Genomic DNA, 72089 nt, shown 5'->3' with positions numbered 1-72089 from the left:
CTACTCCATCAAAAAGCTGTTCGTTGATCAGAGTGGCTGGGCTGGTGTTGGGGGCAGAGCCAACAAGGTGTCGAAGGGGTCGGCCACGGTGTCAAAGGAGCTGGTTGCGATACCGGAGGAGCCCGCTGGGATATCGGGAAAAGAGACAGCCGAGATACCGGAGGAGCCCGCCAATGTGTCGGAGGAACCAGTTACAAGTTGACCTGGTTGCAGACTGTGTTGCTATCCACTACTCAGAAGCATTAGAGTTTGTGCCATATAACCATGGGAGATTGTCTCAGACATTTCCGTTATGATTGCAAGACTCTGTTGGACAGTGACAATGCAAATTGCATCAGGCCTGCTACCCTTGTCTGGTGGAGGGACAGTCGATATGGGAGATGTGTAACCTCAGTTATAGCAAAAACTAGGCCTCAGGCCTCGGTCTTGCCTGCTACTGCAGGTCAGGTGACAGACGTGGAAGCGCTACATACAGTGTGGTTGAGCTTGGCTGGGGCCTGCTCTCTCCTGTCAGTGCTTCCCTCCTGTGTTCAAGTGCTGGAATGACAGGCCGGATTGCATGTGTCCGTACCTTCAATTGCTGGACATTGTCGCTCGGGGTTTTGGACTCTACACTTTTTTTTTCAAGGGAATATGCTTTGTTGCTCTACATTTTGAATTATGGTACTCAATATTTTTGAATGTTTGCTTGCTATTTTGAACTTTGACCCCAGAGGAAACATATGCTTGCTCATCTGTATCTATGTACGGCTTGAACGATGATTAAACTTGATTAGATTTGATTTTGATTTGATTACGAGAAGCTACAGTTTTTTTTAAATTTTCACTTCAGAAATTTCTGCTATTTTCTACTACTTCACTGTGCCTTACCTTTACGTGAAATGCACAGTAGAAAAATAGCATACACTCATCTGGTCAGGCAATGCAGCAACACCACATTAATCCAACAAAGGGCAGAAAACTCCAAGGTCTCCAAGCCTCATCCCATCCTCTTCATTTCACCTTCAAGTCCTTTCCTCCTTTTAAGGAAGGAAAGATGTTGCTCCTACCTCTTCTGAGCCTGTCTGTAACTTTCATCCCACGACAGTGAGCTCCCAGTGAAGTAGGCCCAGCAGCCAAATGGATTATGTCAAAGCTATTCCCGAGGAGTTTCAGAAGAAAGCCAAACACCAAGTTGGTGACGGTTGGCGACAACTGTTGGCCGTGCAAAACATAGGTTCCATGGATTTTAATAAATATTCTCCTTTCCCTAGTTGGAAATTTTACTCTGTAGGTGACCTGTAGAATCTTAATTCGCAAGAAAATTCATTAAGATCTACTTAAGGTGTTCACTCCTTAGGTGTGTTCTAATGTACCACCACCCAGGACCTGCTCTGTTTTCACGGCTGCCTTCGGGAAGAAGGTACAGGAGCCTCAGGACTCACACCACCAGGTTCAGGAACAGTTACCATCAGGCTCTTGAACCAAAGTTAGGCGAGTTAACTTCACTCAACTTCATTTGCCCCATCATTGAAATGTTCCCAGAACCTATGCACTCACTTTCAAGGTTTCCTCATCTCAGGTTCTTGATATTTATTGCTTATTTATTTATTAGTAATACTTATTTCTTTTTGTATTTGCACAGTTTGTTTTCTTTTGCACACTGGTAGGACACCCATGTTTGTGCAGTCTTTCACCGATTCTATTATGGTTAGTATTCTATTATGGATTTATTGAGTATGCCTTCAAGAAAATGAATCTCAGGACTGTATATGGTAACATATATGCACTATGATAATAAATTTACTTTAAACTTTCATCTTTGTTCTTATACCAGTTTAAATGCTCCTTGGGAAGTACGTCTTTGAAACAGGGATCCTTGCTGATGTATACTGAGCTGTCTGATTATAAAATATGCGTCAGTTTTGTCTAGAATTTCCAAACTATCATTGTCTGCAAAATCCAAAACAGTGGAAAAGAAAACAGAAAGTACTAAAAAAATTCAGACAGCTGCTATATTTCAGCAGACACTGCTGGACCCAGAGTGTTTTAAGTATTTTCGGTTTTTATATCACTCTCATAATATCACTATCATTTTATACCATAGTTAATGTCAAAAACATCAATAATTCTGAGCTTCTGGAGTATCGCCAGGACGTACCACAGTAATATAGCCCACCAGTGAGGTAAGATACCTGAAGAAATAACGCTTCCTAGACCATCGATGGCAGCATCAGATCCATCATATTACCGTAGTTAAAACTTCACCTCGTTTGCAGGATAGCATCCCATTCAGTCAACTCAAGTGTGGAGAAACACTGAAATAACTTCTCAATTACTTTGATTGCAAAATCTCCAATTCAATACAAATGAGTTTAAACTACACTGCACAATATTAATAATGGCGTATTAATTTACTGTGAAATTCCTCAGTTCACCATTGTGAAGAATTCACACAAACGGTCATTGTAATTTCATAGCAATTATTAATGTCCCATTGTGTTTTTCCAACTCATATCCCATCCTGAAATAGAGCTAAGTTCCATACATTACCACCTTACTATCTTGAATCCTAAGAGAGGGGAATTAACATGCTGAACATAAAAGAATGGAGAATGCTAAACACAAGAGATTCTGCAAATGCTGGAAATCCAGAGCAACACACACACACACAAAGTGCTGGAGGAGCTCAGCAGGTCAAACAATATCTATGGAAAGGAATAAAGAGTCGACCTTTCAGGCAGAGACACTTCATCAGGCCTCTGCTCTCAGGAGCTAAGGGAGGGGGATACAGCTAAACTTAAACTGAGATTAAGAGGAAAGGTGTCTTTGCACTAAAACAGAAGCAACAACGAACATCAGTACAAACTGATGTTGTAAGGGGTTGTGTGGTGGTAACAGTTTCAACTTCAGACTCAATGGGATGGAGAAAGATTCAAGATTTGTTTATTTATCATGTGTACATTGAAACTCACAGTCAAATGCATCATTTGTGTTAACAAGCCAACACACCCCAGGGTGGGCAGGGGACAGCCTGCTAGTGTCACCACACGTTCTGGCGCCAACATCATATGCCCACAATGCTCAGCAGAAGAAAACAGAACATAACAAGCAATGAAACAAGCCCCATTCCTCTCTCCCCCACTAGCACATACACAGTCCTTTAACCCCTAGTCAGGCCTCCAGCCTCCAGTGGACTCGGGCCTGCAGACATTGCACTTTGACTTCCTTAGTGAACTTGCAGCGACTCATAAACTCAGCTCCAGACACCAGGCCTCAATTTCAAAACTTACAATTCACCATCGGGCCTCAGATCTCAGCATCAATATCCTGGGACACACTGATCACCAGTTACCTGGGCCTTAAAAACTGGACTCACCAATGACAGGACCCCAAACACTAGGTCCTCAGAGGTTTAAGGCAGAAGTCCATAGGAACATAAGACATAGGAGCAGAATTAGGCCACTCAGCCCATCGAGTCTGCTCTATCAGTCCATCATGGCTGATCCTGGATCCCACTCAAACCCATACACCTGCCTTCTCGCCATATCCTTTGATGTCTTGACTGATCAGGAAATGATCAACTTCCGCCTCAAATACACACAAGGACTTGGCCTCCACCGCAGTCTGTTGCAGAACCCTCCACAGATTTACTACTCTCTGGCTAAAAAAAGAATCCTCTTTACCTCTGTCCTAAAGGGTCACCCCTCAATTTTGAGGCTGTGCCCTCTAGTTCTGGATACCCCCACCAGAGGAAACATCCTCTCCACATCCACCCTATCTAGTCCTTTCAACATTTGGTAGGGTTCAATGAGATCCCCATGCATTCTCCTGAATTGCAGTGTGTACAGGCCCAAAGCTGCCAAACGCTCCTCACGTGTTAACCCCTTCATTCCCGGAGTTGTTTGAAAGGAGTGAGTTATCATTGTGATACACCAAAAGGTAAGTTATGCCATGTAAAAGCAAAAACAGGCTGCTTCCTAAAATCCAAGATACCAATGTGTACCAGATGAGGCACCCCGGAAACAAACTCTTGGACTCCCCAAGCTTGTGCTGACCAGTAAACACCCATATACACCATCCCATTTTACCTCCCACACCCTCTTTAGTTCCCAGCCCTCCCAATTCCCCTCCCCTACCCCACCTGACCATGAACTCACACATCTTTGAGATGTGGGGTAGAACTAGAGCAACAGTGGGAAGCAAACGTGGTCGAGGGGAGAACGTGTGCACTCTGCACGGGCAGCACCAGATATCAGGATGGAACCTGTGTTACTGGACCTCTAAAGCATAAACACAAGATATTCTGCAAGTGGCTGGAAATCGTGAACAACACCCACAAAATGCTGGAGGAACTCGTCAAGTCAGGCAGCACCTCTCAAGCAACATTACCAGAGCCAGAAACAACTGTTTAATCCTCTCCATAGATGCTGCCTGGCCTACGGAGTTCCTCCAGCATCTTGTGTGTGTAAGTGGAGCTGTGAGACTGCACCACACCACTGTAACTCCCTGCTGTGGAGAGTGCTTCTTTCTGATTAAAATGCTATTGAGCATAAGTTTTCAGTGTTTCCTCCGCGAAGGCTGTGGGAATCCCTAAGCAATGCCAGCTTGCTCTGAATAAATTAAACTATTATTCTTACCCTATGGACAGTTTTGAACATATTTATGAATATTACAGCTCTAATCTTCCTATTCATTTCCTTCACACTGGATATATTCTATCATGGGTCCTGTGACTTGCTGTAGGTTCCTCTAGCACCTGCGTTTACTCATTGTTATCTCATCTGGAGCCGTTAAACCCAGGTGCTTTCTGTTTAATCTTGTCGAGTTAATGGTGACTGGCATGGGTTTTCCGCATTCTATGATTATTTAAAGGAGACTCTTGTTTAGCGCTGTGACATGTCTGTGTAGAATGATTTGCCTCGCGGTGTTGCTCGTTCGTGGTATTCCTATGTCTAATATCTCGTTTCTGTCTCTACATGGGAGTCTGTCGTTCCTCCACACCTGGGCTGAGTGACTGCCAGCATTCACCGTGACAAAATCTGCTGTTCATACACACCAAGCTCCAGTCCTGCCAGCGTGGAACATTACAATATTCAACCCTAAATATAGTAACAAATCGTAATTGTTTCATTGTTGTTTATTTCTTCACTTTAATTTTCAGAAATTGAGATCAATTCGCTTCCACAACACTTACCAGTCTACTGAAAATTAATAACAGTTATTCTGAATCTCTTTCAGAATAATAAATCCACAAAGCTTTAAACTCTTCTGGTTTATACTCTTCCAAGTTTACTAATCTCCCATTTTCAAACCGAGCTTTCTCTTTGCACCATCATTAAATGTGACCACACAAGCCCTTACGCCTGTGTCCTGTCCACCAGTCTCAGGTAAACACTTCTACTGTTCCTATGACAGAGAACAGTCCCGTCGAGTTCCAGTCTAACACTTCAGCCCCTGTTCAGCAGAAAACTTCACACAGCTGCAGTTGAAACACTTTGCAATTGGGGCCATCGCAAGAAATTGCAAAGAGTTTGAAGAGAGGTCATGGTTGATCTAAACCAGGCTTCAGTTCCTCCCCTGCGCTAGTTTCTTATAGATGTCAATCTACTGATCTTTCACAAAACGATCTACCTCCACTCAAATCGTTTTAAAGATCTAACTTCTGCAGCAGAGAACTCCAGAGATTCACCACTCTCGACAAGAAATTTCGATATACTTGTGGTGAACTACATATACCTGTCTGGACACGCCCCTCTGCTGACTGCTCCTGTGGCTCCTCCCACAGACCCCTGTAATAAAATTGATGCACCATCAATAACTCTCGGAGACGGGAGGCAAACGATAGGCTTTTATTAGCTGCAAGAGACCACGATTAGTAGCAAGAGACCACCACACAACATCCTGGAGACTGAGGGAGGAGCAGTGCCTCCAATCGCCTTTATAGCTTCCACTATGGCCTGGGCTTCTTCCTCCACCGCGGAGTGCTGAATTTCAGGGCCTTGAAGGGTACGAGAGAAGAATGCTACCGGCCTTCCTGCCTGATTGAGGGTAGTAGCCAGTGCGAAATCGGAGGCGTCACTCTCTACTTGGAAGGGAATGGTCTCGTCCACCGCATGCATCGTTGCTTTGGCAATGTCCCCTTTAATGCGGCTGAAGGCCACGCGGGCCTCGGCTGAGAGGGGAAATGCCTCCCGTCTCCGAGAGTTATTGATGGTGCATCAATTCTTACTGTACCTCGTTAACTAACTCTGAGGTTTCTGTTCACACTTCTCACTGCCTCAGTGAAGCAGCCAGCCAGCATAATGAAAGAACCCACCCACCTTGCGCAGTCTCTCTTTTCCCTCTCCATTAGACAGAAGATAGAAAAGATGAAAGATTTAGTTTTACCTGTCACAATCTCATCGACGCATACAGTAAAATGAAGTATCTGCGTCAAATGGAATCCGTGAGGATGTGCTGAGGGCAGCCCGCAAGTGTTGTCACACTTGTCACACTTGTAGCAACAACGTAGTGTGCCCATAACCAAATAACCTTAACCATATGTCTTTGAGATCTGGGAGGAAACCGGAGCACCCTGGGGTCCCATGGAGAATGTACAAATTCCTTACAGGCAGCGGCAGGAATTGAACCCCTCTCTCAGAGCAGGCGCTGTAAAGCAGTGTGCTAACTGTCGTGCTACCGTCTGTCCAAAAGCCTGAAAGCACATACACCAGTGCCAACAGCAGCTTCCACCACATTAAATGGCTCCCTAATACAATAAAATGAACTCAACCTCACAATCTACTTCATTGTGATCTTGCAACTTTTTGTTTACCCGTAGCACAAGCAGTTCTACAGATGCTGAGAATCCAGAATAACGCGCACAAAGTGCTGGAGGAACTCAGCAGGTCAGGCAGCATCTATGGGAATGAACAAACAGTCATTGCTTCAGCACGGGACTCTTCTTCAGGACTGGAAAGGAAGAGGAACATGCTGGAATAAACAGGTGGGGGAGGGGAAGGAGGATAGCTAGAAGGTGATAGATAAAGCCAGCTGGGTGGGAAAGGTAAAGGGCTGGAGAGGAATGAATCTGATAGGAGAGGAGAGTGGACCATAGGAGAAAGAAAAGGTGTAGGGGACCTAGGGGGAGGTGATAGGTAGGTGAGAAGAGGTAAGAAGCCAGAATGGAGAATAGAAAAAGAGGAGAGGGGGAGGGATTTTTTTTACCGGAAGGAGAAATCGATATTCATGCCATCAGGTTGGAGGCTACCGACAGAATATAAGATCTTTCTCTTCCACCGTCATCTTGGGTCTCACCGATGTAGGGGAGACCACATCAGGAGCACTGGACACAATGGATGACCCCAGCAGATTCACAGGTGAAGTGTTGCCTCATGTAGAAGGTCAGTTTGGAACCCTGACTGGAGATGAGGGATGAGGTGAATGGGCAGGTGTCGCACTTTGGCTACTTGCTGGGAGAGAGATTAGTGGAGAGGAATGAATGGACAAGTGAATGAAGGAGGAAGCGATCCCTGTGGAGAGAGGTAAAGATGTATTTAGTGGAAGAATCGCTTTGGAGATGGCGGAAGTTGCAAAGAGTAATATAGTGGATGCAGAAGCTCGGGGGGGGGGGGTTATAGCTAAGGACAAGAGGACTTTTATCACTGTTGGGGCAGCAGGAGGATGGAGTGAGCATGGATGTCTGGGAAGTGGAGGAGATGTAGGTGAGGGCAGCATCAATGGTGGAGATTCTCTGTAGTTTTGTTATTGTTATTTTTTTATCTTGTTCTACCTCAATGCAGTGTGTAATGATTTGATCTGTATGAACAGTAAACAAGATAAGTTTTTCACTGTATCTTGGGACATGTGACAATAATAAACCAAAATCAATTCCAATTCCACAAACCTTGGTTTTGAACGAGCAGCACCTTATCTTAAAACAACGTCCCTTTGTCCAAGAATCCCCAATTAGTCATTACAAAAAATGGCAGGTGCAAGAAATCTGAAATAAAAACAGTAAGTGTTGGAAACTCTAATCAGGTTAAAAATGTCAAGGTTAAAGTTTCACGTTGAAGATCCCTTAACAAAGCTGAGGCAGTTGATTTTAGTCCATGAGCAAATCTCAGGGCCTTTCTCCGCCAATCTTTCCATTTCCTAATCATAATGTACGTAGCCTAAGAAAACCAAATACCAGGAGATGTAATTGGTTGAGGCGGTAAGGGAAGTGAGGATTACAGAATCATAGAAATTTACAGTATTGTTTGAGGTCATCTGGCCCATCATCTCCCAACTGGACAACAGTCCCGCATCAGGTCCACACTAGTCTTTAGAAACATAGAAAACCTACAGCACAATACAGGCCCTTCGGCCCACAAGGTTGTGCTGAACATGTCCCTACCTTAGAAATTACCTAGGGTTACCCATAGCCCTCTATTTTATTAAGCTCCATGTACCTATCTAAAAGCCTCTTAAAAGACCCTATCGTATCCGCCTCCACCACATTTGCCAGTAGCACATTCTATGCATTCGCCACTCTCTGAGTAAAAGAACTTACCCCTGACATCTCCTCTGTACCTACTCCCCAGCACCTGAAACCTGTGGCAACCATTTCAGCCCTGGGAAAAAGCCTCTGACTATCCACACGATCAATGCCTCTCATCATCTTGTACACCTCTATCAGGTCACCTCTCATCCTCTGTTGCTCCAAGGAAAAAAGGCCGAGTTCACTCAACCTATTCTCATAAGGCATGCTCCCCAATCCAGGCAATATCCTTGTAAATCTCCTCTGCACCCTTTCTATGATTTCCACATCCTTCCAGTAGTGAGGTGACCAGAAGTAGTTTGTAGTTTGTCAGCTACATTGTCCCATCTCACTCGTGCTTCAACCCAACATTATCAGATCATCTGAAAATTTGATCAACACTCAAATATTCTGTCATAAGCATACATGAGGTCTGACCTATTGATCTAAAGTAAGTCAATAAATACATAATTATGCAAAATAAATGTATCTACTGATCTACTGCAGATAAGATCAAAGAACAGTTCCCTTAAAGGGAACACAAGGAGATGATTGGTAAAGAAGATGTGTAGTGTAGTTGTGTTCCTTGGTTGAAACACTGACTATAAGAGACAGGAACTCACATTGCTGCATTATAACACATAAATTAGACTGCATTTGGAGCTCTGTGTTCAGTTCTGGTCTCACAATGGATGTGGAGGCTTTGGAACGGGTGCAGAGGAGATTTATCAGAATGCTGTAAGGAGAAGTTGCACAGGCTTGTGATGTTTTCTCTGGAGTGCTGGAGGGTGAGGGGAGACCAGATGGAAGGTTATAAAATGCATGAATAGGGAGTAGACAGTAAGAATCGTTTTCTCAGCTTAGAAATGTCAAATGCAATAGGACCTTATTACGGAGAGAGAGAGAGAGAGATTCTGTGGGATGTCGAAATGTTGGAGTGAACAGTTTTTGATGTTCTGTAGATCATGGTCTCTCTTTGGGGGGCTTTGCTGTTGCTTGTATGGCAGGTAGAGGGAATACTGATGTTTTATCCTAGAGTAAGTGGAGAAGGGGTGAGAGGATTTCATGCTGCTTGTGTATGGGAGGGGGGTCTTTGGGGTTCATACAATTTTTCTGTCATTCATTCTTTGGGGATTTTCTTCTGTTTTGAGGAAGTCTGCAGAGAGTAAGAACTTCAGGTTGTATATTGTATATATTCTCTGATATTAAATGGAGCTATTGATCTATTGAACATGCATTTAAGGTGAGGGGGGAATGTTTAAAGGACATGTGTTGAGCAATGCATTTACACAGAGAGCAGTAGATGCCTAGGTCAGGCTGACAAGGGTGGGTGGTAATGGTAGAGGAGCTTATGGGCTTTTAGATTGACCCATGAAGAAGCAGAGGAAGGAGGGATAAAGACCCCTTCCCTGGCCTGTGCCTTCAGAATGCATACCCCTATGCCAGAATCGTAGCATTGGGGTATACGTTAGGCAGGGGGTTCTGAATCTCTTGAAGTCTCATCACATCAAACCTAACAAAGGAAATTAAAAAGCTAAGACAGAGTGGATGTGGAGAGGACGTTTCCAATAGTGGGAGAGTCTAAACAGACAGACAGACATACTTTACTGATCCCGAGGGAAATTGGGTTTCGTTACAGTCGCACCAACCAAGAATAGTGTAGAAATATAGCAATATAAAACCATAAATAATTAAATAATAATAAGTAAATAATGCCAAGTGGAAATTAGTCCAGGACCAGCCTATTGGCTCAGGGTGTCTGACACTCTGAGGGAGGAGTTGTAAAGTTTGATGGCCATAGGCAGGAATGACTTCCTATGACGCTCAGTGTTGCATCTCGGTGGAATGAGTCTCTGGCTGAATGTACTCCTGTGCCTAACCAGTACATTATGGAGTGGATGGGAGACATCGTCCAAGATGGCATGCAACTTGGACAGCATCCTCTTTTCAGACACCACCGTCAGAGAGTCCAGTTCCACCCCCACAACATCACTGGCCTTACAAATGAGTTTGTTGATTCTGTTGGTGTCTGCTACCCTCAGTCTGCTGCCCCAGCACACAACAGCAAACATGATAGCACTGGCCACCACAGACTCGTAGAACATCCTCAGCATCGTCTGGCAAATGTTAAAGGACCTCAGTCTCCTCAGGAAATAGAGACGGCTCTGACCCTTCTTGTAGACAGCCTCAGTGTTCTTTGACCAGTCCAGTTTATTGTCAATTCGTATCTCCAGGTATCTGTAATCCTCCACCATGTCCACACTGACCCCTTGGATGGAAACAGGGGTCACCGGTGCCTTAGCCCTCCTCAGGTCCACCACCAGCTCCTTAGTCTTTTTCACATTAAGCTGCAGATGATTCTGCTCGCATCATGTGACAAAGTTTCCCACCGTAGCCCTGTACTCAGCCTCATCTCCCTTGCTGATGCATCCAACTATGGCAGAGTCATCAGAAAACTTCTGAAGATGGCAAGACTCTTGTTGTAGTTGAAGTCCGAGGTGTAGATGGTGAAGAGAAAGGGAGACAGGACAGTTCCCTGTGGAGCCCCAGTGCTGATGACCACTCTGTCTGACACATAGTGTTACAAGTGCACATACTGTGGTCTGCCAGTCAGGTAATCAATAATCCATGACACCAGGGAAGCATCCACCTGCATCACTGTCAGCTTCTCACCCAGCACAGCAGGGCGGATGGTGTTGAACGCACTGGAGAAGTCAAAAAACATGACCCTCACAGTGCTCGCCGGCTTGTCCAGGTGGGCGTAGACACGGTTCAGCAGGTAGACGATGGCATCCTCAACTCCTAGTCGGGGCTGGTAGGCGAACTGGAGGGGGTCTAAGTGTGGCCTAACCATAGGCTGGATCTGCTCTAGAACAAGTCTCTCCAGGGTCTTCATGATGTGGGAGGTCAATGCCACCGGTCTGTAGTCATTGGAGCCACTGGGGCGAGTCTTCCACAGCACTGGAACCCTCTGGAGACTCAGGCTCAGGATGAAGACATGGACTAGAGGATTAAGCCTTAGAAGAGAAGGGAGTCCCCTTAGAACAGAAATGGGGAGGAATTTTTTTTAGCCAGATGGTAATGAATCTGTGGAATTCATTGCCATGGACAGCAGTGGAGACCAAGTCATTGGGCATGTTTAAAGCGGAGGTTGATAGTGTTACGGATACAGCAACAATAAATATATGAGTGAGGCAGGGGTTTTTAGAACAAATAAAACATTTATTAAACACTGAAAAACAAACCCCCAAAAGTAAACAAATCACTAACGTAACCGGAAATCAGCTGCTGTGCGGCAGCTTAAACAGTTCTTAAAGCAATGAAGCTTAAACAGTTTTTAAAGCGATGTTGCAAAAACAGTTCTTCAAAGTAGTATTGCAAAAGTTCAAAATGCTTACAGTCCATTTAAGGGAGAGACTTTTTAAGACGATTTAAATTCTCTTTCACGTCGTGTTGCTGCGGTTCCCAGTCGAACTACTTTTCCCACGAAGATGGAAAATGAAATGGCTTAAAGGCACTGACCTTTCCTTTACAAAACTGTTCCCAATCCTTTCAGCTATTCACAGGGATTAACACGAGCACAGTCAACGAATTCCTTCCGAATGAGGATCAAACAAGGTCGAACCTGTTTCACCGTCGAAATCGACTTTCCTCGATCTTTTAACTCCCGAACTCCGATCTTCACTCTCCACTGATTTTTAACTAGCAGTATTATAAAGAAACTGCTGGCAATGACCTTTTAAACTTCAGGCATTAAATAAAACTCCATCTTTCAACTAAACTGCGTCATAACATTAAATCACGCAGTGGCATGAAGTCAACATAGCAAATCCAGCCACGAACTACCCCTCCTCACAGGGAGGGGTTCTCTTTTTATATCCTGTAAAAAAAACCTGTCACATGACCTCTACTGGCGGGAAAATGACGTCACTCCACCATCACAAGACCATTACCTCAAGTCCAGTATAGCTTCAACACCTGTCACGTGACAAGTACACCACTGTCACGTGTCACGGGTACATAACAATAGGTTCTTGATTAGTAAAGGCATGAAAGATTGTGGGGAAAAGGCAGGAGAATGGGGTTGAGAGGGAAAATAAATCAGCCATGATTGAATGGTGCAGCAAACTCAGTGGACTGAATGGTCTTATTCTGCTCATAAGGTTTATAGTCTTACGGTCTGAGGTGACATTAACCTGGATTTTGATGTCAAATCACCATAACTTCCCTTTATTTGTCAGTATATGTAGTCAAAACATGCAGTTATATGTGTTGTTTTCAGATCAAATCAGTGAGGATTGTGCTGGGCAGCCTGCAAGTGTCACCACACTGCCAGCACCAACATAGCATGCCCTTGCATCTGGGAGGAAACCAGAGCACCCAGACGATCACTGATAACATGACAGTGGTGGAACTCATCACCAACAATGATCAGATGGCCTACAGAGAGGGGGTCGAAGAGCCTGAGGCCTGGTGCCAGGCAAATAACCTCTTCCTCAATGTCAACAAGACAAAGGAGATGGTTATCGACTTCAAGAGAAAACCACTCACACCCCTCCTCACTTTGACGGCAGAGCAGTGGAAACAGCAAGTAGTTTCAAACTCCAGGGAATGCACACCTCGCACAACTTCTCAGGAAAGCTCACCACTGCCACTTCTTCCTGAGGAAGCTGAGGAGAGCTGAACGATGCACATCTACACTCATGTCCTTCTACGGATGCACAGGACACAGCATCCTCAAAGGTCGGGTCACAGCATGATACAGAACTTGCATTGTGGGGGACAGGAAGGCTCTACAATGATCACAGGCACCAGCCAGCCACCATTAGGGACATACATACAGAAAGGTGTATGAAAAGTACTCCTTAAATATATAATTTTTTATTTTGGCTTTGATAACCTTCTGTCATTATTCTCCTGCTACACCAAAAATAGTTTGATAATCCCATGCTTCTGACATGTTTTACCACATGAAAGACACAATATGAAAGCAGAAATCGCTTTCGTTGATAGCTGGCGTCCATTCTACCTGAACGTTTGTCAGAAATCAAAGTAAGCGAACTGTGCAAGATATGGAAAGCTTCAGGAAGAAATGCTGCACGTGTGACTCGGTGGGTTGATGGGTGAGATTCAGATTTCAGGCATTACAAGTACAAACTACACATGTATATTTGAGCTTGTAGCTGCCCGCCTTTCTGTGGTGACTGCGGTTAAAGAAACTTCTCCAGCAGCAGATAGAATGTGAGCGCATAGCAAGACAGCTGTCATAAGAGTTGGGAGCGGACCCAGATGCAAGACACAGACACTGAACTACCAGGAACAGGACTAGGCATGAGAAGGGAGCAGGGGAAGAGAGGAAGACGCTGGACATGACACCGGCCCCAGACAAGACAAGGACTCTGGGCCTGGGCTAGGACCTGACTAGGATAGGGAACCAGGACATGGAACTGGGCACTAGGAGCCTGGGCTTGGACTCCAAGCCAGAGACTGGACAAGGACCCAGAACCTGGGTCTTGATTCAGGCTCGGACTCCAGAACCCGACGAGGACAAGACGTGGCTACAGGACGAGGAAAGGCACAGGACTAGACGTGAGACTCCTGGACGGGACAAGGGAACCCCAGCACAGGACGAGGGAATCCCAGCACCAGGCAGGGCAAGATACTCCTGTGCTGGCTGAGGCACATGGACATGACGAGAACCCAGAGCCTTGGTCGAGGGAGAGGCAACAGGACTGGACGTGAGACTCCTGGACTGAGGAACCCCAGCACAGGACGAGGGAATCCCAGCACCAGGCAGGGCAAGATACTCCTGTGCTGGGCGAGGCACATGGACATGACGAGAACCCAGGGTCTTGGTCGAGGGAGAGACAGGAACACGGAACACCGAGCCAGGACCCCTCCTTGGGTACAGGACGTAGGGCCGGGACTCATAACACAGAACGCTGAACACGATGAGACAGTTCACAACGCTAGGTAGCAGCAAAACAGCCAGACCTTCCTAGCAAAGGCATGGACACAGACAGACAATTCCAAATAGGGCGAGGCACCAGGTACAGGCGAGGCTCCGAGGCAGAGGCAGAGGCAGAGGCAGGAAGGTGAAGGGAAAGGAAACAGACAGAAGGTTTGGACAGGAACAATCTAGCAGCCAGAGGCTGAATCCTGGGCTATTTATGATGCCAGCCCAAAAGAGAATCAGCTGACTCAACAGAAACTGGGGAAAACCAGAAACCCTGGAATAAGGATCCTGGACTGGACCGTGAAACGGAATGCGGATTTCACGGACTGGACATGACAGCAACGTTTGGACACTGAAGCCATACAAACCTGATTCAGCCAAGCCCTGATTCCAACAGACAGACAGACATACTTTATTGATCCCAAGGGAAATTGTGTTTCGATACCGTCACACCAACCAAGAATAGTATAGAAATATAGCAATATAAAACAATAAATAATTAAATAATAATAGGTCAATTATGCCAAGTGGAAATAAGTCCAGGACCAGCCTATTGGCTCAGGGTGTCTGACACTCCGAGGGAGGAGTTGTAAAGTTTGATGGCCACAGGCAGGAATGACTTCCTATGACGCTCAGTGTTGCATCTCGGTGGAATGAGTCTCTGGCTGAATGTACTCCTGTGCCTAACCAGTATATTATGGAGTGGATGGGAGTCATTCTCCAAGATGGCATGCAACTTGGACAGCATCCTCTTTTCAGACACCACCGTCAGAGAGTCCAGTTCCACCCCCCCCCCCCAACATCACAGGCCTTACGAATGAGTTTGTTGATTCTGTTGGTGTCTGCTACCCTCAGCCTGCTGCCCCAGCACACAACAGCAAACATGATAGCACTGGCCACCACAGCCTCGTAGAACACATGACAAGTCTAATGCTGTACTCGGAATGCTTTCTCCAATAGATTATAGCAGCCCATTGTAGAAAAGAAGGTGGATAAACAAAGAATTCTTGTGACTACCAATGGGCGACCTGCTGAACCGTGTCTACGCCCACCTGGACAAGCCGGCGAGCACTGTGAGGGTCATGTTTTTTGACTTCTCCAGTGTGTTCAACACCATCCGCCCTGCTCTGCTGGGTGAGAAGCTGACAGTGATGCAGGTGGATGCTTCCCTGGTGTCTTAGATTATTGATTACCTGACTGGCAGACCACAGTACGTGCGCTTGCAACACAGTGTGTCAGACAGAGTGGTCAGCAGCACTGGGGCTCCACAGGAGACTGTCCCGTCTCCCTTCCCCTTCACCATCTACACCTCAGACTTCAACTACAACACAGAGTCTTGCCATCTTCAGAAGTTGTCTGATGACTCTGCCATAGTTGGATGCATCAGCAAGGGAGATGAGGCTGAGTACAGGGCTACGGTGGGAAACTTTGTCACATGATGCGAGCAGAATCATCTGCAGCTTAATGTGAAAAAGACTAAGGAGCTGGTGGTGGACCTGAGGAGGGCTAAGGCACCGGTCACCCCTGTTTCCTTCCAAGGGGTCAGTGTGGACATAGTGGAGGATTACAAATACCTGGGGATACGAATGGACAATAAACTGGACTGGTCAAAGAACACTGAGGCTGTCTACAAGAAGGGTCAGAGCCGTCTCTATTTCCTGAGGAGACTGAGGTCCTTTAACATCTGCCAGACGATGCTGAGGATGTTCTACGAGTCTGTGGTGGCCAGTGCTATCATGTTTGCTGTTGTGTGCTGGGGCAGCAGGCTGAGGGTAGCAGACACCAACAGAATCAACAAACCCATTTGTAAGGCCAGTGATGTTGTGGGGGTGGAACTGGACTCTCTGACGGTGGTGTCTGAAAAGAGGATGCTGTCCAAGTTGCATGCCATCTTGGACAATGACTCCCATCCATTCCATAATGTACTGGATAGGCACAGGAGTACATTCAGCCAGAGACTCATTCCACCGAGATGCAACACTGAGCGTCATAGAAAGTCATTCCTACCTGTGGCCATCAAACTTTACAACTCCTCCCTCGGAGTGTCAGACACCCTGAACCAATAGGCTGGTCCTGGACTTATTTCCACTTGGCATAATTGACCTATTATTATTTAATTATTTATTGTTTTATATTGCTATATTTCTTCACTATTCTTGGTTGGAGCGGCTGTAACGAAACCCAATTTCCCTCGGGATCAATAAAGTATGACTGTCGGTCCGTCTGAAGAAGAAAGTTCATGTAAATGCAAAATATGGAACGCTTCACGAATTTGCGTGTCATCCTTGCGCAGGGGCCATGCTAATCTTCTCTGTATCGTTTCAATTTTAGTATATGTGCTGCCGAAGCGAGCACGATCCACTCTGCCCTCAGAGTGTAATAAATAGCACACTGGTCATTCTCACATTATAGTCATGGTAGTGTTCTATTAATCGACATGTTCTTTTATCTACTTTTATTAATAATATTTTCCATTAATTAGTCTAGATGACTTTGCCTGCACTACATCTTTATTACAGTATTAATTGAGCTCTGTTCTAAAAGTTTCCGAGTGTTTGCCCTGTATGTAAAAATGTGCTTTGAGGGACCGCCTCACGGGCTGAAGCGGCGTGGGATGAGGAGACGCGCATGCGTAGTTTTCTCCCGGTCCACGCCGGCGCTGCGGTGCTGCTCTTAACTTTTATGTTTGCTCTTCTCGAAAAGTCTTTTGCTGGTTTAATTTCAAGCAGCGACGCGTCTTCGCTCGTTTTTGAATGAGATGCAGATTTAGCTCCGGACTCTCCATCGGCAAAGCACAGTTGTTGGTTTTGTCTGCAATGGTTGTATGTCGGACAAGGGTGGGAAAGGGTCTGTGCATTGTCGGGAGAGGTGATGGACTTGGGCAGTAGGAATGGCCTGGAGTTTCTGATCTTGAGAATTCGTATGTTTATAGCACAGCATCACGTTGTATGGTCATGAAAGAGATGTGATGAATACAAGACATGCAGCTGTTCACGGATGCATGGCTGAAAAACGCATGTTTTCGAATATTGCAAAGCGCATAACTTTTCAGGTATTTCAATCACTTGTAAGGAAGTGCCAAACTTAAGTTTATCAGAATCAGAATCAGGTTTATTATCACCGGCATATGACGTGAAATGTGTTAACTTAGCAGCTACAATAAATAATCTAGCAGAGAAAAATAAATAAAATAAAAATAATAAATAAACAAGTAAATCAATTACGTGTATTGAATAGATTTTAACAACGTGCAAAAACAGAAATACTGTATATTTTAAAAAGTCAGGTAGTGTCCAAGGGTTCAATGTCCATTTGGGAATCGGATGGCGGAGGGGAAGAAGCTGTTCCTGAATCGCTGAGTGTGTGCCTTCAGGCTTCTGTACCTCCTACCTGATGGTAACAGTGAGAAAGGAGCATGCACTGGGTGCTGGAGGTCCTTAATAACGGACGCTGCCTTTCTGAGACACCGCTCCCTGAAGATGTCCTGGCTACTTTGTAGGCTAGTACCCAAGATGGAGCTGATTAGATTTACAACCTTCTGCAGCTTCTTTTGGTCCTATTCAGTAGCCCCTCCATACCAGACAGTGATGCAGCCTGCAGAATGCTCTCCACAGTATACGAGTTTTTGAGTGTTTTTGTTGACATGGCAAATCTCTTCAAACTGCTAATAAAGTATAGCCCTGTCTTGCCTTCTTTATAACTGCATCGATATGTTGGAACTATCGGAGTATAAAAGTTGCATTATTTGCTGTGTAACCAAAACTATGTAGTCAGCTTTGAACTTGCTATTTGCTATGCATGTATCCAATTTGGTAGGAGAATGAAATCTTAAGAATGTAGAAGATAATGGTGTGTTAATGAGATGTAGCTAAGAGATGTAGATTAGAACATGATTAAGTCAATGGGTAGAAACAATAGTGGCGGATGTACTTGTGATACGCAACTGCAGACCGATTGCATATGCTAATGCAACTAAACCAGGAGATTGCTATAAAAAATGCTGTGTACAAAGGATCGGTGGGCAATCAGCGACTAGCTCAATGACTGTCTCAGCTTTGATTTGCAAATTAAAGTTTAATACTTCTTGAAGAATCTTCTGCGTCTCCTAGTCGTTTGTGGGGCACGAGAAACCACGGCAAAATTGGCGACCGCAGCAGGACCGGATAGAGATCCGCGGAAAGGAAACGGCAGATTGGGGACGCTTCCCAGTCCTCTAGGGACCCCCACAAGGCTACAGAATAAAGGGTGCACCCAAACAAAATGTAAGTGCTTTTTGTGACAATTTGGACTAAGAATTCTGTTGGTTTTGGGGAGGTCTTGGAGTCTCAGAAGTGTGGAACCACTGCCGAAGGGTCTCTCCAGTCCAAAGAATCTGGCAGAATTGGGGGTTAACAGGAGGCTCAGAGGATTGATCAAGAACACTGCAGTGAGGGTAAGTACAAATAAGCTAATAAGTTAAGTGAAGAAAAATTCCACGTGGTGTTGGTAAGTCCCTGTGGATACCGCTTAGTATGAAACGAAGGTCTGAACGGGCAGGGAAAGTAGAGAAAATCCTCCTGGATACCGCCTTGAGAGATAAGGGTCTGAACAGACGAGGTGCAAAGAGAAAGTTCTGTGGGTACCGCTCTGAATAGAGGTCTGTACGGGCAGAACAGAATAGGAAACAAGGATAGTCCAATATATAGTTTAAAGCGCTGGTAGATAGATGATAGACTAGGCATAGAATTAGAGTAAATAATATTATCCAGTAAACGAACTGTGAATCTCTGAAATACCTTAAAAAGAGAGAACAACATGACAGGTAAAGGAAGGCTGTAGAGGTTCTGAGCAAAAAAAAATCCCGGTAAATAAATGTGAGATCACAAAAACTTCAAAAAAATGGGAAAAAAGAACCAAAAACCTGGTCACAAAATGGCCAAGAGAAGGAACGTTTGATGTAAGCTTGTGCGAAGAAATGGAGGGACTAATTAAAAATTACAAACCAAAAGATAAATCTAAGAAAAGAGGGCAAAAAGAGAACGAGAAATGGAAGTGCTAAAACTCTTCAGAACGGAGGGAGAAAGGCTGAGGAGGACAGGTAGAATATTGATTACAAGTGAGGAAGACAACTAAGGTGCTGGAGAAACAGCCTGTTAGAGAGAGAGGAAAGTACAGTGAGAAGCTGGCTTCAGCTCCGCACCCGGATGTGAAAGAAACAGAAAGGCCCCCTCCCTATAATGAGGAAGGAACCCCTAAGCAGTGCCCCCTGCTGACGGAAACAGTAAACATGCAGGGAGAAGTACAAGTTTGGGATAATGAGGAGGAAAAAAGACAATACGAGAAGGAAAAAGCGGCGATATGGAAGGAGATACAGGCAGAAAGGATAAAGATGGAACAGGTAAAGAGAGAAATGGAAGAAGGGATTGAATGGATGAAATACTTGAGAGAGGAAAAGGAGTATGAGGAGTATCGGTTATACCATAGAAATGAACAGACTAGAAAAGAAAGTGGCTCATCAGGGCAATAAGAGATGAGGCATTCAAGAAGAAGTGGAAAAAGGTTAGGAAATGAGAGTCTTGGAGAAACACAAGAGAGAAGGGAATCAAGCACGAGTAAGGATCATGAGGAGTCCCTGCCACAGGTGTACAGACACGGACAGGAAGAAAAAGAAGGTGACTCATTGGAGGAGCAAGAGTTAAGTGGAGAGAGAGAGGATGCGAGAATTTGTGGGGAAGAGGTAGGAGGCAGAAGCCTAGAAGAGCAGAAGGAGGCGGTCGGGGAGCGACCTGCGGAAGTAGAGAGAGAGCTACTAGAGAGGGGATTGCCAGAGGAGATGCGAAAAATACTCCAGGGGCCAACCAAGTATTGAATCAAGACAGAAAGGAAGGACTCCACAGGGAGACCAACGGAAGAAGAGGACCCCGGAGAAATTTGTGTGGGAGGCAGTAAAGACATACCCTGAGACAGATGGGGAGTCAGGCAAGGAGGAGAGCCAGGGCAGGAAGAAGGAGGAAGAATGATGCCGTTGTTAGTTAAAGGATCAGGACAAGTGCAGTATATCCCCTGGGGATCCCAGGTCCTAGAAGGGCTGAAAAACACTCTGCCCAATCTACATGAAGGAGCAGGGAAATGGATTAGAGCCTTTGAAGAAGAAACGGCGGGACGATTATTGGCTATGGGAGATTTGAAGGCACTATTGATAAGGTTGATGGGAACCTCCAAATTTAACGAACTAATGGAAATGGCTGGCATAGTAAACTCGAACGACCCGAGAACTGATGGAGACAGGTTTGACGGAGTGAGGCAGAGGGTATGGCAGGCCCTCAGGAAGCTTTATCCACCCAAAGTGGACCCCAAAGCCTTAAAGGGGGATCCACTGGGAGACACTGAAAACCCAGCAGCCTACGTAGAAAACCAGTTGAAAAGGTGGAGACTGGAGACTGAGCAAGAGGTGGAAAATAGCTTATTTATCACCACACTATTCCGACATAGCATTTTGGATGCAATGCCTCCACAAGTAAAATCCAAACTGGAGGAAGTGGTTGGGCTGACGTCAATGACCCCACAAGAATTTAGAGACCACGTAGTCCATGCGGTTGAGAAATATCGGAAAGACAAACAAAGGTTGGCTGAGCAGCAGGAAGAGGTGCAAAGAAAGTTAATACAAATGGAGCTCGAAGAACTCAGAAAGAAGGAAAAAGAGAAAAGCAAAAAGATGCTGCCAGCAACCATCGGTCCGAGTACAGCCATCGAACTGGATGAAGCACCGCTATATGGAGGAACTGATCATACTGTAAGACAAGGGCCGGAAAACCCCATGCCAATAATCGACGTCTTTGGAGGAGCATTCCCACAAATGCCCTATCAGGAACAGACTAAATTCAAACAGCCCAGACAGGACTGGAAGTCCCAAGAGGGGGACAGAGGAGCTATGGGCAGAAGGGACCAGTGAGGAAACAGGGGGAAAGAGAGGTAGAGAGATTGTGCTGGGGATGTAATCAGCCAGGTCACATGAGAAGAGATTGTCTGTTTACACCATGGCCTGTCACACACCAGCAGGAACCGATAAGAAGGGAACTAAAGTTTAGCCAAGGACCAGCCCCCACAGGCCCAAGCGGACCTGTGAACCCCTATGCGAGGTATTAGGGGTGCCCCGAGAACTCAAGTGGGAAAGGACATTACCCAATGATATCAAGGGAGACAGACGAGTAACCCATTGTTCAGGTTATGTTAGAAGGGCAACTGACACCAATGATGATAGATACTGGAGCCACGTACACTTGTGTACAGCCACAGTATGCCCTTCACCTTCCCACGTCAGGAAAGTTTATTAAGACGGTAGGGTTCTCGGGGAAAACACAGTTGACACAGTGCACGGCTCCAGTGCAGCTGAGAATGGGAAATAAAGGAATTGTTTTGCCGGTGCTAGTATTTAAAGGAACTCCGATTAATTTGTTAGGCAGAGATGCCTTATTGAAACTGGAATTAAAATTAGAATGCACCAGAAATGGGCTGAGTGTGGAAAGAGCAGGGGCTCAATTGATAGTGCGAGAAGACAAGAAGGCTAATGTCTTTTGGATAGGAGACATCGCAGATCAGATTCAGGAAACCTGGGAAAAATGGAAGAAGGGCGTGCAGGCTATATTACCCAGGGCGGTAATGCCCAAATCTGAGCTACATTGTACAGTGATTTTAGACGAGACTCAGAACAAGGAGTTAGAGGAGAGATGGCACCTGGAGGCATGTACCCAACAGCACCTGGAAGGGGAGGCTGTGATAATTGGAAAGCAAGGGGCAGCTTTACAAGTTAAGTGGAACACCTTTTTAGAAAAATGGTACAGGATACTGGAAGCTGCGCCCCACGTAACATTGTTGGTAAACAAGGGATATCAGTCTAAAGACTTAGGACCCTTAGTTAAGAGTGCTGAAACCGTAAGTGTGGAGGAAATTCATGCCAGAGGTGTGGATATCAGAAGACAACAATTGCATTAAAATAATGGTAAATGTAGATATGGTAGGGACAGTGAAAGAGGTCGAAATAACTCCCCAACCACACCTGCCCTTGCTGGGAAAGGAAAGAGGCCAGCAGAAAGATAGAAGGTTAGATGAGTTGCCATCTATTCTGTGGTCACAGCATGACACGGACGTAGGGAAAATAAAAACAGCTAGTCCGGTGGAAATAAGGCTAAAAAGGGGAGCAATTCCACCCAGGAGACCACAATACCCTTTAAGACCGGAAGCAGAAAAGGGAATAGCATCGACAGTGCAGGGGTTGCTTGAAATAGGAGTGCTTAAAAGAACAAACAGTCCATGCAATATCCCGTTGCTGCCGGTCTTAAAAGCAGATAAATCTAAGTGGAGATTGGTGCATGATTTGCGAGTGGTAAATGATAAATGAGAGGTAGAGTGTCTCCCCGGCCAGCGGTAGTCTCCAACCCACACACACTTTTGACTAATGTTCCACCAGAAGCAAGTTACTTTTCAATGATTGATTTGTGTTTGGCTTTCTTCAGCATTCCTCTGGCCGACCAGTGTCAGTATCTGTTTGCATTTACTTACAGAGGTGCTCAGTATACCTATACCAGAATGCCGCAAGGGTTTAAACATTCACCACATGTTTTTAATCAGGTGTTGAAGGCAGACCTAGAGGGCATACCATTGGAAGGTACATTGTTACAGTATGTGGCTGACCTGTTGATTTGCTCCCACAGTAAGGAACAGTGTGAGCAGGACACTATAACTCTGTTAGAGAAGCTGGTGCACGGAGGACATAAAGTATCCAAAAAGAAACTGCAATTTTGCACGCAGCAAGTGGAATACTTAGGCAGGGTAATATCCAAGGGAGTGAAGGCGATAGCACCAGATCAGATTGAGGCAATAACTAAGGCCCCAAAACCCCAGACTGTAGGGCAGATGATGACGTTTTTGGGAATGGCAGGGTACAGCTCAGATTGGATAGGAGAATATGCTGAGATTGTGGCACCTTTGAGAAAGATAATGAAAGAAGCAGGACATACCAATTTGAAGAACGGCTTACAGTGGAATGGAGAGGCGGAGATAGCTTTCAATACTATTAAGCAGGAATTGCAGTCAGCACCAGCATTAGCTTTGTTTGACTACGAGAAGGTTTTTCATTTGTATGTATCCAACAGACAGGAGGGTTATGTCACAACGGTTCTAACACAAGAGACAGGCACAGGAAAAGCAAAGCAGCCGATAGCATACTACAGTACGAGACTAGATGAGGTGGCTCGGGGGTATCCACCCTGTTATCAGGGATTGGTGGCGCTGTACTATGCGTATGAAAAGGCATCATCTGTAACCCTGGGCTATCCTGTGACTCTGTAACCATACCACAAAGTAACAGAATTGCTGGAAAGAGGGAAATTTGTGCTGACGCCAGCCAGGATAGCAGCGTATCAGATGCTATTGACATTTCCTGACATAACTATACAGAGATGCACTACCAGTAATATAGCTGATTTTGTCCCTTTGGGCTATGAAGGAGCCCATGATTGTGTAGGGAAGACAATGGTATTTGCCAAATTGAGAGCAGATTTACGGTCAGAACCACTAGAGGATGCAGATAAAAAGGTTCTGTTCGTAGATGGCTCTTGTTATAGGGATTATGATGGAAATCATGCAGGGTTCTCAGTAGTGCAGCAGGATCAGTCGAGCTATAAGATTATTAGGATGGAATCCTGTCCCCAACTGTGTTCTGCCCAACTAGCAGAAATCAAAGCCCTGACAGCTGCGTGTGAAATGATGGAAGGTGAGAAAGTAGACATCTATACTGATTCGGCATATGCTCATGGAGTATGCCATTTGTTCGGGGCAGTGTGGAAGCACAGAGGTTTTAAAAAAAGCAGTGGAGATCCCATACAACATTGTCAGCAAATTCTAGACTTAATAAAAGCCATAATGAAACCTAAAGCTTTGGCTATAGTAAAATGCCAGGCACATAATAAGGGAAATGGTGTAATAACAAAGGGAAATCAAGCTGCGGACGAGGCAGCCAGAAAAGCGTCTGGATGTACATCAGCTGTCATTGCCCCCCAGGTAAGCCTAGCTCCAGAAATACAAGGTAAGGCAACTTTGGCAGAACAAACAATGTGGAGACGAAAGGGGGGGGGGAGGAGGCAAGCAGAACCCGGAAGGCTTGTGGAGCATGGAAGACGGTTTGTTGGTAGCGCCCACCCCCCTACTGACGATTCTGATTTCAGAAGCGCGTATAAAGAAGGATGGGGAGCATGGCTGACTAAAATGGCAGTAACTGTCAGTATTGTATTGTTGAGCTGTGCGCTTGTGCTGTGCTGTTTTCTTCCTTGTCTCAAGTCTCTTGTAGTGCGTGCTGCAACCAAACATTTTCCGATGCTCGTGGCAATTACTGAAGCAAGCTTAGTGGAGAAAGAAACACCGAAAATGTATCGTTACAGCCTACAACACCTGCAGGATGAACAAGAGCAAAACGACAGTGTGGGAGTAGATTGTAAGGGTTTCTGAGTCTTTTTCCCTGTCTCAGGTACAAAGGGACAGGTTTTTGGCTCAGCGGCCCAGGGTAACAGGGAGAGAATACTTTGAGGTCTTGGCACAGAAAAGTATAGTTTAACCCGAGATTTGGGAATAAGTGCTTGAGTTTATTGGGGCTTCTGTGCGCGGACCCTTAGTCTTTCTCTGTGTATGGGTCTCAAAGGGGGGATATATTGGAGTATAAAAGTTGCATTGTTTGTTGTGTAACCAAAACTATGTAGTCAGCTTTGAACTTGCATGTATCCAATTTAGCAGGAGAATGAAATCTTAAGAATGTAGATAATGGGGTGTTAATGAGAGGTAGCTAAGAGATGTAGATTATGTACTCAGCTTTGAGTTTGCTATTTGCTATGCATGTATCCAATTTAGCAGGAGAATGAAATCTTAAGAATGTGGAAGACAATGGTGTGTTAATGAGAGGTAGCTAAGAGATGTAGATTAGAACATGATTAAGTCAATAGGTAGAAACAATAGTGGCGGATGTACTTGTGATACGCAACTGTAGACCGATTGCATATGCTAATGCAACTGAACCAGGAGATTGCTATAAAAAATGCTATGTACAAGGATCGGTGGGCAATCAGCGACTAGCTCAATTGACTGTCTCAGCTTTGATTTGCAAATTAAAGTTTAATACTTCTTGAAGAACCTTCTGCGTCTCCTGGTCGTTTGTGGGGCACGAGAAACCAGACAGAACCAGGTTAGATCCTCAGAGATCCAGAAACTTGAAGCTGCTCACTCTCTATCTATCTATCTATCTCTCCACTTCTGATCCCTCTGTGAGGATTGGTATCTGTTCCTTCATTTTACACTTCCTTAAATCCACAATCAACTCTTTCGTTTTACTGACTTCCAGTGCCTGGATTAACCCTGGCCACAGCCCCACAAACCCGATGACGTGTGTAAGGAGGAGCAAGATCCAATAAAGGCGAGTGTTGGACCTGGTCAATGAAGGCATGGACCAGGTCAAAGTGGCAGAGTTGCGTGAATCTGTATCTCGAGTGAGGAGATGAAGAAGCCCAAGTGGGGTTGATTTGCCCACTGCCCGCATACTGAGACTGTTACTGGTTTAAAACGTGTTATAAATGTGAAATTGTTTATTAAGTATACGCTGTATATTTCATCTTTTACCCACTTTTCTGTGCTGCCTGTAGTTAATGAAACTTCTCCAAAAGCAGGTAGAATATCAGCACAGAAACGTTTACCCACTGAGGGCCAACACTCCACGGGTAGCCAAATATGTCACCATCACTGAATTCACTCACCAAAAACTAGTCCAGTTATGCATTTGGAATTTTTTTCATTTGTCCATTGTATTATAGCACTGTTGTTATACATTCTGAACTTTGGACTGCTCCGGATTTGGGGGGGGGGGGTGTTAGGGATTAAACAAAAAACACGTGCGACTTCCCATTGATGACACAACCCCAGATAAAATTAGTGCGAAATATTTCTGCGAATGCAAAAATATGGAACGCTTCACGAATTTGCGTGTCATCCTTGCGCAGGGGCCATGCTAATCTTCTCTGTATCGTTCCAATTTTAGTATATGTGCTGCCGAAGCGAGCACGATCCACTCTGCCCTCAGAGTGTAATAAATAGCACACTGGTCATTCTCACATTATAGTCATGGTAGTGTTCTATTAATCGACATGTTCTTTTATCTACTTTTATTAATAATATTTTCCATTAATTAGTCTAGATGACTTTGCCTGCACTACATCTTTATTACAATATTAATTGAGCTCTGTTCTAAAAGTTTCCGAGTGTTTGCCCTGTATGTAAAAATGTGCTTTGAGGGACCGCCTCACGGGCTGAAGCGGCGTGGGATGAGGAGACGCGCATGCGTAGTTTTCTCCCGGTCCACGCCGGCGCTGCGGTGCTGCTCTTAACTTTTATGTTTGCTCTTCTCGAAAAGTCTTTTGCTGGTTTAATTTCAAGCAGCGACGCGTCTTCGCTCGTTTTTGAATGAGATGCAGATTTAGCTCCGGACTCTCCATCGGCAAAGCACAGTTGTTGGTTTTGTCTGCAATGGTTGTATGTCGGACAAGGGTGGGAAAGGGTCTGTGCATTGTCGGGAGAGGTGATGGACTTGGGCAGTAGGAATGGCCTGGAGTTTCTGATCTTGAGAATTCGTATGTTTATAGCACAGCATCACGTTGTATGGTCATGAAAGAGATGTGATGAATACAAGACATGCAGCTGTTCACGGATGCATGGCTGAAAAACGCATGTTTTCGAATATTGCAAAGCGCATAACTTTTCAGGTATTTCAATCACTTGTAAGGAAGTGCCAAACTTAAGTTTATCAGAATCAGAATCAGGTTTATTATCACCGGCATATGACGTGAAATGTGTTAACTTAGCAGCTACAATAAATAATCTAGCAGAGAAAAATAAATAAAATAAAAATAATAAATAAACAAGTAAATCAATTACGTGTATTGAATAGATTTTAACAACGTGCAAAAACAGAAATACTGTATATTTTAAAAAGTCAGGTAGTGTCCAAGGGTTCAATGTCCATTTGGGAATCGGATGGCGGAGGGGAAGAAGCTGTTCCTGAATCGCTGAGTGTGTGCCTTCAGGCTTCTGTACCTCCTACCTGATGGTAACAGTGAGAAAGGAGCATGCACTGGGTGCTGGAGGTCCTTAATAACGGACGCTGCCTTTCTGAGACACCGCTCCCTGAAGATGTCCTGGCTACTTTGTAGGCTAGTACCCAAGATGGAGCTGATTAGATTTACAACCTTCTGCAGCTTCTTTTGGTCCTATTCAGTAGCCCCTCCATACCAGACAGTGATGCAGCCTGCAGAATGCTCTCCACAGTATACGAGTTTTTGAGTGTTTTTGTTGACATGGCAAATCTCTTCAAACTGCTAATAAAGTATAGCCCTGTCTTGCCTTCTTTATAACTGCATCGATAAGTTGGAACTATCGGAGTATAAAAGTTGCATTATTTGCTGTGTAACCAAAACTATGTAGTCAGCTTTGAACTTGCTATTTGCTATGCATGTATCCAATTTGGTAGGAGAATGAAATCTTAAGAATGTAGAAGATAATGGGGTGTTAATGAGATGTAGCTAAGAGATGTAGATTAGAACATGATTAAGTCAATGGGTAGAAACAATAGTGGCGGATGTACTTGTGATACGCAACTGCAGACCGATTGCATATGCTAATGCAACTAAACCAGGAGATTGCTATAAAAAATGCTGTGTACAAAGGATCGGTGGGCAATCAGCGACTAGCTCAATGACTGTCTCAGCTTTGATTTGCAAATTAAAGTTTAATACTTCTTGAAGAATCTTCTGCGTCTCCTAGTCGTTTGTGGGGCACGAGAAACCACGGCAAAATTGGCGACCGCAGCAGGACCGGATAGAGATCCGCGGAAAGGAAACGGCAGATTGGGGACGCTTCCCAGTCCTCTAGGGACCCCCACAAGGCTACAGAATAAAGGGTGCACCCAAACAAAATGTAAGTGCTTTTTGTGACAATTTGGACTAAGAATTCTGTTGGTTTTGGGGAGGTCTTGGAGTCTCAGAAGTGTGGAACCACTGCCGAAGGGTCTCTCCAGTCCAAAGAATCTGGCAGAATTGGGGGTTAACAGGAGGCTCAGAGGATTGATCAAGAACACTGCAGTGAGGGTAAGTACAAATAAGCTAATAAGTTAAGTGAAGAAAAATTCCACGTGGTGTTGGTAAGTCCCTGTGGATACCGCTTAGTATGAAACGAAGGTCTGAACGGGCAGGGAAAGTAGAGAAAATCCTCCTGGATACCGCCTTGAGAGATAAGGGTCTGAACAGACGAGGTGCAAAGAGAAAGTTCTGTGGGTACCGCTCTGAATAGAGGTCTGTACGGGCAGAACAGAATAGGAAACAAGGATAGTCCAATATATAGTTTAAAGCGCTGGTAGATAGATGATAGACTAGGCATAGAATTAGAGTAAATAATATTATCCAGTAAACGAACTGTGAATCTCTGAAATACCTTAAAAAGAGAGAACAACATGACAGGTAAAGGAAGGCTGTAGAGGTTCTGAGCAAAAAAAAATCCCGGTAAATAAATGTGAGATCACAAAAACTTCAAAAAAATGGGAAAAAAGAACCAAAAACCTGGTCACAAAATGGCCAAGAGAAGGAACGTTTGATGTAAGCTTGTGCGAAGAAATGGAGGGACTAATTAAAAATTACAAACCAAAAGATAAATCTAAGAAAAGAGGGCAAAAAGAGAACGAGAAATGGAAGTGCTAAAACTCTTCAGAACGGAGGGAGAAAGGCTGAGGAGGACAGGTAGAATATTGATTACAAGTGAGGAAGGAAGACAACTAAGGTGCTGGAGAAACAGCCTGTTAGAGAGAGAGGAAAGTACAGTGAGAAGCTGGCTTCAGCTCCGCACCCGGATGTGAAAGAAACAGAAAGGCCCCCTCCCTATAATGAGGAAGGAACCCCTAAGCAGTGCCCCCTGCTGACGGAAACAGTAAACATGCAGGGAGAAGTACAAGTTTGGGATAATGAGGAGGAAAAAAGACAATACGAGAAGGAAAAAGCGGCGATATGGAAGGAGATACAGGCAGAAAGGATAAAGATGGAACAGGTAAAGAGAGAAATGGAAGAAGGGATTGAATGGATGAAATACTTGAGAGAGGAAAAGGAGTATGAGGAGTATCGGTTATACCATAGAAATGAACAGACTAGAAAAGAAAGTGGCTCATCAGGGCAATAAGAGATGAGGCATTCAAGAAGAAGTGGAAAAAGGTTAGGAAATGAGAGTCTTGGAGAAACACAAGAGAGAAGGGAATCAAGCACGAGTAAGGATCATGAGGAGTCCCTGCCACAGGTGTACAGACACGGACAGGAAGAAAAAGAAGGTGACTCATTGGAGGAGCAAGAGTTAAGTGGAGAGAGAGAGGATGCGAGAATTTGTGGGGAAGAGGTAGGAGGCAGAAGCCTAGAAGAGCAGAAGGAGGCGGTCGGGGAGCGACCTGCGGAAGTAGAGAGAGAGCTACTAGAGAGGGGATTGCCAGAGGAGATGCGAAAAATACTCCAGGGGCCAACCAAGTATTGAATCAAGACAGAAAGGAAGGACTCCACAGGGAGACCAACGGAAGAAGAGGACCCCGGAGAAATTTGTGTGGGAGGCAGTAAAGACATACCCTGAGACAGATGGGGAGTCAGGCAAGGAGGAGAGCCAGGGCAGGAAGAAGGAGGAAGAATGATGCCGTTGTTAGTTAAAGGATCAGGACAAGTGCAGTATATCCCCTGGGGATCCCAGGACCTAGAAGGGCTGAAAAACACTCTGCCCAATCTACATGAAGGAGCAGGGAAATGGATTAGAGCCTTTGAAGAAGAAACGGCGGGACGATTATTGGCTATGGGAGATTTGAAGGCACTATTGATAAGGTTGATGGGAACCTCCAAATTTAACGAACTAATGGAAATGGCTGGCATAGTAAACTCGAACGACCCGAGAACTGATGGAGACAGGTTTGACGGAGTGAGGCAGAGGGTATGGCAGGCCCTCAGGAAGCTTTATCCACCCAAAGTGGACCCCAAAGCCTTAAAGGGGGATCCACTGGGAGACACTGAAAACCCAGCAGCCTACGTAGAAAACCAGTTGAAAAGGTGGAGACTGGAGACTGAGCAAGAGGTGGAAAATAGCTTATTTATCACCACACTATTCCGACATAGCATTTTGGATGCAATGCCTCCACAAGTAAAATCCAAACTGGAGGAAGTGGTTGGGCTGACGTCAATGACCCCACAAGAATTTAGAGACCACGTAGTCCATGCGGTTGAGAAATATCGGAAAGACAAACAAAGGTTGGCTGAGCAGCAGGAAGAGGTGCAAAGAAAGTTAATACAAATGGAGCTCGAAGAACTCAGAAAGAAGGAAAAAGAGAAAAGCAAAAAGATGCTGCCAGCAACCATCGGTCCGAGTACAGCCATCGAACTGGATGAAGCACCGCTATATGGAGGAACTGATCATACTGTAAGACAAGGGCCGGAAAACCCCATGCCAATAATCGACGTCTTTGGAGGAGCATTCCCACAAATGCCCTATCAGGAACAGACTAAATTCAAACAGCCCAGACAGGACTGGAAGTCCCAAGAGGGGGACAGAGGAGCTATGGGCAGAAGGGACCAGTGAGGAAACAGGGGGAAAGAGAGGTAGAGAGATTGTGCTGGGGATGTAATCAGCCAGGTCACATGAGAAGAGATTGTCTGTTTACACCATGGCCTGTCACACACCAGCAGGAACCGATAAGAAGGGAACTAAAGTTTAGCCAAGGACCAGCCCCCACAGGCCCAAGCGGACCTGTGAACCCCTATGCGAGGTATTAGGGGTGCCCCGAGAACTCAAGTGGGAAGGGACATTACCCAATGATATCAAGGGAGACAGACGAGTAACCCATTGTTCAGGTTATGTTAGAAGGGCAACTGACACCAATGATGATAGATACTGGAGCCACGTACACTTGTGTACAGCCACAGTATGCCCTTCACCTTCCCACGTCAGGAAAGTTTATTAAGACGGTAGGGTTCTCGGGGGAAAACACAGTTGACACAGTGCACGGCTCCAGTGCAGCTGAGAATGGGAAATAAAGGAATTGTTTTGCCGGTGCTAGTATTTAAAGGAACTCCGATTAATTTGTTAGGCAGAGATGCCTTATTGAAACTGGAATTAAAATTAGAATGCACCAGAAATGGGCTGAGTGTGGAAAGAGCAGGGGCTCAATTGATAGTGCGAGAAGACAAGAAGGCTAATGTCTTTTGGATAGGAGACATCGCAGATCAGATTCAGGAAACCTGGGAAAAATGGAAGAAGGGCGTGCAGGCTATATTACCCAGGGCGGTAATGCCCAAATCTGAGCTACATTGTACAGTGATTTTAGACGAGACTCAGAACAAGGAGTTAGAGGAGAGATGGCACCTGGAGGCATGTACCCAACAGCACCTGGAAGGGGAGGCTGTGATAATTGGAAAGCAAGGGGCAGCTTTACAAGTTAAGTGGAACACCTTTTTAGAAAAATGGTACAGGATACTGGAAGCTGCGCCCCACGTAACATTGTTGGTAAACAAGGGATATCAGTCTAAAGACTTAGGACCCTTAGTTAAGAGTGCTGAAACCGTAAGTGTGGAGGAAATTCATGCCAGAGGTGTGGATATCAGAAGACAACAATTGCATTAAAATAATGGTAAATGTAGATATGGTAGGGACAGTGAAAGAGGTCGAAATAACTCCCCAACCACACCTGCCCTTGCTGGGAAAGGAAAGAGGCCAGCAGAAAGATAGAAGGTTAGATGAGTTGCCATCTATTCTGTGGTCACAGCATGACACGGACGTAGGGAAAATAAAAACAGCTAGTCCGGTGGAAATAAGGCTAAAAAGGGGAGCAATTCCACCCAGGAGACCACAATACCCTTTAAGACCGGAAGCAGAAAAGGGAATAGCATCGACAGTGCAGGGGTTGCTTGAAATAGGAGTGCTTAAAAGAACAAACAGTCCATGCAATATCCCGTTGCTGCCGGTCTTAAAAGCAGATAAATCTAAGTGGAGATTGGTGCATGATTTGCGAGTGGTAAATGATAAATGAGAGGTAGAGTGTCTCCCCGGCCAGCGGTAGTCTCCAACCCACACACACTTTTGACTAATGTTCCACCAGAAGCAAGTTACTTTTCAATGATTGATTTGTGTTTGGCTTTCTTCAGCATTCCTCTGGCCGACCAGTGTCAGTATCTGTTTGCATTTACTTACAGAGGTGCGCAGTATACCTATACCAGAATGCCGCAAGGGTTTAAACATTCACCACATGTTTTTAATCAGGTGTTGAAGGCAGACCTAGAGGGCATACCATTGGAAGGTACATTGTTACAGTATGTGACTGACCTGTTGATTTGCTCCCACAGTAAGGAACAGTGTGAGCAGGACACTATAACTCTGTTAGAGAAGCTGGTGCACGGAGGACATAAAGTATCCAAAAAGAAACTGCAATTTTGCACGCAGCAAGTGGAATACTTAGGCAGGGTAATATCCAAGGGAGTGAAGGCGATAGCACCAGATCAGATTGAGGCAATAACTAAGGCCCCAAAACCCCAGACTGTAGGGCAGATGATGACGTTTTTGGGAATGGCAGGGTACAGCTCAGATTGGATAGGAGAATATGCTGAGATTGTGGCACCTTTGAGAAAGATAATGAAAGAAGCAGGACATACCAATTTGAAGAACAGCTTACAGTGGAATGGAGAGGCGGAGATAGCTTTCAATACTATTAAGCAGGAATTGCAGTCAGCACCAGCATTAGCTTTGCTTGACTACGAGAAGGTTTTTCATTTGTATGTATCCAACAGACAGGAGGGTTATGTCACAACGGTTCTAACACAAGAGACAGGCACAGGAAAAGCAAAGCAGCCGATAGCATACTACAGTACGAGACTAGATGAGGTGGCTCGGGGGTATCCACCCTGTTATCAGGGATTGGCGGCGCTGTACTATGCGTATGAAAAGGCATCATCTGTAACCCTGGGCTATCCTGTGACTCTGTACCCATACCACAAAGTAACAGAATTGCTGGAAAGAGGGAAATTTGTGCTGACGCCAGCCAGGATAGCAGCGTATCAGATGCTATTGACATTTCCTGACATAACTATACAGAGATGCACTACCAGTAATATAGCCGATTTTGTCCCTTTGGGCTATGAAGGAGCCCATGATTGTGTAGGGAAGACAATGGTATTTGCCAAATTGAGAGCAGATTTACGGTCAGAACCACTAGAGGATGCAGATAAAAAGGTTCTGTTCGTAGATGGCTCTTGTTATAGGGATTATGATGGAAATCATGCAGGGTTCTCAGTAGTGCAGCAGGATCAGTTGAGCTATAAGATTATTAGGATGGAATCCTGTCCCCAACTGTGTTCTGCCCAACTAGCAGAAATCAAAGCCCTGACAGCTGCGTGTGAAATGATGAAAGGTGAGAAAGTAGACATCTATACTGATTCGGCATATGCTCATGGAGTATGCCATTTGTTAGGGGCAGTGTGGAAACAGAGAGGTTTTAAAAAAAGCAGTGGAGATCCCATACAACATTGTCAGCAAATTCTAGACTTAAAAGCCATAATGAAACCTAAAGCATTGGCTATAGTAAAATGCCAGGCACATAATAAGGGAAATGGTGTAATAACAAAGGGAAATCAAGCTGCGGACGAGGCAGCCAGAAAAGCGTCTGGATGTACATCAGCTGTCATTGCCCCCCAGGTAAGCCTAGCTCCAGAAATACAAGGTAAGGCAACTTTGGCAGAACAAACAATGTGGAGACGAAAGGGGAGGGAGGAGGCAAGCAGAACCCGGAAGGCTTGTGGAGCATGGAAGACGGTTTGTTGGTAGCGCCCACCCCCCTACTGACGATTCTGATTTCAGAAGCGCATATAAAGAAGGATGGGGAGCATGGCTGACTAAAATGGCAGTAACTGTCAGTATTGTATTGTTGAGCTGTGCGCTTGTGCTGTGCTGTTTTCTTCCTTGTCTCAAGTCTCTTGTAGTGCGTGCTGCAACCAAACATTTTCCGCTCGTGGCAATTACTGAAGCAAGCTTAGTGGAGAAAGAAACACCGAAAATGTATCGTTACAGCCTACAACACCTGCAGGATGAACAAGAGCAAAACGACAGTGTGGGAGTAGATTGTAAGGGTTTCTGAGTCTTTTTCCCTGTCTCAGGTACAAAGGGACAGGTTTTTGGCTCAGCGGCCCAGGGTAACAGGGAGAGAATACTTTGAGGTCTTGGCACAGAAAAGTATAGTTTAACCCGAGATTTGGGAATAAGTGCTTGAGTTTATTGGGGCTTCTGTGCGCGGACCCTTAGTCTTTCTCTGTGTATGGGTCTCAAAGGGGGGATATATTGGAGTATAAAAGTTGCATTGTTTGTTGTGTAACCAAAACTATGTAGTCAGCTTTGAACTTGCTATTTGCTATGCATGTATCCAATTTAGCAGGAGAATGAAATCTTAAGAATGTGGAAGACAATGGTGTGTTAATGAGAGGTAGCTAAGAGATGTAGATTAGAACATGATTAAGTCAATAGGTAGAAACAATAGTGGCGGATGTACTTGTGATACGCAACTGTAGACCGATTGCATATGCTAATGCAACTGAACCAGGAGATTGCTATAAAAAATGCTATGTACAAGGATCGGTGGGCAATCAGCGACTAGCTCAATTGACTGTCTCAGCTTTGATTTGCAAATTAAAGTTTAATACTTCTTGAAGAACCTTTTGCGTCTCCTGGTCGTTTGTGGGGCACGAGAAACCACGACAGAACCAGGTTAGATCCTCAGAGATCCAGAAACTTGAAGCTGCTCACTCTATCTATCTATCTATCTCTCCACTTCTGATCCCTCTGTGAGGATTGGTATCTGTTCCTTCATTTTACACTTCCTTAAATCTACAATCAACTCTTTCGTTTTACTGACTTCCAGTGCCTGGATTAACCCTGGCCACAGCCCCACAAACCCGATGACGTGTGTAAGGAGGAGCAAGATCCAATAAAGGCGAGTGTTGGACCTGGTCAATGAAGGCATGGACCAGGTCAAAGTGGCAGAGTTGCGTGAATCTGTATCTCGAGTGAGGAGATGAAGAAGCCCAAGTGGGGTTGATTTGCCCACTGCCCGCATACTGAGACTGTTACTGGTTTAAAACGTGTTATAAATGTGAAATTGTTTATTAAGTATACGCTGTATATTTCATCTTTTACCCACTTTTCTGTGCTGCCTGTAGTTAATGAAACTTCTCCAAAAGCAGGTAGAATATCAGCACAGAAACGTTTACCCACTGAGGGCCAACACTCCACGGGTAGCCAAATATGTCACCATCACTGAATTCACTCACCAAAAACTAGTCCAGTTATGCATTTGGAATTTTTTTTTCATTTGTCCATTGCATTATAGCACTGTTGGTATACATTCTGAACTTTGGACTGCTCCGGATTTGGGGGGGGGGGGGGTGTTAGGGATTAAACAAAAAACTCGTGCGACTTCCCATTGATGACACAAGCCCAGATAAAATTAGTGCGAAATATTTCTGCGAATGCAAAAATATGGAACGCTTCACGAATTTGCGTGTCATCCTTGCGCAGGGGCCATGCTAATCTTCTCTGTATCGTTCCAATTTTAGTATATGTGCTGCCGAAGCGAGCACGATCCACTCTGCCCTCAGAGTGTAATAAATAGCACACTGGTCATTCTCACATTATAGTCATGGTAGTGTTCTATTAATCGACATGTTCTTTTACCTACTTTTATTAATAATATTTTCCATTAATTAGTCTAGATGACTTTGCCTGCATTACAACTTTATTACAGTATTAATTGAGCTCTGTTCTAAAAGTTTCCGAGTGTTTGCCCTGTATGTAAAAATGTGCTTTGAGGGACCGCCTCACGGGCTGAAGCGGCGTGGGATGAGGAGACGCGCATGCGTAGTTTTCTCCCGGTCCACGCCGGCGGTGCGGTGCTGCTCTTAACTTTTATGTTTGCTCTTCTCGAAAAGTCTTTTGCTGGTTTAATTTCAAGCAGCGACGCGTCTTCGCTCGTTTTTGAATGAGATGCAGATTTAGCTCCGGACTCTCCATCGGCAAAGCACAGTTGTTGGTTTTGTCTGCAATGGTTGTATGTCGGACAAGGGTGGGAAAGGGTCTGTGCATTGTCGGGAGAGGTGATGAACTTGGGCAGTAGGAATGGCCTGGAGTTTCTGATCTTGAGAATTCGTATGTTTATAGCACAGCATCACGTTGTATGGTCATGAAAGAGATGTGATGAATACAAGACATGCAGCTGTTCACGGATGCATGGCTGAAAAACGCATGTTTTCGAATATTGCAAAGCGCATAACTTTTCAGGTATTTCAATCACTTGTAAGGAAGTGCCAAACTTAATAAAATCTATCAGAATCAGGTTTATTATCACCGGAACATGACGTGAAATTTGTTAACATAGCAGCTACAATACATAATCTAGCACAGAAAAATAAATAAATAAAATAAAAATAATAAACAAGTAAATCAATTACGTATATTGAATACATTTTAACAACGTGCAAAAACAGAAATACTGTATATTTTAAAAAGTGAGGTAGGGTCCAAGGGTTCAATGTCCATTTGGGAATCGGATGGCGGAGGGGAAGAAGCTGTTCCTGAATCGCTAAGTGTGTGCCTTCAGGCTTCTGTACCTCTTACCTGATGGTAACAGTGAGAAAAGAGCATGTCCTGGGTGCTGGAGGTCCTTAATAATGGACGCTGCCTTTCTGAGACACCGCTCCCTGAAGATGTCCTGGCTACTTTGTAGGCTGGTACCTAAGATGGAGCTGATTAGATTTACAACCTTCTGCAGCTTCTCTCGGTCCTGTGCAGTAGCACCTCTCTATACCAGACAGTGATGCAGCCTGCAGAATGCTCTCCACAGTATACGAGTTTTTGAGTGTTTTTGTTGACATGGCAAATCTCTTCAAACTGCTAATAAAGTACAGCCCTGTCTTGCCTTCTTTATAACTGCATCGATATGTTGGAACCAGGTTAGATCCTCAGAGATGCAGGAACTTGAAGCTGCTCACTCTCTCCACTTCTGATCCTCTTACCCACCCTGAAGTCCACAATCAGCTTTTTTGTTTTACTGACGTTGAGTGCCTGGATCAACCCTGGCCACACCCCCACAAACCCGCATCCACGACACTACCCTATCCGCCATACCCTACTTATCTCACCACACTAAACGCCGCAACCTTAACTCCCCCAAACCCACATATACATCCACCAGCCCAACCCTCAAACCTAATCCTAAAGTCCAAGGGGGCACTCACCCCCACTAACGCTAGGCGCACCCCCACAAACCCTGGCCACACCCCCACAAACCCGATGACGTGTGTAAGGAGGAGCAAGATCCAATAAAGGCGAGTGTTGGAACTGGTCAATGAAGGCATGGACCAGGTCAAAGTGGCAGAGTTGCGTGAATCTGTATCTCGAGTGAGGAGATGAAGAAGCCCAAGTGGGGTTGATTTGCCCACTGCCCGCATACTGAGACTGTTACTGGTTTAAAACGTGTTATAAATGTGAAAATTGTTTATTAAGTATACGCTGTATATTTCATCTTGTACCCACTTTTCTGTGCTGCCTGTAGTTAATGAAACTTCTCCAAAAGCAGGTAGAATATCAGCACAGAAACGTTTACCCACTGAGGGCCAACACTCCACGGGTAGCCAAATATGTCACCATCACTGAATTCACTCACCAAGAACTAGTCCAGTTATGCATTTGGAATTTTTTTTTCATTTGTCCATTGCATTATAGCACTGTTGGTATACATTCTGAACTTTGGACTGCTCCGGATTTGGGGGGGGGGGGGTGTTAGGGATTAAACAAAAAACTCGTGCGACTTCCCATTGATGACACAAGCCCAGATAAAATTAGTGCGAAATATTTCTGCGAATGCAAAAATATGGAACGCTTCACGAATTTGCGTGTCATCCTTGCGCAGGGGCCATGCTAATCTTCTCTGTATCGTTCCAATTTTAGTATATGTGCTGCCGAAGCGAGCACAATATCCTCTACTTGATGAGTGTTATATATAAGCCAATAAAGCTTACCACTTTTTGGCATTGGTGGTGGGGTTTTTTTTTGGAAATTGTATTTATCTACTTTCTGCTATAATACATTGCCTTAATTCTTTATGCATATTAATTTCTTTGCACTTATTGCATCTTTGTACCAGAAATTGTAGGAAAGATCCAGTTCTTATAAAATGTTTATGGATGTATGGCTTGTATGCAAATATATACCGTTAGGGGCGGGGCTCACGGGTTGAAAGGGCGCGGGTTGGGCGGGCACGCATGCGTGGTTTCCTGCGAAACTTCTTTTTCCTCACTCGCCAGCATTCCTGGGAAAATCTTTGCTGTTTTAATTTCTGGCATTTGATTCAAGCTGCACTCCTCTTTGAATGAGCGTTATTAGCTTACCTAGTTTCTGGTTCTCTGCTGTAAATCCACTTAATTTCTCGGAATCAGAATCAGGATTAACATCACTGGCACATGTCGTGAAATTCGTTTTTATTGCGGCCGCAGTGCATTGTAACAGCTGATAATAACAACTTTCTGCAGCTTCTACCGATCATGTGCAGTAGCTGTCCACGGCACATCTGTAGGAAATTCCTAAAGCCTTTGGTGACATAGCGAGTCTCCTCACGCTCCTGTGAAATACAGCCACAGTCGTGTCTTCTTCTTTAATTGCATCATTATGTTGGCTTCAAGGTTGATCTTCAGAGCTATTGACACCCAGGAATCAGAAACTGCTTACCCTTTCCAAAGCTGATCCCTCTTCCGGAAGTCCACAATCAGATTCCTTGGTTTTAGTGACGTTGAGTGCAAGATTGTCGTTGGGACACCATGCAATCAGCTGGTCTGTCTCGCTCCTTTACCCTTTCTCTTCACCATCTGAAATTCAGCCAACAATAGTTGTGTCACTGGCAAATGTATAGACGGTGTTTGAGCTGTGCCTAGCCATGAGGATCGAGAGTAGAGCAGTGGGCTGAGCACACATCATTCTCAGTGAGGAGGAGATGTTATTTCAGATCCACACTGTCTGTGGTCTCCCAGTGAGGAAGTCAAGAACCCAGGTTTTGGAGTCTGCTGTTTAGAACGAAGGGTATAAGTGCTGAGTTGTGATCAATAAGCAGCTGCCGGACGTAGGTATTGCTATTATCCGGGTTATCTAAAGCCGAGTGGAGAGGCAGTGAGGTTGCATCTGCTGTAGACCGATTGTGGTGATAGACAAATTGCAGAGGATCTGTGTGCTTGCTTAGGAGTTGATTCTGGCCATGAACAACCTCTCAAAGCAATTCATCACAGTCAATGTGAGTGCAACTGGGCGATAGTCACTGAGGCAGCTCACCCTGCTCTTCTTGCCTACTAATATGATTGTCGCCCTTTTGCAGCAAGTGTGAACGTCCAAACGCAGCAGTGAGAGATTGAAGATGTCCTTGAGCACTCTTGTGGGTTGGTCGAGAGGCTTTCAGTGCCCTACCAGGTTCACCATCAGGCCCTGATGTCTTTCAAGGGTTCACCCTCTTGAAAGATGCTCTGGCATCAATCTCGGAGACAGAGATCACAGGGTCACCAGATGCTGCAGGGATTCACACTGGTGTAGTTTTATGTAGTATGAACACCGAATTCTCCAACTTCTGGTAATTCCCTCCCCCTCCCTTCCCCCATCCCACTTTCACTCTGCCTCCTCTTCTAGCTGCCTATCACCTCTCTCATGATTCTGCCTTCTACTACTACCCACAGTGCTTTCCCCTTACATTCCTTCTTCACCCCTCCTGCCTATCCCCTCCCTGCTTTCCTCCCCCACCCCTTGATCTTTCCTCTGATTGGTATTTCACCTTCATCTTCCACCCTCCCCCCACCTTCTTTATAGGGCCCCTGCCCCCTCCTTCTTCAGTCCTGTCAAGGGGTCTCGGCCCGAAACGTTGGCTGCTCATTTCAACGGATGTTGCCCGACCTGCTGAGTTGATCCAGCTTGTTTGTACGTGTTGCTCTGAGGTAGATGGAGTTAGGGGGAATATCACAGTCAGGAGTGTGTAGAGAGTAGAGTAGGGGTCTGAGGGTGAAACCTTATGGAGCACTATGTTTAAAATAATCATGACAGAGATGCTGTTGCCTACTGATTGTGGTCTGTTGGTCAGAAAGTTTAGGATCCAGTAGCAGAAGGAGGTATTAACTCCCAGGGTCTGGAGTTTGCTCGGAATAATAGTTTTGAGGGCAAATTCCACTTATATATTTGAGCACGTAGGTGTCCACCTTACTGTGTGTGTGGGGGGGGGGGTGCAAAAATATGTCTTTAGGCATAGATGACAAAGCAAATTAAGTTTTGATAAATGCAAAAATATGGAACGCTTCACGAATTTGCGTGTCATCCTTGCGCAGGGGCCATGCTAATCTTCTCTGTATCGTTCCAATTTTAGTATATGTGCTGCCGAAGCGAGCACGATTTACTCTACCTGATGAGTGTTATATAAAGCTTGGTTATCCGTACCATTTTATAGTTATGGTGATAGGATGTTTTTTAATTATTTTATCTCCATTATATTATAATAAATTCCATTATATTTTTCGAAATTCTGAAGCACTATTGCATCCTTTTATCGTAATCTGGCGGATTAATTTAGCTCTATTATAAAAGGTTTATGGGCATTTGTTCCGTATGTAAAATAAGCCGTTAGGGCGGGGATGGGGAGGCGCGCATGCGTGGTTCGTTCCATCTCGGTGTGGGCGTCTGTGCCCGGGTTCCTGCTTTTACCCCATTCGCCAGCGTCCTGGGACAAGTCTTCTTGTTGCTGCTTTAATTTCAGACCTCAACGTGTCTTCACTCGTTTTTTGTTTGAGTGAGGGTTATTAGCTTTTTAGTTCGACATCATGTTATGGGGCAGAGTGCCTGTTTCTCTGCTGTACTATGTTCAATGTTACAGGGAGGGAAGGATCCTATTGCTATGCGGCAGGAAGAGTTCGAGTAATGGGAATTGATCGGTGTTTCTGCCTCTGGAGAATTGCTCTATTTATAGCATAGCATCATGTTACAAGATCATGAAACAATCAGATTATAAATATAAGACACGCCTTGAATGTTTAGTTGAAAACATAACTTTTCATAAATTATTCCATCACAAACCGTCCATGAGGAAAACTGATTTAACACCCAATTCATAAAATAGAAACTGATTGCAATTCATGGAGACACAAGAGACCGAATCCCGGTTGCAACTCGGGAACTCGGTGGGTCAATAGCAATGGACAGTTGACAGTTTGAGTCGAAATCTTTTACCTGGACTGAAAGATAGACGGGGATAACGGTGGAGGGAAGGTGTGGAACAAGAGCTGTCACCCAATAGATGGACCAGGTGAGCGGAGGGGAGAATAAGCACACCGTAACAAGGTGGGAGCTGATACGTTGTAGTGGCGGAGGGGTGATGATGATGTAATCTTCTAGGAGAGAAAGATGGAGCACGGGATAAGAGCAATTACAGTGGCCGGAGAGAAGCGCTGGCCAAGGTTGATAGAAGGAGGACACTAACAGGGATAACAGCAGAACAACAATGAATGGGGTTTCTGGGAGCAATTTGGTAGGCACAGGATAGATCCTTTCCAAGGAATAAGAAGTATTCTTGAGGGAAGATGAGGCAACGATGGCTGACTAGGCAGCATAAATGCAAAAGAAAGTGTATACAATGTAGGAAAAATTAGTGGGGAGCTAGAGGGTTGAAAAGCTTTTAAAGATCAACAGAAGGCTACTAAAAACAATAAGGAGAGAAAAGATGTAATGCGAAGGTAAACTAGCCAATAATATAAAAGAGGATATCAAAAGTTTTTTTTCAGATATATAAAGAGTAAATTATAGACAAGAGTGGATATTTGACTGCTGGAACATGGAGGACAATTAAATGGTGGATGAACTTAAATACTTTGTGTCAATTTTCACTGTGGAAGACACATGCAGTATGCCAGGAATTCAAGAGTGTTAGGGGAAGTAGTTGCTATTACTAAGGAAAAGGGGTGTGGGAAACTGAAAGGTTTGAAGATAGATAAGTCACCTGGACCAGACGGCCTACATGCCAGGATTCTGAAAGACGCAGCTGAAGAGATTGTGGAGGCATTAGTAGTGATCTTTCAATAATCACTAGATTCTGGAATGGTTCCAGAAGAATGGAAAATTGACAATGTCGCTCCCCTTTTTAAGAAGGGAGGGAGGCAAAAGTCGGGAAGTTATGGATTAGTTAGCCTAATCTAGATAGATAGATAGATAGATAGATAGATACTTTATTCATCCCCATGGGGAAATTCAACTTTTTTTCCAATGTCCCATACACTTGTTGTAGCAAAACTAATTACATACAATACTTAACTCAGTAAAAAAATATGATATGCATCTAAATCACTATCTCAAAAAGCATTAATAATAGCTTTTAAAAAGTTCTTAAGTCCTGGCGGTAGAATTGTAAAGCCTAATGGCATTGGGGAGTGTTGACCTCTTCATCCTGTCTGAGGAGCATTGTATCGATAGTAACCTGTCGCTGAAACTGCTTCTCTGTCTCTGGATGGTGCTATGTAGAGGATGTTCAGAGTTATCCATAATTGACCGTAGCCTACTCAGCACCCTTCGCTCAGCTACCAATGTTAAACTCTCCAGTACTTTGCCCACGACAGAGCCCGCCTTCCTTACCAGCTTATTAAGACGTGAGGCGTCCCTCTTCTTAATGCTTCCTCCCCAACACGCCACCACAAAGAAGAGGGCGCTCTCCACAACTGACCTATAGAACATCTTCAGCATCTCACTACAGACATTGAATGACGCCAACCTTCTTAGGAAGTACAGTCGACTTCCTCTATCTGTGTCTCTATGTGTTTCTGTCAGTGTGTGTCCATAGGAGTGTGTTTCTATGCGTGTGTGTCTGTCTGTGTCTGTGTCTCTCTGTCTCTTTGTGTGTGTGTGTGTGTGTGTGTGTGTGTGTGTGTGTGTGTGTGTGTGTGTGTGTGCTTCTGTGTGTAGTTCTCTGTGTGTCTACGTGTATGTCAGAGTGACAGACAAAAATATGTCTGTTTTTAAAGATGAGGTTTCATGGCACTTGGAAGCACATGACAAAATAGGCCAAAGTCAGCATGGTTTCCTTGAGGGGAAATCTTGCCTGATAAATCTGCCGGAATTTTTTGAGGAATTATCAGGCAGGATAGACAAAGGAGAGTCAGTGGATTTTCAGAAGACCTCGGTTATATTACAAGAAAGATACCAGCATGAATAGAAGATTGGCTGACCTCAAGGAGGTACAGAGTTGGAATAAAGGTGGCCTTTTCTGGTTGGTTGCTGGTGACTAGTGATGTTCCATATTGGTCGGAGATAAGGCTGTTTATTTTCATTTTATATGTCAATAATTTGGATGATGAAATTGATGGTACTGTGGCCAAGTTTGCCTACAATATGAAGGTAGGTGAAGGGGAGGTAGCGCTGAGAAAGCAGAGAGGCTGCAGAAAGACTTGGACAGATCAAAAGATTGGGCAAAGAAGTCACAGTCGGAATATAGTCTTCGTACAGGATTCCCTGAAGGTTAACTTGCAGGTTGAGTTGGTGGTAAGGAAGGGAAATACAATGTCGGCATTCACTTCTAGAGGACCACAATATAAAGGCAAGGATGTAATGCTGAGGCTTTATAAGGCATTGGTCAGACACAATTAGAGTACTGTGAGCAGCTTTGGACCCCTCGTATAAGAAAAGATGGGGTGGGATTGGAAGTTCACAAGAATGATTCCTGGGATGAAAATGTTAGCGTATGAGGAGAAGGCCTGTACTTGCTGGTGTTTAGAAGAGTGACAGCATTAGGCAAGCTCATAGTGGCTGAATCCAGTGACGGTCACTTGCATGGCTACCTCAGTATGCTTAATACTGTGTTACAACATGCTCACAATCTATCTCCCTGCTGGAAAGGTTTCTTTAACTGCAAACATTACATAAAGGTGGGAATCTACGAGCTCTCAGTATACAGATGTAGACCATAAGACATAGTTGCAGAATTAGGCCATTCGACCCATCGATTTGGCTCCACCATTCTCCCCGTAACCTTTGACAGCCTTACTAATCAAGAACCTACCGACCTCCACTTTAAATATACCCAAAGACCTGGATATATTGGCAAATATACCCAATCACTCTAATTTATGGACTACTGTTACGAATGCAGCGCAATGAATATGAAACTGAGAAAGGATTTAAAACAAATCCCGAGATTTATTAACCTCTGCTCAAAACTTAGAAAAGTAAACAAATGACTAACTTAACTGGAAGTTAACAGTTAGGTGGCAATATCTAACAAACAGTCAAACTTAGAAACTGGTCTTAACAAGTTCTCATCCAAGCACAGACTTAAAGTGATAAATTCAAAAAAGCCCATGTGATTTATACAGTCAGTAAGGAGAGACTTCCTCGAAACAACAATTCCTTCGAAGTAACAACGAATCTGCCGATCTGACAGCCGGGAGATGCCTTGTTCAAAGAAATCACGAGGAAATAAAAGGAACTGACCTTTTGACTGGAGGGTGGTTACTGCACAAACCTTCCTGACTCTGCAGGGGCTTAACTCAAATGTGTGTGCCACAATTCCTGAACAAAGTCACAAAGGTCTATCATTCCCCCAAACACTGAACAACATTAACTTTATCCAATCCCTTGAACTTGGATAACTCCAGTTATGCCTTCACTCTGCGATACTGGACTATAAGAGAAAAATAAACGTGCAACAAACAAAACCGGTGGAGCCTCCACACCTCCAACTGGCAACAACATTGCACAAAAATAAAAATGAGAACTCCGTTACAGATCGCGTGTTTGATTTAAATACCATTTGGAACATGCCATCACGTGACATAACATCATCCCACTCACAAGACCATTACATCATCCCACTGTCCCGTGTTCAAGTGTGAGTATGTAACACTACCAAAAAGGGAGAAGAAAGATGATTTGTACCTGATCCATATATCACTTGTAATTTGTATATGATCCTTGTGCAGGGACCATCATAGTCCTCCTTATACTAATAGAACTTCAATATATAATTATTTATTCTATTTATTAGAGTAATTTTGTTCAGTATCAGTTTCTCTTGGTTCCAGTTTGGAGTGACCATTCTTGGGTCAAACTTGAAGCATTTGAACCACACAGTTCCACCTTCTTACCTATAGCCAGGGGAAGAGTGATCAAGAATCATCTAGGCTGAATTAATGGCAGCCAAATCACCCAGTGACAGAGGATGCATTTTGTTGAATATATTACTGACTCATGTCACCTCTTGAAACCTCATCCAGCCGGATAAGTAGCAGTTCTAATCATTTCCTGAACACCAATATTGTTGTTCAATAGCTTAATTATTAAATTATGAAATCATTTACTATTAAGGTGAATTATCCATCATTTGTAAGAAAAGTATATTTTCCTTAAGTCAGTATTTGTAAATGTTTTCATGTGTACTAAATCATTTCAATTTGCTGCTCCATTTTTCACTCAGTCCTATGGATAATCCCATTTATGTGGCAAAATACAAGATTAATTTGGATTAAATTTACTAAACATCAAAGGCAACAAATGGAACATCAGTAGCTTTATTGTCTAGAAGACATACAATCTTTACTCATTGGTTATTTGCACACTTTCAGATTCTGTATTTAACTGACATACCTAAGTATTTACACGACTGATATATATCCTGTGCTATTATTTGGAGTGCAGAGGGAGCTTCCGGTATGCTGATCAAATCTGATTGGTTGTTTCTCTCATGCTGATGCAAACAGTTGGAATAATATCTGCTCTTAATAATATCAGTTCAAAGGTTTAATATAATTTCTTGGCTATTGGGCAGCACATAAAACATTCCCGTGTCTTCTCATTCCATTGCACATTGCTCCTAATATGGAGCTGACGTGAATAGAAAAGGGGGATTAAATGAGTGGTGGATGGTTATTTTGGTAGTCCCAAGGGCCTCTTTCCATGCTGTGATCTGTGTTGAGGTTTGCATTGTTCTTGTGTTTCTCTCAGAAATTGTGAGAACTGATCATCAACACCCCTGAGAGATCAGTGAGCTGAACCATTAAATTTATTTCTCTCTCCCTCCCCTGGTGCAGCCTGACCTGCTGGGGATTTCCAGTGTGGAATGTGTTGCTGTAATCTAGCTGCCAAGGCTGGTGCAGCATGAAGGGATGATAGTCACTGAGATTGGTGCAAGTTCTAGCATCTGTTTTAAAATACAAGGTCCTAAGCTATCAACTCAAGTCCTGCTTCCATGGGTGAAGCATCCTCCAGCTGTTTCAGATGTCACAATGAAACTTTGCTGCTGAGCATATCGGGCCGACTCAGGATGGCACCTGCAGCGTCAGTGGAAGTGGGTGTGCCTTGGCGTACTTCTGTCCCATCTGTGGCACGATCTTATTGTGCATATGGCTAGATATTGGATTTCACCCTTCCTTTGAGGTGTTGAGTAACCTACTTGGAAATCAGCCAAGGCGGCATTTGGAGGTACAGGAGACAGGTTTAGAAACAGTTATTACCCTTCAACCATCAGGCTCCTGAACCAGTGTGGATAACTTCACTCACCTCAACCCTGAACTGATTCCACAACATATGGACTCAATTTCAAGGAATCTACAACTCGTGCTCTCAGTATTATTTATGTACTTATTTATTAATTATTGTTATTTGTGTTTTTTTATTTGTATATTTGCAACCTCTTGCACATTGGTTGTTTGTTGGTCTTTGTGTGAAATTTCTCATTGATTCTATTGTCTTTCTTTGCTCTACTGTGAATGTGTACCAGAAAATTAATCTCAGGGTAGTATATGATAACATATATATACTTTATTCATAATTTACTTTGAACTTTGAACTACTGGCAGTCAATTCCAAAACTGTCCAGGCAACATGATCCTTTTAAATAAATATAAATGCAATCAACTAGCATACACTACTCATAACTGTGATTTTGATGCTAAACAATGACCATAAATTGTGTATAAAGTCTCCAGTTTGCATAGGAGAGAAGAGAGTGTCAGTACTTGAACAGAAGCATCACTATCACTAGATAAACATCAGACACTGTGAAATGAATTGTACAGGGTGATGTCTAGAGCATTTCACCTACAAATAATCAGTAGAGCAATCTAACCCAAAATAACATGGATTTTATGTGTGATTTGTGTATGAAATGCCCAAGTTCCAGGCACCTACGTGTACATTTATCAAGTTAAGCAGCACATGAATGTTTGAGAATTAGTCTTTCACTTAAGCATTCATTTTATCCACTTGAACTTTCAAAAAGCTCAGAGTAAAACTACATTCATAATAGTGCAGTCTTTCAACAAAGTACATACCTTCTTTGGATTCCTCATAGATCACAAGATATTTGAAACATCTCTCTTTAACAGTAGGCCACAACTACATAAAGTGAATCAGTCTAAAGGCAAAATTACTAATGTATTCTCAGTGATGCATAGTAAATAATATATAACTCAAGATGTATTGAATAATAAGATTTGAGTGACTGAATGACCTACACTTAAGTGTATGTCAAATAATCTGAAATGTAGGTTTTAATGTTTTTCAGTAAGATAAATTTTCCACTTGATAAGGGCTTACAATATCACAATGCCCTTTACCTTCTACCCATCGATCTTTACCTTCTCTTCTACAGCTAGATAGAATACTCAAGCCCAGTGACTGAAAAATGGAGAAGTGCATTGGTGCTTTACCACATCAGTGAGAATGTTGGTAGTAATCTATCAACTAAGTTATGTACATCCAGGCAAAAATAGAAATACCAGCTTAGAGAAATCCCACCCAGGTGGGCAAAGATTGGCAGTATGATGTTGGACTAAATTAATGGATAAAAACAGTGGCCAAACGTGTCTGCATGATTATTCAGTCTATTTTTACATTGTCTATAGAATGCATTAAAGTATTTTTCCTCATATATAATACAAAGAGCCATTGACAAAATTATTTATTTTGTAAAGAATTCTTCCAGTTCCAAGAATAAATATAATTTACATTCATCGGGCCACAGGAAGAGTAAAACCTTCACAACATGTGCAACACTTGTTTGCAGTTCAATGCAGGAACAGCAAGACTTGCTTTAACTTGCTTGTTCCAAAGCCTGAGATCTTCCATCAACTGCAATAAGACCTGGTAAATTTGAATCCACGCAGTTTAACCAAAAGTTTGCACAACTTGCATGATAGTAGCAACTGTTGTAAAGCACTGAATTTACTTTGCCCTATATATAAAAAAAGAGAAAGAAGTGTAAAGCTGTGGTTTGAAAACTAAGTCATGCATTTGCTAATTCTGCAGCATTTCCATTTGGTATTAATAAGGAGTATTTATTCCACAGCACCAAGTACAGAATTAGGAGCTAAGTTAGTATATAGGCTAACCCAAAGCTGATGAGATAAAGGATCACCATGAGGAGAGAACCAACCCTAAAAGCAAACCTATTTGTTATTAAAAATCCACAGCATGCAAGGAAAATAACATGCAAATGACCTGTGTCCATTCAAATTTAGCAATTGGCCCCAAGGTTCAATGCAGCAAACATCCGGTCTGAATCATTTGTACTTGCATTAAGTTCATTGGCTGTTCTGAGCAGGCATACTCCACAGGTTTCATTCTGATCATTTGCTGAATCTGCGACGGCTAAACAGTCAAGGGTCTGTTCAGAACACTGCAGAATATGAAAAGACAAACCACGTTAGCTGGAGAACCGCTGCCTGCTCTCATTTACCAAATAAGTGTATTCCTTCCTTTCGGTTTATGAAGATGGTTATTATTACAGGGTACCTGTAGAGTGCAGAGTGATGACCTCTCCCCCCCAAAATGTCACCTAGTTCCACCAGAAGCTAAGGTGGCATCTGATACAAATGTCAGGAATGTTGAAGGAAAGCGGGTATTTGAAAAGCACAGGAAGGTGATAAGTCCAGATTTACAGAATCCATTTATAACATGATATTCTGCAAATCCCGTCTTTCAGAGTAGAGGAGACCTGTCTGGGTGTATGGAGACACGAGACTGCTGATGCTGAAAACTTGAAACAGCGTACACCAAATTCTGGAGGAACCCAGTGGGCCAGTCAACATCTACGGAGGAAAATGGACAGTTGACATCTCTGGCTGAGACCCTTGAACAGGACTTAGGAAGGGCCGTGGCCTGAAATATCAACTGTTCATTTTCTTCCATAGATGCTGTTGGGCCTGTTGGGTTCCTCTAGCATTTTCTGTGTATTGCTATCTAAATGTATAAAGAGCAATGGAATCAGAAAATACAATGAGAATCAAGGAGGAGGAGAAGACCACTCGATTCTTTGAGTCAGTTCTACTAATCGTCAAATTTCCAGGCCCTCTTCTGCCAGGGCACCATTTTCTGCATTATCCTTATATCCCATAATTCCCTTTAAATTGCTCAATATGTTTTTAATGAATCGAAAGCCGAAGTTCCTCAACTCTCCAGGGGCAACGGCAGGTTTAATAGGAGTCTTGAGGGACAATTTTTTTTTCCACAGAGGGTAGTATGTAAGTAGCATGAGCTGCCAGAGGAAGTGGTTGTGGCAGGCACAATGAGAACCTTTAGAAGACATTTGAACAGGAAAGTTTTAGAAGGATCTCAGACAAAAGCTGACAAGTGGGACTAGTTTCGATCCTCAACTTGGTTAACATGGACCAGTTGGACAAAGGGCTTGTATCCATGTTGTCCATCTAGAAAGAATGACTGATTTTCTAGATACTGGGAAGGGAAAGGGTAAAGGGACTTGTGCTGTATCACCTGCAGATTCAAGGGAAAATGCTGTAGAAAGTGGAGTAGTGAGTTGTAATGGAAGAGCAGGGCCCAGGGAATGCTGGAAAAGGAGGAGAGAGGATAGAGGGCAAGAGTGAGGATGAAGGGCAGGAGTCTAGTGGCAAAATCTCCTTGAAGTTGGCAGAAATCTTTGAGAACAATCTGTTGAGTGCAAAGGCTGGTGTGGTGGAAGGGAAGGAGCTGGGGATCTCTATCCTTGTGGCCCAGCGGAGAGGGGATGAGATAAGAGGCACTGTGATTGGATGATAAGCAGCAAAGTGCTTTGTAAACAATGGCAGAGAGGAAGCCACTGTTCAAAGAAGGAAGGAAGGTATTTCTGAGGTAAATGGACAGAAGGCCTCAGCATTGGAGAAGGGGTAACTGTGAGAATGGGGAATAAGGTCTCTACAGGAGACAGGGTAGGATGAGCAGTTCAAATAGCTATGGCGTTTGAACCATGGAGTAATATAGCACAAAAAGAGGCGGAACTTAGGAGGAGGCAGTGGTGCCTAACAGCAGCTCCTTTGCTTGCATCTGCGGAAACAACTCTATTTCTGTCTTTAATATCTCTTTTTCCCTTTCAGGGATCTTTTGAAGACCCTGACCTGGAGTTACACGCTGACTTCAGTTCTTTGGGGAAATAGGACCCGCTCTCGGGGCCTCACGACTGGCCGCTTTTCAATATGCCAAGGATCCAGCCTGGAAGACTAGCATGCCTTCAGGATGCCGGATTTTCGTGGCTCTAGAGGCGCGGGCAGATTCAAGGCCGGTGGCACCGCCTGGTGCATCGTGGGAGACTGAAGATCATAAGCAGCGAGCTGCCTGCTGGCCGTGTGCCCAGAGACCCGAGTTCTTTGGGCACAGAACTCAGAAAAAGTGACGCAACAGACTTTTAACATCGTAAATCAGCGAGTTGCTTTGTTATGTCTCCCCTCTCACTGTGAAACAGTCCACCTCTTTTTTCCTTATTAGGGAGAGAGAGAGCCTGTGGTATGTTGAATTACCGGGTGAACAAGTAGTCTTTGGGGTACTACAAGTCTGTGTCTTTATTGATGCTTTGCTGCACGCTCGAGTGCTTGGTGGGGGGTGCCGATGCTTTTTTTGCTGGTGGGGGAGGGGGGGTCATTGCTTTGCTGCTGCTTGTGTGTGGGAGGGGAGAGTTGGGGTCTTTGGGGTTCTAACATTTAACTGTCATTCATTCTTTGGGGCATCTTATGTTTTCGTGGATGTTTGTGAAGAAAAAGAATTTCACTGCCTGAGAAAAATGTTATGGACTTATTTCTATTATTCCACTAGGTAAAGGTTTAATATCATTTATTCGTGATAAATTAGCAGCCTTACGACGTGCCCCTGTGGATAAAATTAAAATGGCATGGGAGAATGATTTAAATACCTCCTTATCTGATGAGACTTGGGACTCGATTCTCAAATTGGTTAATTCAACCTCTCTTTGTGCTCGCCATTGCCTTTTACAGCTTAAGGTTGTTCATAGAGCCTATATGTCTAAATCTAAATTATCTCGATTTTACCCTAACATTAGTCCGCTTTGTGATAAATGTAAAAGGGGCGAGGCCTCTCTCATTCATATGTACTGGCTTTGTCCTAGCTTGGAGAAACTTTGGAAAGATGTCTTCATAACGTTATCGCATATTCTGAATCACCACCTAGAACCTAACCCTTTAATTGCTTTGTTCAGTTTCTGGGGCGAGACAGATTTACGTCTGAGTTCGACTAAGTGTCGAATATTATCTTTTGCCTCTCTCCTGGTTAGACGTTTAATCCTCCTTAGATGGAGAGGTGTTGCCCCGCCCACGCATGCTCAATGGCTTAACGATATTATGGCCTGCTTAGACCTTGAAAAAATTCATTATTCAGTTCTTAATTCGGATTTAAAGTTCCAAAAGGTCTGGGGACCTTTTATTGAGTACTTTCATAACCTTCCTCTTGACTAGGGTTTTTTTTCGGTCCCTTGCTTTCAGCTCCTTTTTTTTGTTGGTAGTAGGCATTAATATCTTCTGATGCTAAGTGTATTTACAGTTTTGGGGGGTTGATTGTCCTGATTTATATTCTCTAGATTGTATTGTGGTTGGTCTGGAGTTTTTTTTGTTGCGGGGCTTGGGGAGGATACTAATTTTACATGTCTTCAATTTGGGTGCTTTCTCAATTACCTTTCTTTGTATCATATTATTATTGTATGTTTATTTTTGCACTGTATTAATGTTCATTTTGATCTGTGTTTTTTTAATCTGTAGCTATGTAGAAAATGTATTAAAAAACTAATTAAAAAAAAGAAAAAGAATTTCAGGATGTATATTGTATACATTTCTCTAATATTACTGAAACCTATTGAAGAGACTTTTCAATCCAGCTCACCCAGGCAGACCAAGATGCCCATCTAAGCCAGTCCCATTTGCCTGTGTTTGGGAAATTAGTCAGGGGGCTCAGTCACTTGTCATTCAAGATGAGCTTGTAAATTGGATTCAACGTTAGCTTTGTGGGAGAAGCCCGAGAGTGGTAGTAGATGGTTGCCTCTCTGACTGGAGGCTTAGACTAATGGAGTGCTGCAGAAATCGGTGCTGGGTCCATTGTTGTTTGTCATCTATATCAGCGATCGGGCATTAGTGTGGTAAACTGGTTCAACAAATTGCAAATAACACTAAGATATGGGGCGTGGTGGACAGCAAGAAGACTATCAAAACTTGCAGTGGTATCTGGACCAGCTGGAAAAATGGCAGGTGGAATTTAATGTAGACAAGTATGAGGTATCGCACCTTGGGAGAACAAACCAGGGTAGGACTGCACAGTGAATGGTAGGCCACTGCGGAGTGCATTGGAACAGAGGGATACAAATCCATAATGCCTTGAAAGTGGTATCACAGGTATACAGGGTCAGAAAGAGAGCTTTTGGCACACTGCCCTTCATAAATCAAAGTGTTAAGTACAGGAGTTGGGATGGTATGTCAAAGTTGTTTGAGATGCTGGTGAGGCCTAATTTGGAGCATTGTGTGCAGTTCCAGTCACCTACCTACAGGAAAGATATAAGATTGAAAGGATACAGAGAAAATTTACAAAGGTGTCCCCAGGACCTGAGGGCCCAAATTATAGAGAATGGTTAAATAGGTTAGGACTTTACTCTCTGGAGTGTAACAGAATGAAAGGAAGTTTGATAGAGATATACAAAATTATGAGAGATATAGATAGTAGGCATATAAATGCTAGCAGACTTTTTCCACTGAGGTGGGATAATACTTGAGTTAGAGGTCATAAGGATGAGTAGTGACATTTCTAAGGGGCACATGGAGAGGGAACTTCTTCCATCAGAGAGACGCCAACAGAAGTGGTGGACATGGTGTCCATTTCAACATTTAAGAGAACTGGATGGGAGGGGTATGGAGGGCTACGATTTGGATGCAGGTCATTGGGACTAAGAAGAGTAACAGTTCAGCATGGACTCCATGGTCAGCGTTCCAGAAATGGAAGTAAAGAGTCAGAGCAAGTGCAGGTGAAAGCAGAATGGAAATTGGCAAACAAGGTAATGAAATTATCACGTTCTACTAAAGTACACAAAGCAGCACCAATGCAGTTGTCGCTGTAGTGGGGAAAACGTTGAGGGTGTGGGCCCGAGTAGCTCTGAAACAAAGGACTGTTCCATATACCTGACAAAAACTGACATAGCCTGGGCCCATGCAAGTGTCCACAGTCACACCTCTGGTCTGGAGGAAGTGAGTGGACTTGAAGGAGATGTTGCCCAATGTGAGAACAAGTTCAGTCAGGCGAACCAGTCACTGTACGGACCTGTAACTAACAGTCTTCGATTACAACATTATATTCACCTGTAAAAACATGCATGACCAGTAAATCACTTCCTGCAAACTTGACAGATTCTTGAATGATCAGGGCAAAGAGGGATATGGAATTAATGCAGGCGAGTGGGATTAGTATAGATCAACATGATGATTGGCATAAACAGGTGGATCAAAGGGCCTGTTTCTATGGTGTTCAGTTCCATGACTTCATAAGGGAGGTCTCCAGTATTCCTGCAGTGCAGAATGCCCATGGTATGGTATTGTGCCAGTTTTCCTTGATATCTCACCTACACAGAATGTGGAGAATGCAGAGGAAGTAAATTAGGCCGGGGCATGGCACAGTCTTCTGGTGCACCTGGATAACATCACTGCTCCACTCTGAACTGATGCCACAACCTATGGACTCACTTTCAAGGTCTCTACGACTCATGTTTTCAGCGTTATTTTTTTAAAATAATTTGCATATTTTGTCTCCTTTTGCACGTTGGTTGTTTGTCAGTCTTTGTGTGTAGTTTTTCATTGCTTCTACTGTATTTCTTTGTCTTACTGTGAATGCCTGCAAGAAGGTGATAATATATGGTGACACATACGTATTTTGATAATAAATTTACTTTGTACAGGGACAATCAGTAACCATGGAAACTTAAGGAAGCTCCTTGGAGCACGGTGGATGCCTTGCACAGTAGGACTTCTGCAGAAGTTATGCCAAACGTGCACAAGATTTGATGGAAAAAGCCCAACAATCTCCAGGCAACACTGTGTCCCATAAACAGAGGATCTGTCAATATATTTGACATACAGTCGTCAGTTTTCATCTGAAAATGGCCTTGCAAGACCAAGGATTTGGGCATGTAATAGAACATAGAACATAGAATAGTACAGCATATTACAGGCCCTTCGGCCCACAATGTTGTGCCGACCCTCAAACCCTGCTCCCCATATAACCCCCCACCTTAAATTCCTCCATATACCTGTCTAGTAGTCTCTTAAACTTCACTAGTGAATCTGCCTCCACCACTGACTCAGGCAGTGCATTCCACGCACCAACCACTCTCTGAGTGAAAAACCTTCCCCTAATATTCCCCTTGAACTTCATGTAATGATAGAGTACAAAGTAATACAGCTTGGAAACAAGACGAATGGATAATTATGTCTGTGCTGACCATGGTGCCCATCAAGGTAGTCCCATTTGCCCAATTTCCCTCTAAACCCTTCCTACCCATGTCTTTTAAATGTTGTTATTGTACCATCCTCAATCACATCTTCTAGCAGTTAATTCCACATAAATACCAATTCTCTGAAGAATTCATCTGTCAGGTCCCTTTTATACCCCTCACTTTATACCTATGCTTGCCAGTTTTTAATTCCCCTTCCCTGGGATAAGAATAGTGTGCATCCACACTACCTATACCCCTACATTCCTACCTACTGCCAAGCTTTAGTAATTTTAAGTGAATTGACTAAAACAAATTAATAAAGAGCAGGTCCCAAATGTTTTGAATGTGATACAAAGCACTAGTGCATCAATGCATTTATTAAAATGATATTAGGGTAATCACACAAACAACTGAAAACATTTACAATTCATACTGCTGCCCAAGATTTCTAGACTTACCAGCATGTGTAACACGGAAGGACTAAGTGAGAGGAATGCTTGTAGGTTGTTCCATGTTAGTTCAATGTCTCTCAGACAATCCTGGAGATTTTCGCTGTCGATGTTCAAGTCTTTCATTCCTCCTTCCACTCTCTTTGCCACTTTATACACCTCATTGACACCTAGGAGTTGCAAAGAGAACTTGGATTATGATATTGTGCAGATGGGTAAACTTTCGCAACAAGTCGTAGAAATGCACATCAGTTATCAGCTTAACTATAGGATCCATCAGTCTATTGAAGTTACTGATTACTTTGTTTACCATGGAATGAAAGACAGAATCAGAGATCTTCTTCCTTGGCCCTGATACCCACTCCTTTAGCTGGAGTCTTCACCATATCTGACTTCCAAATTCACAATCTATCTGGACCTCAAAATTTCTTACTCTTTGTAGATGCAAATGTCATAAACTGCTGTGTGTGACGTCGACCACTTCAATTTCCCTCATTTGATGTTCTCACTCTAAATCATCTCTGTCCAAAGTTGTAGCATTCTGGTTACTAAGGATTATCCTCAAACTTGCCAATGAGGAAGATGCTGTATTTTTTAAGCAGATGGTCCTCCATCTCACATCTACATGGAATGTGGACAATGCAATAGAAAACAATTGGCCTGGGGCATGGAAAGCAAAAATAACACAGGAACCATGGAAACCTAAGGAAGCTCCCAAGAGCATGATGAATGCTTTGGACTTTTTGCCAACAACCCAGGCAGGATCATCCCATAAATGCTAAGATGAGTATGAATCCTCATATTAATAAAGTTCTCAAAGACCTTACATCATATATGTCAAACTCAAGGCCCGCGGGCCAAATCCGGCCCGTGGTGGAATTATCTTTGGCCCGCGAGATAATATCTAATTACTATTAAAGCTGGCCCCAGTAATCGAAGCGCCTATGGCGTATGATATGGCTAATGCTGAGTTTATTCAGGTACCAGGTTTTCAGGGTTTTTAGTGTTTATTCGGCAATCTTGCTCGGCAGTCTTCTTCATAAGAAACTGAATTTGTAAAGTGAAACACTTTGTAGTTATAGCAGAGACTGAGACACATGAGAGCAGGCTGAAAAAACGGAGGCAACGAAAGCTGCATTCGCACGCGTCCGACTGATCCGGCCCACATGAAGCTGCATTTTGCTCAATCCGGCCCGTGACCTAAAATGAGTTTGACACCCCTGCCTTACATGCATAGTAGGATTTTTGCATAACGTAAACATATTGCCTAACGTAACATTATTTGATGAATTGAAGTCCATGTCTCCAGACAATACCATGTCTCATCAACAGAGGCAACGTCAATATTTTTGACCTGTAGCCCTGACCAAACTACACCGGTCCCTGCTCCATGACATGCATTGTTCCTTCAGCATCATCGGGTCTCACTCCTGGCACCCCTTACTGATTAGAGCAGCAGCAGTTTCTTCATTAGAAAGTGTGCAGCAATTCAAAGAGTCAGTGTGCAACCACCTTATCAAGTACAATCAGGAGTGGACCATAAAAGCTGGCTTTTCGTTGTTGAGATTAAGAGTTTCAAGTTCCTAGGAGTGAACATTACCAAAAGACTGTCCTGGTCTAACCATGTAGATGTTGTGTCCAAAAAACTTACTAATGCCTCTACTTCCTCAGAGACTAAGGACATTTGACATTTCCCCATCAATCTTTATCAAATTTTATTGATGCAACTAGCTTGGTGCACCTATTTTGACTACAAGAAACTTCAGAGTTGTGGATATGGTAACCAGTCACCCCTCCATGGATTCTGTCAACATTTTCTGCTGCCTCAGTAAAGCAGTAGGCATAATCAAAGACCTCACCCACCCAGGAATTCTCTCTTCTCCCCTTACAACTTACGAATGCCTGAAGGCATGTACTACCAGGCTCAAGGATGCCTACTTCCCCACCATTCTTGAATGGTTCCCTAGGACAATAAGATGCCATCTTGTCCTCACAACTTACCTCATTATGATCTTGAACCTTATTGTACACCTGCACTATACTTCCTATGCAACTGTTGCACCTCATTCAGCATTCTGTTATTGTTTTATCTTGTTCTACCTCAGTGAATAGTGTAATGAATTGATTTACATGAACAGTGTGCAAGAGAAGCTTATCACTGTATCTTAGCACACATGACAATGAACCAATACCAATTCCACTTGGATCGCCACAAAATAAATAAAGAAAACATTCTGAACATCAACTTCTAAACAAAAATTACCTCCAATTTAATTAGCACCCATATCCCAAAAACACTTTGCATGTTAAGATTCAAGATTGCGTAATATCATTTTCACTACACAAGTGTAGAGAACAAAATAATTGTTACTCCAGATCTGATGCAGCACAAAAAAATACAATGCAATAAAAATAATTCAATAAATATAAATACATAAGATAGCTTATATACATAGATGAATTGTAAGTCCGTAAAGTGGCTAACAGGAAATGATAAAGTACTGCTGGTTGGGGGTGTGGAGGGAAGGATAGTGGGTTGAGGTGTTGATTAGTCTTACTGCTTGGGAAAAGTAACTGTTTCTGAGTCTGGTGATCCTGGCCTAGATGCTATTTAACCTTCTCCCTAATGGGAGTGGGACAAGCAGTCCATGAGCAGGGTGGGTGGGATTCTTGATGTTATGGGCCTTTTTTCAGGCACCTTTCTGTGTATAAGTCCATGATGGTGGGTAGATTGATGCTGGTGATGTGATGGGCAGTTTTGACTGCCCGTTGTAGAGACTTCTTGCCCACCACAGAGCGGTTTCCATACCGTGCAGTGATGCAGCTTGTCAGGGTGCTCTCCACTACACATCTGTAGAAAGATGTGAGTACAGATTCTGCAGTCTCCTCAGAAAGTAGAGGTACTGGTGAGCTTTCCTGACTCTGTAGAATGCGTTCTGGGGCCATAAAAGGTTGTGCACTCCCTGTTGATTGAAACTGCTTGCTGTACCCGCTGCTGTGCTCCCAATGTAAAGGGGGGGGGGGGGGTGAGTGGTCCGAGTTCTCCTGAAGTCGATCTCCTTTTCTCGTTGACATTGAGGAAGAGGTTTTTTGCCTGAAACCAGGCCTCGAGCTCTTCCACCTCCTCTCTGTAAGCCTCTCATCATTGTTGGTGATGAGACCCATCACTGTTATGTCATCAGTGAACTCGACAATGTGATTACTTGGGTACAGCAATGGGCTCAGCACATGTCCCCGGGGTGGGGGGGGGGGGCACCCATGTGGGAGTAGTTGTACCTCCTGACTATCTGTTGGTTAGGAAGTCCAACACCCAGTTGCACGGTGGAGTATTTAGACCAAGGAGTGTATTATTGAACTAATTTTGTCTCTAAACTATATTGATTCTGCTGACACAGGAAGAAACTACTGCTCTTCTCTACTTTCTAAATGGCTCTGCAGGTCCAGAGATACAACAGCGTTTCCATATTACCATTAATTTGCAGCCAGAAAGTCAGGCATGCTGACAGGGAATTTATGCTTGGCAGGGATTGATCTATGTAATTCTTCCATAAGTAACCTACTAGGAAACATCCTACTCTGTAAGTTTATTAAAACATTTCAATTGACTTGTTGGAATTGTTTTATTTTACACTCACTATCAAAGATTTTCTGACAATGATAGGCTTTGGGTCATTTTATTAAAAGCTCATAGATTCATATGATGAGCAACTATTATGTACAAACTTTAAAAATCAGGAGATTTAGGATGGCTAAGGTAGGCATTAAAGAAGATGTGTGACAAGAGAGTGAACTCCAAAATCCAGGCCCAGGAGAGAGTACTACAGATGGCAGATGGACTGGCTGAGTTCGGAGATGCTCAGTAAGAAATGGCTAAGGTGCAATGCAAGAGTAGACACAAAGAACTGACGGAGCAGGGAAAGGATCCGAAAATTAAAGACAGGGCAGAAGAGCAGAAGCTAGCAAAGGCTGGTGATCACAGGAGAGTTCTTTGGGCGCAGAATTCAGAAAAAGCGACACAACGGACTTTTAACATTGTAAATCAGCGAGTTGTTTGTTATGTCTCCAAACTGAGACACCTCTTTTCTCCCTTATTAGGGAGAGAGAGACTGTGGTATGTCAAATACTGGGTGAACGAGTAGTCTTTGAGGTACTGCAAGGCTGTGTCTTTATTGATGCTTTGCTGCATGCTTGAGTGCTCGGTGGGGTGGCGGGGCGCTGATGCTTTTTTTGCCGGTGAGGGAAGGGGATTGTTTCTTTGCTGCTGCTTATGAGTGGGAGGGGGGGAGATTTGGGGTTCTAACATTTACCTGTCATTCATTCTTTGGGGCACTCCTCTGTTTTCATGGATGGTTGCGAAGAAAAAAAATTCAGGATATATATTGTATACATTTCTCTTTCATTAAATGTACCTTCGAAAGGACTGTAGCATGCAGAGCTAGGTCCAACACAGCATACAGGCCCATGACAGAATACAACCAAGATTATGGACAGTGGCCAAGAGAACTCTGGATTAGACAGGTCCAGAGTTAACAAAAGGCACGGATGAATGCCTCAGAAATGAAGTTGGCTGGAGCCACCAATCTTTCTCACCTGAGATGTAAGCAACTCCCTGTGGAGACTGCAGCACTTCACTGCACACAGATGGCTGGCTGATTCCACACAAAATATTATTCGCACCACTAATGACCTAAAAAAAGACCAAATCAGTATATAAACAAACTCCTATACACAGTAGGTAATCTTTTTCATTCAATTTCAGTCAACATCTGCACTTCATCAAGCTTCTGAACACCTTATTGCATGGACCAGCTTGAGCTGTTCAGGATGTGTCTGTTGTCAAACTCTCGCAGCTATTACAGCAGAAGTAACTAGATTGCTCTAGGCCTTTGGCAATTAGTCGCACATTGGAAGCTGAGTGAGGTTTGTCCAGACACGTTGATTATCTTTTTCCATTGATAATTGGATCACAGTTTCAACCTGAACAACAACATGTCATTTACTAACTGCCTTTAAGGGTGGCAAAACATTGGGAATAGAAAAACTAGCAACAAGCCTAAAAAAGACACATTAAAATCAGCATCAAAGTGCTTGATCAAAAGGGAGTGGGGATTTAGACAACAGCCTTAAAGAATGAGAGAGATGTTGAAAAGCAGAGTGAGCCAGAAAGTAAGGAGGGGCAAACACATTTGGAAGGCAAATTCCAGACCTTAACATTTCCATTGTTGAAGGTACGGCAGCTGTAGGAACAGAGTGGGAGACGGACTATCAGCAAGAGTTAGACCAAAGTGTATTCTTATCTCTATGTTCTTAAGCTTTATCTTCTGGACTAAAACTCATATGTATATTGCAGAAGAATGTACAATTCCACTTATGCAAATTGAGGCATTATAGCAAAGCCCTGGGACCAATACCACAAAATAGTATGGAACATTCATAAATATCCTAAACATTCCAACTAGAATTACTAAATGAAGCAATGTCTTACAGGGCTCCAGCACTCAGAGACAGATTGATTCATCTGGGCTTGTCAATCATCATCAGTACACGCCTTGGACTATGACCTACTTATCATACGTTAAATTGTTGAAAAAGCTACGTTATCTTGATTCATTTTTACTTACTTTGAGGACATTTAAGAATAGTTATAGATGTAAAATAATAAAACCAAGTCAGTGATAAGTAAGGGAAAATTCTCCAACGCCTGGAGATATACCTAGCAGGTAGAAAAATCAAAATAGATGTTGGAGGAAGGCATCAAAGTTTGCTGCTTTCTGAGGTCCACTACCTATGAATAAAGACATTTCTCTTCATCTCACTCCTAAGTGTCTTTTCCCATATATTGAAAATTTAATTTAGCAAGTGTTCATTTAATCATAACTTTGCTGCAATAATTAACTGCATCAAAAGGGACGGCGTTTAACACCATTATCCCCTCAAAACTAATCAGTAAACTCCAATACTTGGGCTTCATTACCCCCTTGAGCATTTGGATCCTGGATTTCCTCATTTGTAGACCCCAGTCAATTCAGATTGGCAGAAATATCTCCTCCACAATTTCCATCAGCACAGGAGCACCACAGAGATGCGTACTTAGCCCCCTGCCCTACTTGCTTTACGTTTTTGATTGTGTGGCTAAGTACAGGTCCAACACCATTTACAAATTTACTACTGACACTACTGATGTGGGCTGTATCAAAGAGGGTGATATAACAGCATACAGGAGGAAGATTGAAAACTTGGCTGAGGGGTTTAATAACAGCAACCTCTCACCCAATGTCAATAAGAGCAAGGAACTGATTATAGACTTCAGGAGGAAGAAACCAGAGGTCCATGAGCCAGTAATCATCGGAGGATCAGAGGTGGAGAGGGTCAGTAAAGTTAAAATCCTGGGTGTCACTATTTCAGAGGAACTACCCCAGACCCATCGTATAAATATTATTGCAAAGAAAGCACAACAGTGCCTCTACGTCCCAGGAGTACGCGAAGCTTCAGCGTGTCATCGAAAACACTGCCAAACTCCTACAGATGTGTGGTGGAAAGTGTGCCTGCTGGCTGCATTATGGCCTGGTATGGGAACAGCAATGCCTTTTAGTGGAAAATTCTATAAAAGGTAGTGAATTCAGCCCAGCACATCACAGGTAAAATCCACCCAACCATTGAGCACATCTACATGAAAGGTTGCCGTAGAAAAGCAACATCCATCAAAGGTCACCACACAGACCAGGCTCTTTTCTCGCAGCTGCCATCTGGTAGAAGGTACAAGTGCCTCATGACTCACACCACCTGGTTTAAGAACAGTTACTACCCCTCAACCATCAGGCTCTTGAACAAAAGGGGATAGTTACACTTATTTAAGGACTCTGTTATATTGTTATTTCATGCTCTTTATTTATTGTTATTTATTTATATCTGCATTTGCAGAGTTTGTTTACAGTTCCTGATGTTTACTGTTTACAATTACTGTTCTATAGATTTGCTGAGTATACCTGTAGAAAAAGAATCTCAGGGTTGTATGTGGTGACATGAATGTACTCTGATAATAAATTTTGCATTGACCTTTGAACTTAAAAAATGTTTTGTGGCTTGGTTAATGGCATCTATCAAAACTTCCAAAGCTGAAATCCACAATAACAGGTACCACTGGAGCAGCTTCACATGACCTCCATCATAGTTATGAAATGGTTCCATAATACAGAGAATGAGCTAACCCAAAATCAAATGATCAGAGCTCATTTCTTTGAGAGCAAGAGAAAGTAATTGATTGTACTTCTCAAATACTAGGTTGTGTTGAAACAAAATGCTAAAAATTCCCCTGAAAATAAAATTCAGCTTTAGCAACTACACAAGTGGGTGTGAAGGTTTGATACATCTCACATGATTTTCTTCCCCTTTAGCGGTAAGCTGTATATTTGACAGATTTAACTTTATCAATAATATTCCCTCATTTTTCCACATGGGTTTGCTGGTTAACTTGAGTGATACTTGAAACACATCTCCAGATTCCCAAATGCACCAGAAAACAATTTTTTTTCATCAGTCCTAATGAAGGGTCTCGACCCAAAACTTTTATTTATTTCCCTCCATAGATGCTGCCTCATTTGCTGAGTTCCTCCAGCATGTTGTGTTCACTTTCAACCACCTTTCCATAAACTTCTCTACAAGGCATCAAATTTAGTAAAAGCATTTATTAAATTATATTGTTGATTTACCCATAACTACAAATGAGACTTCACACTCTTAAGTAAAATGCAAAATGTGCAGAGAACATAATACTTTGTTTAATTTTGGAATAAGAGATTAAATATTAAAATAAACATATTTTACCTTATAAATGCCATTGAGACATCTTTGTAAATGGTTGACTTTGGCTTCCATGATGCACAGAATGCAAACACTGTGGGAATTAAAATGTACAGTTTTGTTAAGTTAATGCAGAATGTGGAATAAATTCAAGTTGTGTTGTGGCAGTCAACATGGGTATATTTTACAGGAGCAAATACATTGTTAATGCTGTTCTTCTCTGGAATTTTTCCTCTAGAGGCTGGACCTTAGGAATTAACATGGGCTGGGTTTCCAGGTATTGTCTTCCTGTTGAACTAAGCAGTATGAAGTATTATTGGATTTAGATCATCAAGAGCATGTTATAATGCTGCTCTCTAATCACAAATCTTACTGTTTACCAAAATTCTAGAGGAAGTCTATTCATTTGGCCATCAATGCAAGATATAATGCAAGTTCAACAAACTATACCCGGTGGCCATTTTCTCCTGTACCTTATAAAGGGGCCACTGAGTATAATAAGTCTGTGGTCTTCTGCTGCTGTAGCCCATCCACTCTCAAGGTTCGATTTGTTGTATGTTCAGAGATGCTCTTCAGCACATTGCTGTTGCAACATGTGGAAAAAGTCTGGCCGTTCTCCTCTGACCTCTCTCATTAACAATGCGTTTTCACCCACTGAATGTTATTTTTTGTTTTGTTTTTGTGGCACCATTCTCTGTAAACTAGATTGTTGTGTGAGAAAATCCCAGGAAATCAGCAGTATGGCACCGACAATCATTCCCTGGTCAGAGACACTTAGATCACATTTCTTCCCCATTCTGATGTTTGATCTGAACAACAACTGTGCCTCTTGACCATGTCTGCATGCTTTTATGCATTGAGTTGCTGCCTCATGATTGGCTGATTAGATATTTGCATTAATAAGCAGGTGTACAGATGTACCTAATAAAGTGGCCATTGAGTTAATGTTATGTCGAAAACAAGTGATGGAATTTCACTCTTTATGTCATAGTTTTTAAACATTCATGTACTTGCATTAGTTTGATGATATCCTTATTGTTGGAATTCTGTAAACCTTTGGATTCATGTCATATTGCATAGTATCTAATGATGGGAAAGCAATCTCACAGCAACATTATTGAAATATTTGAGATTGCAGAAACAATATGGATATTAAAAAGTTAAACTGAATGAACACTTTCTTTACAGATTGGTTTACAGATCAGAGCTAGACTGGGTTCTCAAGTTGGAATGGTGTGAATAGACAGTCTGATGGTTCTAATCAAGGGCCTCAGCTTTCATTACATATTCCAATAACTTAGATGAAGGAATGTCATGACTCATATCCAAGTTTATAGATGACACCTCATACCTAAGTTTGTTGGTGGCGCTCTAAATATTGGAGATAGATGTAGATAGAAATGTACAAGAGGGATCTGAACAAAGGATTCACAGAAATAAATTATGTGGGTTAAGTTTGAGGTCATCTTCTTCAGAAAAAGGAATTTTCTAAATGATGAGAACTGAGGACTGTTGAGGACAACTGAACAGGCATCCAGCTGCTGAAATCTAGTGGATAATTACAAAAGAATTTCTGAAATCTTACAGAATCTTGCTTTTCATGTCAAAGGGAATGAAATTCAGAAAGATGTAGGTCACAGTGCAGTTCCAGAAAGCTCTGGTTAGACTTCAGTTTGAACACTCTTAGAGACAGGGTACTTAAACCAGTTCATATATATTGGCCTTGGATACACTTGGAGCAGATTTATCAGAACAAAACCAGGTTAAATGGTTTATCTTCCCTTTAGTAAGAGAAGTTATTAAACTTCCCTGATGAAAGGAAGGTCTAATTGATGAAAGGAAGGTTTAATTGATGAAAGGCAGATAGAGGGAAAGTTATTTCCTCAGGTGAAGGAGCCCAGACGAGAGATGGTAACAGTTTTAATGTGAGATGTTAGAAGCAAAAATATTTGACATCCTTATAAAACACTAGTTAGGCCACATTTGGAGTATTGTGTGCTGTTGTATAGGAATGATGGGATTACACTGGAACAAGTGCAGAAGAGATTTGAATGAATTGAAAGACTTTAGTTATGGAAAAGATCAGACAGACTGGGTTTGTTTTCCCTGGTATGAAGTAGGCTGAGGGATGAACTGATAAAAGTAGATTAGATTATGAGAGGTGTGGATAGGGTAGAAAGCCAAAATATTTCCCCCCATAGTAGGGATATCAAAATCAATAGAGCATATGCTTAAGGAGAGAAACCATGGTAAGTTTTTTTTTCACAAGGAGGGGTTGATATCTGGATAACCTCCACCAGGCTGCTAGGTCCTGGGATAATATGTCTGTGTGAGCCAGAGACACGAGGGCTGGTTGATCAGCAAGCCCAGATTTCAAGCCAAGAATTTGATGTCCCATCATTGGATAGTTTGGGGACTGATACCAAAGATTGGATCCAGTTTGGAAGCCTGGAGACTGGAGGACTGACCATGTGTGTAAGTGGGTGGGTGGGAGGAAGGAAAGGGGCTTGATTTAGTGTTGTCATTTTGTTGATTTTTGTTTTCTGTGTTCCATCAAGCACTGGGGGCATATTATGTTGTCATCACTTACGGGCTGCCCCAGCATATGCTTAGTTAGGTTTTGTGAACACAAGCAATCCACTTCTCTGTACGTACATGTGACCGATAAATCTGCATCTGAATCTGAGAAGCTCTATCTATTCTGTACAACCGTGACTCCACAAGCAGTGTGTGTGAAATTCTCTGATGTCCCTTTGCACCTTTGCTCATTAGCTAGGAGGGAGAAACAGAGAACAAGCCTACTTGCTTTCATTCACAATCAAGAACTGTCAGAGTTCTGTTCCCTTGGTGGTGACTGACAACATGGTCACCCATCAGCTAAAGCATTTTGGCACACGCAGGATTATCGTTAAAGATGACAGAGAGTCTCCTCAGTCACAGAGGTGACTGGAAGCTGTTTCCTCTGGAGTTGTGGGAGCACAGATCAATGAGAAACAAGCTTAAACTTAAGACCAAGCCACCTTCAGGATAGAGAAATTCCTGTTTCCAAAAAACTGTTGAATCTACATTAACTAAAATGTCAAAACTGAGATTGATAGATTTATGATTGGTAAGAGCAAGAAGGGTGACAGAATCATCTGTGGTGGATAAAATTAAGAAGCAGATCTGGCTTGGGTTACTTATTGTCTTACCAGTATTCCTGTACTCCAAAGTATTAGGCCTGGCAGTCTGTAACTTTGAGAGCATGGAATATCATTTTAATCTGGCAATGTTTTAGAATGTTCTGTGCTAGTTATAAAAATATTTATTTTCAGAGAATTATCAATGCATCTTACATTAAAAAAATTATGGAAGGTACAGGCTGTTCCAGTTAAAAGACCTTCATAAGTCCAAACATTAATAGTCTAATCACTACCAACAGGTTGTAACAGGTCCCCTTTCCAAAGGTTAATTCAACTTACATTTTTAAACTTGCAGGAACCTACATCACAGTAAGCAGGTCTGCAGCCAGGCTGTTTGCTGAGACCTTTTATAAACTTTCTGACTCTCACAGAGAACAAGTCTATTCATAAAAAGCTGGGATAGGAACCAGAGTGCCAGAAGAGCTAGTGGAGAGGTTGTGTGGACATGTGTTGGTAAGACCTCAAACAAAGTCAGGAATCAAAAGGTTGAGCATGTTGTGGCTAGTGCCCTATTTCAATGCTAGAACTAACGTAGGAAGGACAAATGAGCTCAGGGCATGGATCAACACCTGGAAATATGATGTTGTAGTCATTAATGGGACTTGGTCGCAGGAGGGGCGGGACAATATTATGGGGTTCTGTTGTTTTAGAAGCGACAGAGCAGAAGGGATTAATGGAGGAAGGGCGCTGTTACCAGTCAGAGAAAATGTCACGGTGGGTACTCCATCAGGACAGATTGAAGAACTCGTCTAGTGAGGATTATGGGTGGAACTGAGAAATAAGAAAGGTATGACCACATTAATGGGGCCATATTACAGACCACCCAACAGTCCACGGGACTTAGAGGAACAAATTTGTAGAGCGATCACAGACTGTTGCAAGAAACACAAGGCTCTTATAGAAGGCGATTTTAACTTTGCACATATTGATTGGGACTCCCATATTGTAAAAAGACTAGGTGAGTCAGAGTTTGCCAAATGTGTTCAGGAAAGTTTCCTTAATCAGTACATAGAACTCCGAGTGAGAGAGTGTACCTTACTTGATCTGCCTCCAAGGAATGAGACAGGACAGGTGACAAAAGTTTGTGTAAGAGAAATCTTTGCATCTAGTGATCACAATGCCATTAGTTTCAAAGTAAATATACAAAAAGCTAGGTCTCATCCACAGGTTGAGATTCTAAATTGGAGAAAGGCCAGTTTTGATGGTACAGTATCAGAAATGATCTGCAAGTCTGGACTGGGACAGGCTGTTTGCTGGCAAAGGTGTACTTGGGAAATGGGAGGCCTACAAAAGTGAATTTCTGAGTACAAAGCTTGTATGTGCCTGTTGGAATAAAAAATAAGGTGTAGGGAACCTTGGTTTTCAAAAGATATTGAGACCCTGGTTAAGCAAAAAAAAAAGGAGGTATGCAACAGGTTAGCCAGGTAGGAACAATGAGGTGCTTATGGAGTAAGAAATAAAGAAAACAACTAAGAATGAAATCAGGAGGGCTGAAAAAAGGCAGGAGATTGCCCTAGCAGACAAGGTAAAGGAGAGTCCTAAGTGATTCTACAGATATGTTAAGAGCAAAGGAATTGCAAGGACAAAATTGGTCCTCTGGAAGATTAGAATGGTCATCCATGTGTGGAGCCAAAACACATGGGGGAGATCTTAAATAATTTTTTGCATCTATATTTAATCAGGAGATGGTCCATAGAAGTGATGCAAAGCGGTATCAACTTCATGGACCCTTATACATATTTACAGAGGAGGAGGAGGTGTTTGCTGTCCTGAGGAAAATCAGGGTTGATAAATCCCCAGGGTCTGAACAAAGTGTTCTCTTGGACTCTACTGGAGGCAAATTGCCAGAAATTGTGGGGCCCTAGCGAAGATATTTAATTCATCTTTACAAACAGGAAAGGTACCAGAGGATTGACGATAGCCATGTTGTTACGCTGTTTAAGTAAGGATCTAAAAATAAACCAGGAAATTATAGGCTAGTGATGCTGACATCAGTAGTGGGAAAGTTTTTGAATGTATTCTAAGGTTCTGCATGGGAGGTTGGTCAAGTAGGTTCAGACGCTTGACATTCAGGATGAGGTAGTAAATTGGATTCGACATTGGCTTTGTGGGAAAAGCCAGAGAGTGGTAGTAGATGGCTGGTTCTCTGACTGGAGGCCTGTAACTAGTGGAGTACCACAGGGGTCTGTGCATTGTTGTTTGTCAGCTATATCAATGATCTGGATGATAATGTGGTTAACTGGATCAGCAAATTTGCAGACAACACCACATTGGGGGTCTAGTGGACAGTGAGCTATCATGGCTTGCAGAGGGATCCTTATCAGCCGGAAAATGGAATGAAAAATGGCAGATGGAATTTAATGCAGACAAGTGCAAGGTGTTGTACTTCAGTAGGACCTACCAGAGTAGGTCTTATACAATGAACTGTAGGGCACTGAGAATGTAGTAGAACAAAGGGATCTAGGAATGCAGGTCCATAATTCACTGAAGGTGGTGTCACAGGTAGACAGGTCATAAAGAAAGCTTTTGGCATATTGGCCTTCATAATTAAAGTATCGAGTATAGGAGATGGGATGTTATATTGAAGTTGTATAAGATGTTAGTGAGGCTAATTTGGAGTATTGTGTGCAGTTTTGGTCACCTACTTACAGGAAAGATGTAAATAAATTTGAAGGAGTACAGAGGAAAATTTACAAGGACGTTGCCGGGTCTGGGTGACCTGAGTTATAAGGAAAGATTGAATAGGTTATTCCTTAGAATGTAGAAGTTTGAGGGATATTTGATTGAGTATACAAAATTATGAGTGGTACAGATAGGGTAAATGCAAGCAGGCTTCTTCACAGAGGTTTGGTGGGACCACAACCAGAGGGCATGGATTAAGGGTGAATTAGTGAAAATTTTAAGGGGTACATGGAGGGAAACTTCTTCACTCAGAGGGTTGTGAGTGTGGAGCGAGCTGCCAGCACAAGTGGTGCATGTGAGCTTGATTTCAACGGTTAAGCAAAGTTTGGATAGGTACATTTGTTTAACGTCTGTAGATGAGAAAATGCCTGAAGCTATCGGTGAGGGAAAAATGCTGAGATAGTTGATTGAGGTGGTTCCATCGGCAGACAGAGCATGGATTTATGGTCTTGGTTGACAAAATTACTAGAGTCCTTTGAGGGTTAATGAGCAAAGTGTGTAGAGGATAACAAGCAAATATTACTTTCTTGGATTTCCGGAAGCTTTTGAATAACGAGACAAAAACAGACTTATCCATAAGATAAGGATGCATGGAGATGGGAGTAATATATTAACATGGGTGGAGGATTGGTTAACCGGTAGAAGGCAGAGCTGAGATAGACGGGTGTTTCTCTGGTCGGCATCAGTGGTCAGGAGCGAGTGCTGCAGGGTCATGGTGGGCTGCAACTGTTTCACGATATACATTAACGATATGGAAGACGGGACCAAACGTAGTGTATCTAAGTTAGCTGTATACACTATACTGAGTGAAAAAGCAAACTGCACAGAGTATGCAGAGAGATATAGCTATATTAAGCAAGTGGGCAAGGATCTGTCAGATGGAGTACAACACTGGTGAATGTGAGGTCATCCACTTTGGAAGGAAAAAGATCAGACTATTATTTAGATGGTGAGAGATTGCAGCATGCTACTGTGCAGAGGGATTTGTATTGTACGAGTTGTAAAAGACTGGTTTGCAGATGTAACAGGATATTAAGAAGGCAATGGAATGTTGCTCCATGTTGTTGGAGGGATTGGACTTAACAGTAGGGAATTTATGCTGCAAGCGTACAGGCACTTGGTGAGGCTGCATGTATAAGATGTTGGTGAAGTGAATTTGGACGCAGGTCTGGTTTAACTGGCTACTAGATAGATCTTACAGAGGAATACAAAATTCTGAGGGGTATAGATAGGGTAGCACACGCAGGATTTCTCTCTGGCCAAGAACAGGAGGTATGGGTTTAGGGCGAAAGGTGAAATATTTAACGGAACCTGAGGGTGCTGCAGGTGTGAGTCGAGCTACCAAACAGAAGTGGTGATGCAGGTTTAATTGCAACATTTAAGAGAAGTTTGGATAGATATGTGGATAAGAGTGGAAGGATGGTCTATGATCCGGGTGTGGATAGATGGGACTAGGCAGAAAAACAGGTTGGCAACAACTAGGTGGGCTGAAGGGCTGGTTTCCCTGCTGTGAGTGCTGTATGACTATGATTCTTTAAACGACTGAGGTGTGATTGAATGTTGAAAAGGATTTACTTGTTTGGAAATGGTACTTTAGCCTCAAGTTTTACAATGAATTAAGAACATTAAAAGTGTTAACAAGGATTTAAAACTTGGCAGACCAAATTGTCTATCACAAGATCCCAGAAACACCAGTGAGCCGTATTCTAAATGTTGCAATGCTCTCACTACTGCATTAACACTCTCTGGCATCATACTTAAATCGCCGTAACATTCTGTCCTAGGATCGAGATCCAAGATTAACAGCAAATCTTGGTTACTCTACTTAATTTAGATAGATAAAATGGTATTACCACATGAAACATATATTTGTTTCAGGCACTAAGCTGTAACTTCCCTTGACATAGTAAAACTGATTCTGACTCCTTTATGACCTATACATTGTTAACAAATGGACCATATGGATACAAATGAATTATAAGATTACAAAATCAATGTATCTTTATAAGGTGCAATATTAAATCCAGTATATAAAAATGTACATTTCACATTCCTCTTTTCTTACCATTCTTGTAAAGTGGCGACTTGTCTGTCTTCAGTCCGTCAGGCCTTGGAGTACATTTATTTGTGTATTCTGTACTTGACAAGCCACCAGCAAGCTGGAGGTTAATTTAAATAAGTTACAGCCAGCAGTTTCAAAGAACAGAAGCAATTTAGAATCCTCCACAGAAGAATTTCAAAACAAAATGGACCCAAGGAGTTCAGTTCATACAGCAATCAGACACTTCAAGCATTTTTCCATTAGCTGGAATAAAGGGAAGTTAAGTTCAGTGCCCTTTGCCCTGAAGTAAAGGATTTCTGGGTTTAAACTTCCTGTCTTATTAGGTCATGTGATTACTGGTTAGCCGGCATTCTGAACAGATATGAGATCCTTTTGCCAAGTCGTGTTAAACAGGACGCAGATTCCTTTGAAGCACTGGATTACAATGTTGCACAATACTCTAAATGTAACCCCGCAGATTTTAACAGAACACCATTTGGTGTAAGAATGTTACTAATTAATATATACAACATACAGTGCCTTGAAAAGGGATTCAGCCCCCACTGAATGTTTATTTGGCCTTTATCAATGGGATAAGAAAGCAGGAAGTGCAGGAGAATTAAATCTGAGGAAAGG

At 43.2% G+C, this 72089-nt stretch overlaps 1 protein-coding gene and 5 non-coding genes across 8 annotated transcripts; all 6 read right to left on the bottom strand.

The window, feature by feature from the left end:
* Window positions 1-16686: 16686 nt before the first annotated feature.
* On the bottom strand, window positions 16687-16793 carry LOC140739045 (U6 spliceosomal RNA). The gene has a single exon (XR_012101554.1). It is a non-coding gene; the product is annotated as a U6 spliceosomal RNA (small nuclear RNA).
* Window positions 16794-26410: 9617 nt separating this feature from the next.
* On the bottom strand, window positions 26411-26517 carry LOC140739041 (U6 spliceosomal RNA). The gene has a single exon (XR_012101550.1). It is a non-coding gene; the product is annotated as a U6 spliceosomal RNA (small nuclear RNA).
* A 9512-nt stretch (window positions 26518-36029) lies between these two features.
* LOC140739040 (U6 spliceosomal RNA) lies at window positions 36030-36136 on the bottom strand. The gene has a single exon (XR_012101549.1). It is a non-coding gene; the product is annotated as a U6 spliceosomal RNA (small nuclear RNA).
* A 2282-nt stretch (window positions 36137-38418) lies between these two features.
* Window positions 38419-38525, bottom strand: LOC140739039 (U6 spliceosomal RNA). The gene has a single exon (XR_012101548.1). It is a non-coding gene; the product is annotated as a U6 spliceosomal RNA (small nuclear RNA).
* Window positions 38526-40861: 2336 nt separating this feature from the next.
* On the bottom strand, window positions 40862-40968 carry LOC140739038 (U6 spliceosomal RNA). The gene has a single exon (XR_012101547.1). It is a non-coding gene; the product is annotated as a U6 spliceosomal RNA (small nuclear RNA).
* A 7530-nt stretch (window positions 40969-48498) lies between these two features.
* LOC140738271 (synergin gamma-like) lies at window positions 48499-71822 on the bottom strand. Of its 3 annotated transcripts, XR_012101343.1 has the most exons (7): window positions 71478-71822; window positions 63573-63642; window positions 60339-60435; window positions 55758-55918; window positions 53993-54698; window positions 49129-49230; window positions 48499-48786 (listed from the first exon to the last, which is right to left on the bottom strand). XR_012101343.1 is itself a non-coding variant. In XM_073065437.1 (6 exons), the coding sequence occupies exons 2-5, from the start codon at window positions 63621-63623 to the stop codon at window positions 49069-49071; spliced, it is 471 nt and encodes a 156-aa protein (XP_072921538.1). In that variant the 5' UTR covers window positions 63624-63642; window positions 71478-71771; the 3' UTR covers window positions 48499-48786; window positions 49053-49068. The 3 variants fall into 3 exon arrangements, 2 of the variants coding, with proteins under 2 accessions (XP_072921538.1, XP_072921537.1); XM_073065437.1 differs by lacking the exon at window positions 53993-54698 and having other exon boundaries at window positions 49053-49230; window positions 71478-71771; XM_073065436.1 differs by lacking the exon at window positions 53993-54698 and having other exon boundaries at window positions 71478-71770.
* Window positions 71823-72089: the final 267 nt, after the last annotated feature.

The sequence above is a fragment of the Hemitrygon akajei genome, chromosome 14 (assembly GCF_048418815.1).
Source record: "Hemitrygon akajei chromosome 14, sHemAka1.3, whole genome shotgun sequence".
NCBI lineage: Eukaryota > Metazoa > Chordata > Chondrichthyes > Myliobatiformes > Dasyatidae > Hemitrygon > Hemitrygon akajei.
This window is presented reverse-complemented; position numbering and strand designations above follow the sequence as displayed.

What these genes read in the sequence shown, in the direction of transcription:
- LOC140738271 (XM_073065436.1), bottom strand. Translation starts at nt 63,623, where the DNA reads ATGGAAGCCAAAGTCAACCATTTACAAAGATGTCTCAATGGCATTTAT. An exon ending in GGGAGTTGCTTACATCTCAG is followed by an intron (nt 55,919 to 60,338) that starts GTGAGAAAGATT and finishes TGCAACTCCTAG; the next exon opens with GTGTCAATGAGGTGTATAAA. An exon ending in GAACAGCCAATGAACTTAAT is followed by an intron (nt 48,787 to 49,128) that starts GCAAGTACAAAT and finishes TTTTATATATAG; the next exon opens with GGCAAAGTAAATTCAGTGCT.